The following is a 61,725-nucleotide window of genomic DNA, read 5'->3' on the forward strand; positions in this document are numbered from 1 at the left end:
ATGCAATTTGTTGTATATTGTCATGCCATTTGTTAAATATGCCAAGTAAAAACTAACAAAAAACCATCATCAAATCATTTAGTGATAAGAAAACATCTTTTTTTTTACAACAGGTTAAAGGTTCGAGTCATATTCAAAACGTATTTGGATTGACTATAAATATATTTAATTTCAATCTATAGTGAATTTGGTGGGTTTTTCCTTTCTGGAGATACTACTAAGGGGTTTAAATTGAGAATTAATATATAAAACTATATAAAAATTATACCTCTATGTTAAAAAGTTTAAAATTTTAGTTTATACGAAATTATCATTTTACTTTTAATTAATTAAATTATACAATTATTTCATAATCTTTTAAAAGATATTCACTATTTCTAAAAATCAAGTATTTTTGTATCAATTATCTATAACACTTGACATCGATGTCATCATCATTCGACGACGCCACCACATTGCAACTAATTTAATCGCTGCCGCATTACATGGGGTATAAGACCATTTATAAAGGTAAGTGAAAAAGGTAGGTAAAGGGTAAATGTGAAAAGGTTAAATGGTTAAAGGATGTAGGTGATGAGCGAAGGTGAAGGGGAGAAAAATGATTGTGATCCTCTAGGTAAAAAGACAAAATGTGAGGTTTATTTTTATATATTGATTAAATGTATTATATTTTTAATTAAATAAGAATGGAGACTAAATGATAAGTGAATGGTTAAGAAAAAAAATAAAAGGTAAAAAAAATAAGAAGTTGATACTGAAGAAAAAAATGTCGATAAAAAAGTGAATGGTTATTAATGTCATAAAAGGAAAATGTTTTGGTAAAAAAAATCACGTGGTACGTGTCTGTGTGACTGTCTCCATACATATCTCTCTTTCTCTCTCTCTCTCGATCTAGAACCACGTATTTAGCGTATATTTGTATTTTTAACGTGCTTTCCATTTACTTTACAAATCTTCTTCTTCTTCTTCTTCAAATCAAATCAAGTCTTCCCTTCTTATATATATATACAACAATTCAACTTTCAATTCAACTTTTGTTTTCTTTCTTTCTTTCTGCCTTAAAATCAAATCAAAATAAAAATCATAATTGTACAACAACAGCTACTACTAGAGCAGAGTTCAGCTGAAAATTCAAATCAAAATCTCAACAATTTCCGCCCATTCATTACCTTAGCTTCCTTTTACGTCACTTTTTTATTATTCGGTATTTATTTATTATTACTTGTTACTCCAATTTGTTTCCTAATTTCAGCTTTAAATTCTTATAATTCTCTCTCTCTCTGTGTGTGTATATATATATATATATATATATATTTTATTGTAGTGAGTAGTGATGTAATTTGTTATAAAAGTTTGCTCAAATTTGTTGGTTCACGCTACTATATTTTCGCCTTTTAAGTTCAGATTATTCTGTATATCGGTGTGTGTGTGTGTGTGTGTGTGGCCTTTTTGGTCACATCTAATGTGTTGATGCAATTTATTTTTTTAACTATTTTTACATATTCATTAGTTTAATTTCGGCGAATTACGTTCATTTAGTTACGGTAATAAGGCTAATTCTAGCTTTATATTATAAGAAGATTCTGTATGTGTATATATTATTATGAATGTGTTTGTGTGTAACCCCTTTTTGTGACATGTAATTTGTTGTTGCTATATTCATTACCTGAATTTCATCGATTCTAGGCCGCTATATATATATATATATCTTAATTCTAGCCTTCAGTTATATGATTATGTATGTGTGTACTTTGAGCATGTGTGTCACCACTTTTTGTTCCGTATAATGTGCTGATTGAATCTTTAATCATTACTCGTATTATTTAGTGAACTTTTTTATTTTGTTTGTTTCAGTGATCCAAGATTCTGTTTCAAAAGTCTGTTTTGAAAGCATCAAACAGCTGCTGCTGCTGCTGAAGTTTGTTATTTGACGGGCCAAGATAATTGGCCAAGATGGTGTTCGATTCCGGGTTATTGCTTGGGAAATTGGGTATGGATGGATTGGGTACCTCTGAGTATTCATCAGTTGTGTCTATGAACTTGTTTGTCGCTCTTCTTTGTGCTTGTATTGTCATTGGTCATCTTTTGGAAGAAAATCGATGGATGAATGAATCTATTACTGCACTTGTCATTGTAAGTTCTGTGTATGTTCTAGACTTCAATTACTTTTTTGCCTAATATTATTACCATTTATTACATGCTTGAAGTTGATCGGTCGATGAAATTTGGAACGGTTTTGAAGTTAACTTTTTGTTGAATTTGATGACAGGGTATATGCACAGGAGTTGTTATTTTGTTAATTAGTGGAGGAACAAATTCACATCTTCTAGTCTTTAGTGAGGATCTTTTCTTCATTTATCTTCTTCCCCCAATTATCTTCAATGCCGGGTATGTTTTTTTTTGTTTACTTTTAATTGTTAACGTGTTACCTTATGAATGATTTTAAACCTGTTAGTGAAAGACTTGCATTATTTTACTGTTTGGTTGTGACGTCAACATTGAAAGAATCTAAGACACACTTAATTACTTCAAAAGGTTTCAACCTAGGGAAGAATGTTTGATTGTTATTATTTCTATTTTCAACATATATTGTCTATAGCAATATATGAATTTAAAAGCTGTGTTTATCTGCCTCTATAATTCTTTTGCTTGTCTCTATGGCAGACAGATGGAAGTTTCAAGTGTAATAGGTTTAACAAGCCCATTTTGGGAAACAACACTCTATTTTTGGCTTATGGCAACATGAAGCATCAAATGTTTTTTTGTTTGTTTCTAACTTGATATAGGAGAAAAAAAAACTTTTTTTAACTATATCCTTGTCATATTATGGGTTTACTAAGCTTAAGCTGGTCTACATAGTTGGATTTTTTGCCACCTTTGAAGGTCAATACTTTTGGTAGAGTTAGCTGTATTAATATAGTTTGTTATTTTGTATATAGGTTTATTTTAGTCCAGTAACTGCTTTTGGAGACAAATAAAGTGTACTTGATAAATGACTTAATCATATAGACTATAGCTTTGTCTTACAAAGTTCATATTGCGTCCAAATGAAAAATGTGTTAACAGTTCTGATGCATGATGCTCTTTGTTGTGCTTTTCCATATTCATATTTTTCACCATCAATCACCAAATATGTAGGTGTCTATGTAGAGTATGTAGCTCCGTTGTTTTAAGTTTTGTAGCATAAGTAGAACGTATATTAATTAGTCGGTATAATTTTTGTATATTCCTACCAAAAGTTGTCCATGTAGATTCAGTGCACTGTCCTGGTATTCTAGTTTTTTGAATGATTTCCTGGTTATTACCTGAAGTTGTCTCTCTTTTGTTTTTACGATTAAAATAAACAGGTTTCAGGTTAAGAAGAAACATTTTTTTCGTAATTTCATGACCATTATGCTTTTTGGTGCTGTTGGTACCGTGATCTCTTTCACCATTATCTCATTTGGTAAGTACTGAAATATTACTTTACACCCACCTCCATCATTATTGGTTAAATGCCTTGTATTCTTCGAAATTTCTTATGGGTGTTGTCTCTATGTTAAATATTATGTGGTTTATCGGCTGTTTCTCTCCCCTTGGGTAGGGGTATGACTGTCTACAATATACCTCCCCCATACGCCGCACATGGGTGGAATTGGGTATTGTTTGCTGCATATGTTTGTAAATACTTCATATCTTTACAGTCTAAGTTAGTTGGTCTAATCTATGGGCAGGTGCTACAAATATCTTCAGCAGGATGAATGTTGGCTCTCTTGAGCTGGGAGATTATCTTGGTAATGACTTGATTTTAACATCCCATTATATACACTACTTTTTCCCTTTAAAATATTCTTGTTTGCTAAACCTTCAAACTTCTTTTCAGCAATTGGTGCAATCTTTTCTGCAACCGATTCTGTTTGCACTCTGCAGGTACATATAGCATCATTTACCTAAGGTTTAGTCATAATTAGAGGTGTCAGTTTTGATACATTTAACTGGGCCGATATGGACCGTGTTTTATCCCAAACGGATCAAAAGATTAACCAAAAAGGGAACTGGTCAAATGGGTCAAACAATTTGAAAATGAGTTTAAATTTTCATTCTAATACGGACATGACACAAACTTCTAAATCATTGCATATCTAAAAAATTCAAATTAATTCAAATTACTTCTGTTTTTCTAATTATAACTGACAAATTAATCACACGATATTCCTGTTTCAAGCCATACAACATGACATATTCAATGCGAAAACTTTTTGATTAGTCATCCAGCTGGCCCATTTTGCCACCTTTAGTGAGAGTCGGCAACCCTTTCAAGTGCTAATGTATCTAATCTGACAATGCAGGTGCTCAATCAGGATCAAACCCCTTTATTGTACAGTCTCGTCTTTGGGGAAGGAGTTGTGAATGATGCTACATCAGTTGTCATATTCAATGCAGTTCAAAACTTTGATTTATCTCAAATCACAACAACTGTAGCTTTTCAGTTGATCGGAAATTTCTTCTATTTATTTATCACAAGCACCCTTCTAGGAGCAGGAGTAAGTCTTTTCCACACTCTTCCTTTATTTAGGGTGGATATAGAAGGGTTTTAGCAGGAGCAGACCTAAAGGAGTTAAGTGTATCATGTGCTGGCGTGCATACACTAAATTTCTAAAAATAAATCATAAGATGATAATACGCATCTGAATTGTGTTATTGTAATAGTGGTACTCCCTGGTTAAAGCCCTAGATCCGCCAATTTGTGTAGTGTGTGTGAGTTGCTTTTACGAGATTATGACAGTTTGACGCTTCATAATAACTCATGCAGGCTGGGCTACTAAGTGCATATATTATAAAGAAGTTATACTTTGGAAGGTACATAAAGCATTTCTTCCATTAGTTTTTATTATATGTAGATGACAAGCTAGCTAGTTTTTTCCTTGCCGTCTTGTCTGCTAATAAATCCATGTCTCCTGTATTCCAGGCATTCGACAGATCGAGAAGTTGCCATAATGATACTTATGGCCTATCTTTCTTACATGCTAGCTGAGGTTAGCTCTTCCTCTTTATTTAGCTTGCAAGCTTCATTTTTCTATAATAGGACCAGAGGTGGGAATTTCATCTCATATTTACTCATGGATGGGTCAATTTTGTACATTCTTGATCTCCTATGGGTCTGATAAATATAATGTTGGCAATATGATAAAGGTTAAATGGTTAAAAGTTCGTACGAATTTCTCTTTTGAATCTTCCTCGTCTTAAATCATATTATTTCGAAGAACTCTATTCTTATTGTAATAACTTAGTTTTCTGATTTTTATTGAACACTAATGGGTAAAAAGAATTATGGGTCAATGAATCCATCTTATTGCCAACCTGCACATTTTCCCCCTCTAAATATGGCACTAACCTTTGTGGCACTTAGCTAATGGTCGTCAATATATGTCGCAGTTATTCTATTTAAGTGGCATTCTCACAGTGTTTTTCTGTGGAATTGTGATGTCCCATTACACTTGGCATAATGTCACTGAGAAATCTCGAGTAACTACCAAGTATGTATATCTTCGGTTGATGTTGTTGTTGCTGTTGGGTTTTGGTTCTCGAATTTAACAAGATTACTGCTTGTCCATGTTTGCAGGCACGCTTTTGCAACATTATCATTTATTGCAGAGTTATTTATCTTTCTTTATGTTGGCATGGATGCTTTAGATATTGAGAAGTGGAGCTTTGTACAAGACACGTATGATTCCTTGAAATTCAACCATCTATATATCTTTTTTCATGATAGTCCTTATAAGATACGAAGATATTATATGATATTTACTTGTTTTAAAAAATGAGATGTATACAAAATCCAGACCAATTTCAAAGATAGTATTTTGCTTTTGTGACCCCTATTTATAGAGTTGCTTCATGATGCTAATGATATCGTTATCTATCTTGAATTATGTATATGTTATTGTCAACCATCTTGGTTATGAAGTAGAATTATTGCCTGTTTTTACTGATTAAACCTAATATTGCAAGTCTAACATGTTGTTGTTGTTTTGGGTTTGTCAGCCCGGGGACATCAGTTGAAGTGAGTGCAATTTTATTGGGATTGATTTTGGTGGGAAGAGCAGCCTTTGTCTTTCCCTTATCATTTTTATCCAACTTAACAAAGAAGCCTCACCAAGAGAAAATCGATTTTAGGCAACAGGTATGTTCTCACTCTGTTCTAGAGGTGGCTATTTTGACCTATTTACTATCAATGGGCCGATTTGGATTATTCTAAGGGGTGAACTGGTTCTTTTAAAATTTAGCTAGAAAAGGAACAGGCTGAAACTCTCCCAATGTGAAATTGTAGTGTATACTACAATACCCAATCATGTCAAAGGCGGGTTATGTGGGAGGTGGGAGGTGGGATGTAGACAGTCATACCTCTACCCAATGGTAGAGAGACTGCTTCCACGAAGACCTCCCGCAATGAAATTGTAATGCATACAAGTATACAACCTCCTGAATCACTTTTGTTAAGAAAACTTATATTACTATTGTAGTAATATACTACATATTAGACACATTAATTGTTAAATTATTGTTTCTATTAATATGGATGATAAGTATTTGCAGGTAAACCAACCCTACACCAACTACATTTAACCCATTTTGGCCCATTACTCAACCCACCCATTGTGCCACCTCTATCCTATTCTGGTTTCATTTCTCTGACTGACATATCTCATAAATACCTTATCTTTACTTTTATCTTTATTTCTATTTGTTTGTGTTTTTTCAAGGTTTTAATATGGTGGGCTGGTCTTATGAGAGGTGCTGTGTCTATGGCTCTTGCTTATAACCAGGTTGGTGGTTAAATGTGCCCTTATCTATTGGATCTAAACATCTAAGATCATGCGCTTCTTCATTGTTTTTGCTATTGTTAAATGAAATCTCTCTGGGTTGTGGCAGATATGGGGTTTTTAACTAACGTTACTATGATTACCACTTCCTAATATTGAAATTTTCATATTACTATCACCTTTTATTTTTTACTCCGCAAAAATGATGATCCGATTTTCTTTTTCTGGGGGATCACATGCATACCCCCATCTTTCCTAGACACAAAATGAAAGTTGGTTGAGTAAGCATTTTGTAATATTTGGTTGCAAATTATGTCTCCATCTTGCAGTTCACCAAGGAAGGCCACACACAGTTGAAGGGGAATGCAATAATGATTACAAGTACCATCAGTGTTGTCCTTTTCAGTACAATGGTAAGATATCTTGAGTATTAAATTTGTAACATTGTTGATTTATTGATGCATCTATAGAAGGTGTGAGTGTGTTTCCAATGTGGTTAACATCAGCTTCGTGTTCAGCAACATCAAACAATTGTTAAGAAGTAAAAGTTACATGGCAGTTGTTACCAATTATTGATAATTCAGTTGATCATTGTTATGTTCTCTTTCTGGTTCCTTGGCTTTACTACTGATGGTTCAGACCTTTTCTCCAACCAAGTGCTAGTGAACCTTATGATTAGCATTCTTGTTTTTCTACTTTGTGCTTGCAAAACTATCAATTAGATATGGCAATCATGACCCATTTATCTAAAATTTGGCCATTTTTATTATTTTATATAAGTTATGTTTATTATCTCCAATGGGTCAGGGCGTCAGGCCATAAAAATATTTAACTTGTCTAAAAAGAAATTGGGTCAAAATTCACCCGTGTTCTCAAATAGTTCATCCTAAATTTATTTTCAACAGAATAGTTAGTAACAAAATTCACTTTGTCCTGCAAATCCCCTGTTGTCCAATTTGTTTTAGTATTATTTCAGCTTTAATAGTGCGTTAGATGTAAAACAATATTCTTATGATGGTAATGTAGATATTTAAATAAAGCGATTTAGGAGTTTCTTTGCATTAGAAGTAGACCTGAAGTGACTTTCTACCTCTGTTTTAGCTAAATCTGTTAATATGACCCACTAAAATATAACCATTCATAAGTAAACAGGTCAAACTCTGATCTTATTCATGCTATTTCTTTGCAGGTATTTGGTCTGATCACACAGCCTCTTGTGAGACTCTTGTTGCCTACACCCAAAGGCTTAAAGCGAATGATTTCTTCTGAACCAACAACCCCTAAATCCTTCATCGTGCCTCTTCTAGGAAATGGTGAGGATTCAGAAGCGGATCTAGGTCCACATGTCCCTCGTCCAACCAGTTTACGCCAGCTCCTTTCAACACCTTCTCACAGTGTTCACCATTATTGGAGAAAATTCGATAATGGCTTCATGCGTCCTGTTTTTGGCGGTCGTGGTTTTGTGCCATTTGTTCCTGGTTCACCAACAGAACAAAGTACTCATCATCTGGTGGAGGAAGAAACCGGTTAAATGGGGCCATAGATTCAGGACTATTTGTTTATAGGGTGAATGACTTCAGATCTGAAAAAGTCTATAAAACGATCATTCGTGCCACCACATATCAGGTTTGTTGTGTTCAGTTTTGGTTTAAAGGTGAAGAATCACAAGAAACTGTGTGAGAGTGTGCATACTTACTATGATGCCTTATTAGAACCCAGTGTATAATTTTGTGTATGTTGTATGTATTAAATATCGTTTGTTATAACATATATTTATATTTATCTGTGTATTTGTTTGGATATAAATGAGATGAACTTCACCCCTTCGGAGCAATGGTTTTTGAATGGTGCAGAGTCCAATGGCGTCTAAGGCTACAACATTTCACCATTAATCACACGCACTAGAATAAAATCAGACTAAATAAAATTAGGTTATCTAAAGGTGACTAATAAATTGCATTCTATGTTTTGCGATTTTCCTAGATTAGAGTATCTAATTTCATCATTTCATATGCTGCATCTGGATTCCTTAGAGCAACTCCAATGGTAGGTTGATGAAAAGCTTTTTGTGAAAAAAAAAGTCTTTCAATAGCTTTATACCATTGGAGACAATAGTTTTTTTCTTCAAAAGCTTGATATTTATCAACCTATTTGATCAAAGACTTTTTATTACACACTTATACTCACACTCGCTTTTAATTAAATACTTGTTTATAATTTTCATTAACATTTTTAATTAAATATCATATATTGACAGCAGGGACATTGAAAAAAGTCTTTGATAACTTGATACCATTAGAAATGCTTTTAGCATGGTACCCATGCATGGATACCATTTACATCGCTAAAAATGTGGAAGTATGTTGGTGGTTAATCTGAAGGGATTCGAAGTTACCAAAAATTATGAAAGCAACTAAGCAAGTTTGTTAGCTAAAATTATAAAAGTAACTTTGCTGGCAAAAATGATGTAAGGTGACGTAGATATTTTGCATGTTCCAAATCATGTAATATTGAAAAACGAATAATTTGGAATAATTTTTAATAAGGATAAATTATAATTCTTTTATCTATGAAACTTGTGTTTTAATGTATTTCAAATAAGATTATTTTTAGTTGGAGGAGGATTCCCTCAAGTTGAGGAAATCCTATTCCAAAAATGGTGTTAAAACGGCTAAAAATACTAACAAGTTGAAATTGCATAATGTAACTATGACAACGTTAACGATGCTCATTGAGTGAATATGGGTAGCCAAATCGTGTGGCTGGACTTTATTCTTTTTAAGGGTAACTTTGTATTATTATTATTTAAACCTAAGGTTGGGAAACTCGTGACTCGGGATCGGATCAGCGAGGGGGGAGTCACGAGTTTTTAAAAACTCGGGTCGAAATCGGAAAAAACCCGGATTGGGTTTTTATATAGAAAAATTATAACTTTTGAATATATATGTAATAAACTTCAAACTTAAAATATAAATGTTTAGAAACTTTAACATAAAACTTTAAAGTTCAAACTTCAAAAACATAAACATAAACCAATTTAGGATTTTTTTTTTTAAAGAAAAAAAAATCAAGTTGACCTAATCGGTTGATTCTTGACCCGTCCATGCGAGTTTGACCGAGTTTTACCGAGTTTTACACGCGACCAAATCGTTGACTGAGCTTTCGCCCAATTCTGGCCAACTCGACCCGTTTAACCTTCGATTCCAGTTTCAGTTATGAGTTTCCGGCCGAGTCTTACAACCCTGCTAGTTATAACTAATAAGATGTTAAAGAGTACCCAAAATAAACTAAAAGTTACAATAAGGAGCATTAAAAATTCCAATATAAATCTTTATATTTCATTCTTACAGTTAACTTTTAAAAAGTTGGGTAACATTGGGCTAGTACAAGACTGGCTATAAAGGGGTTACTTTAGATAATTTAAGTGAAGTCGAATACATCTTTAAGGTATATTGGTTTCCAAACTGGTATTTGATTTAAAAAAAAAAGGTAGATGCTCAGAAACCCTTAGTCCCATCTTAAGCTATCGATCATGCAACATATCTGATGGTAAGACCCAAAAACCTTGGCTGGTTGAATATGTTTTTGCATGGATTCGAACTTAGGTGTTGTTCTAACCAAGTCGCTTTATAGGAGGCAAGTGACCACTGAACTGTAACCCAGATAGTTAACTGATATTTGATTGTTAAACATTATAACGGTTTTTGGATAGCTTGATATTTGACAATACTTAGAGTTATTTAGTCCATATTTATTTTTTATAGTTACAAGAAGAGGAAGAAAAAACAACTTCCAAGTCAATCCCATAGTTGTAAGGGTTAAATGAATGACGATACGAAATTTTTAGCAAAATTCACATTTTAAAGAAAAACAAAACAAGTATTAAAAACAAGTACATTTCTTTATTACTAAAATGTTTCACTTGAAAAGCGTAAAAAAGTCATTTGGGGTTTTTCGCTTTTCACCATTTGTTTGTTTGTTGCTTTCCGTTGGTTCCAATCCGTTATAACCCAATCAACGGTTGAGTACGTGACTAGCCCCCACGGATACATATATACATTACATGCATCCCCAATTAATTAAATCAAATTAAAATTAAATCTTAACTAAAATTTATTTAATATTATAAACAAAAAGGAAATATATATATATATATATATATATATAGAACAAAAACAAATTTAAAGATTCAATCTTTTTCTTAAAAGGGTTTTATTACACTTATATTATCTCACAATAAAATTAAATAAAGTTTCCATCTTTTTCTCTTTTTTTTTTTAGGGTTTTGTTAAAGATCCAATTTTTATTCGATTTAATTATTACAATTCACATTTTGGGCTCACAGTTTATAATTTTTTTCACATACATGAGGTTATGTATATTAAATTTAGCTTGTAATTAGGGTTGTAAGATAGTAATTTGATCTGGGTTTTAATTGGGAAAATTTAGTTTAATTTAATAAAAAAAATGGAATATAGCCGGGAAAGTGGTGGGGCCGGAACAGTTTTAACTCCGGCAAGATTTGTGTGGCCTTATGGTGGCAGAAGTGTATATTTAAGTGGCTCTTTTACTGGGTAAGTCTTTGATTTTATGGTGCACATTAAGTGTTTGTGAAAATGCCTGAATGAATAGTGATGAAGTTTTTGTGGAAATAATTGTGTGTACGTGTGTTTGTTTTTGTTTAGGTGGTCGGAACATTGGCCGATGACTCCGGTCGAGGGGTGTCCGACGGTGTTTCAGACTATTTGCAGCTTGCCACCTGGTTACCATCAGGTTAGTTTGAAGGCTTTGAATATCATGATCATGGGGCGATAAGTTGATAGATTGGTGTTAAAGCTAGGATGGATGATGTTTATATATAAATGATTTTAAAAAAATAAATAAATTTAGTGTGTTAATAAAACGTATAATAGGATATAGGACATTGAGCCTTTGGTTAGTGAGTTGATTCATAGTGCGGTGAATTAAGATATAGGAGAGCTGCTCGGTGCTTATTGTCGTATCATAAATAATGTATGGGTAATCAAAATGAAGTCTGTTTTGTTATGGGTGATAAGCATCCTGGTTACAAAGATAGATGTGAACTCATATGTGCCACTTAAGATTCTATAGAGGAGTTTTACCTGGTTAAGTACAGTGAAGTAATGAACTAGTCCATCATGTAGAAGAGTTACAGGAGAAATGAAACCGTGCGTAATACGCGAGATTTGTACATTATTTATACATTAGAAAACTTTTAATATATGAAAACGATTAAGATATAAATAAATATTTACAAACTTTTGAACCACAATAATAATATCATGTTCATTGTCATTGAAAAATGTTAATAGATAATGTTTTCAGCCATAGAACTAAAAAATATGCATGGAACACATATAAAAAAGGGGTAAATGTCCAGAAACCCCTTAGTCTCGTAGAGGAATTTTTCCTCTCAAGCTAGCGACTCTGCAATGCTGTCTGGCGGTGAGACCCTAAGTTTACCATTATATTAGTTATGAGATATTAAATACATATCATTATTAACATTAAATAACCTTTACTCATATTAGGAGTACCAAAGGGGTTATTTTAATTTATGCAATCACATCCAAAAAAAATCATGTAATATTCGTATCATTTACACCACATTAGAAATACAAATATATAGAACTTTGTATACATGAAAATATAATATATTATATAAATGATTTTATTTATTTATAAGTTATATACTTTAAAGACTACGAAGTACCATTATTGTACTAAAATAAATGAGGACCAAAAGTGTCATTTGACTAATTTTTTAGTTAATGGTGATGTCATCAAAATGATCTAATGGTGGATAATAAGAGATGAAATTCAATCAATGGTTCTTACTTTTCCAATTTAGAATTAAATGTTTTGTTTTAATATATATTAAAAATGTATGGGTAATCAAAATGAAGTTTGTTTTGTTATTGGTGATAAGCATCCTGGTTACGAAGATAGATGTGAACTCATATGTGCCACTTAAGATTCTATAGAGGAGCTTTACCTGGTTAAGTTTAAGCAATGAAATAGTCCATCATGTAGAAGAGTTACAGGAGAAATGAAACCTTAAGTTCGTGATTGTCTAGTTGTTTACAGCTCTTTTTATCAATCGTTTTTCGGCTGTTCTAAAATGCTGCATTAGAAGCAATTGTGATCCATAAGAAAGCAGCTTGAGATGTGAGCTCTATGTTTAACAGGAAATTCACCATATATAACACTTTCCAATTCGGCAGATCCATCTGAAACTCATATGATCTACAACATCTACTTTGATAGCATGTACATACAAATGACTAGCTATGAATTAAAAACAACCTTGAAGGACCGAAGTCTTTTTTTGATGCATCTCGAGACTAAAATAAGATTGATAGAATGATTGAAACTCTAAACATATGTCTTCTTTCTTGTTACTGTGAACAGGATTGGACACTCTTGCATAGTGTTCACCTTCGTATTTAGTTCATTTAAATGATAATTGCATAATGTTTATATTTTGTAGTATAAGTTTATTGTTGATGGAGAGTGGCGACATGACGAGCACCAACCTTTTGTAACTGGTAGTTATGGTATTGTGAATACCGTACTCTTGACCAAGGAGCCAGATTACAATTCTGCAGTCTTGAGCCCTCATATGACTTCTGGTTCAAGCATGGATGTAGACAATGAGACATTTCAGCGAGTGGTAGGCACTTTATTAAATCATAATTTATAAGTATTATTAGTCGCTTGGTACTTTTTTCCATTCCGTAGTTTCTCTGAGCCTAGGGTCATAGTAACTTATAGTAGGTTTTACTGTAGGTAAGGGTATCGGACGGTACATTACATGAGCCATTGCAAAGGATTTCAGAAACTGACCTGGAGGTTTCTCGTCACCGGATTTCTGTATTCCTGTCCACACATATGGCCTATGAGCTGCTTCCAGAGTCTGGCAAGGTCTGATATGATTCCTTATCTTTTAAGAGAATATAGCAGAGTAGCAGATATCACCTCGGCTTGACATTTTTTTACCACATTTTTTTTCTTGTTTTTGTCTCAGGTCATTGCCTTAGATGTTGAATTACCTGTAAAGCAAGCATTTCACATCCTTTATGAGCAGGTATCTTGATTTTTGTTTTTTGAAATAGTGTATGTCATGTGTCCAAAGCATAATCGATAGTTTTGAAACAGGAAACTACTTAATAGTTTTGAGATCCTGTTTTTCTTACCTAAACAACCACATGATAAGAATGATGGAATATTATATATTTTACTAGTTGCCATTTTTACGCAGTTATTTATGAATGGGTTGTTTTTGGTTATGTTTTATCTGTTATGGCTCAACTTAACCAAATCATTTAGTGAAGAAAATGGGTCAAATTGGTGGTAACGGTTCCAAAGTTGTTTAAATTGTATATTGTACGCGTACAACGTCCCTTATTACTCTATCCCAACTCTCAAATAATATCACTATGGTTCTGATATAATAATCAACACACCTAATCTATCTAAAGTTAATCCAAAAGGTGTTTTGTACCAACCCGACCTGACTAGTAAAAAACTACCAGTCTTGACCCGTACCATTCTGACCTGCTATCTGACCCACCTGTTTTACACTTTTACTATCTGTAACTTTTAATTACTATATGAATATTCCTTGAGTTAGAAGGCCATTGCCAGCTAGGATTCATGTTCTATGTACCTCCCTTCGTAAGATCATGCTGGCACACTTAGTACTAGTCTATTTGAAGCTTCCATACAGTGGTAGTTGGGTATATATATAGCTTCAGGACATGAATCACATGATTAAGTCCTTCATATGGAATGTGACAGAGATCATCACTAACTTGATACATGCCCATTATATGTTCCTGTGCATTTCTTTCTGGGAATATTACTTTTATTTTTATAAATCTCTAAAGTTGGGCAGTTTCCAGGGAATTTCAACGGCTCCTCTTTGGGACTTCTGCAAGGGTCAGTTTGTTGGTGTTTTAAGCGCATTGGATTTTATTTTAATTATGCGGGAGGTAAGTTCAAGGCGAATTCCGATATCAACATTGAGACTGATTGTTTTGTCTGGTTGGATCTTTTTAGTTAGAAGTATTTAGGGTAATTGTGATGGCTAAATGGTAATGAGTTAATATTGCATGGTGGAAAAATGATTTTCTTGCTTTACAATGGCTAATTGGTGATTTCATTTTTGTAGCTTGGTACTCATGGGTCCAACCTGACAGAGGAAGAACTTGAAACCCATACTATATCTGCTTGGAAAGAAGCAAAACTATATTTAAACAAACAAACTACTGAGCATGGAAAATTATTTTCTAAAAGACTAGTGCAGGTGAGTGTTTATTATATATGTTTTACTTCTAATTTGTAATAAGAACTCTAAAAGACCATTTGATGTATACAAGAGGTGGCCATTTATCCCAATTACTTATTAATTACCGACTTCATGTTATGTCTTATCTTGAACGGGTCACATGGTTATAAATAGAAGATAACAGATATGAAACGGATCAAACAAGTCGATATTTGCCCCAAATGTATTTTATATCCTACAATCTCCTAAATCAGTTCGTGATTAAATAGACTGTTTTTGAAGTAATATGGTTTTTGCAATCATATGTGACACAAATAAAAAGTTCAAAAGACTAATGTGTATTTTGGGTAAAACCACCTTCGATCTGCACTATGTAATTGTTCGTTTGACACTTTGACGTGTACTGAGCCTGCTCCCCTTGTCCATATTTTCACCTCTTATGTGTAAGTAGCTTATATGTTGATGGTCATGAATTGAAGACATAAACCTTTTCTGTTCGAAGCTCAGTTTGTTTATACAGTTGTTGTCCATTTAGAGTTTATGTTTCATGATCATCTTTCCATAATATAACTTTGTTAGTTGGTTATAATTTGATATAAGCAATTTGCAATATCCTTTGATATAAGTTCTGATTGTTCAGGCTGGGCCAGATGATAATTTAAAAGATGTCACCTTGAAGATATTGCAGAATCGTGTAGCTACAGTTCCAGTCACTCATTCAACCTCAGATGATGGTTCATATCCACAGCTATTGTATCTGGCTTCACTTTCTGAAGTACTAAAATGTATGGTTTTTGTTTTTGTCTAAAGAAGTTAATCTTAATTATCACTCCACTTAACTAACTAAGTGCAATGCTAATGCAGTTGTTTGCAGATACTTTAGACATTCTGCAAGTTCATTGCCCATATTGCAACTGCCAATTTGTTCTCTTCCTTTGGGTACATGGGTTCCGAAAATTGGAGAATCCAATAGACAACCATTGGCGATCCTCAGACCAAACTCTTCTCTTAGTGCAGCCCTAAATTTGTTTGTGCAAGGTGTGTTGCATGTACATTGGGTATAAAAAAAATTTCTGTCATAATCATTAAGGTCATATGTGTCTCCTCTTTGCATTTTTTATAGTTACAGTGCGTTTATCATTAAATCCGTAACTTTATAAACATGTAAGAACTGTTCTATTTCACTTTTTTTTTGGTAAGCTTGAGACACTAGTACAAACTTAAGCTCTTCTTCAGAAAATCACTAGGAAATATCTGGTTAATTTGTAGGATGGTTGGTTTGATTGCCTTAAGTAGCTGTAAAATTATCTCTTGTATGTCATGATATTGCTTTATTTTGAATTTGTAGTTCTATTTTCTGTTATTCTGTCCTGGTGGAATCGTGAAACCCAAGTGTTAAAGCAACATTTATGGAAATTTATGGAAATTTTGCAACTTTCTTTTGCAGCTGAGGTAAGCTCAATTCCCATTGTTGATGACAATGACTCGCTGTTGGATGTATACTCTCGAAGGTAAATCTACCATCATACATTCTTTATATTTTCTGGCATTATATTATCAACTTTGGCATTGTTTTTACAGTATTGGTTTTACTCTTTGACAGTGATATCACTGCTTTGGCAAAAGATAAAATCTATACACATATTAAGCTCGAAGAAATGACCATTCATCAGGCAAGTATGATTTTATCAGTTAACCTAAAATAGAAGAAGCGATGAATCTAGATGTGCAAATTGTAACCCATTTACTTATGGATTAGGTCAGTTCGGATTATATATCATCGCTAATGGGTTAAACATTTAACAAAATAAAATATAGTTCAAGGAAAAAGGGTCAAACAGGTTGAATTTGTCCAAAGTTAATGTATATTTTATCATTTTTAAAGTTAATGCATCTCTTATCAATTAACAAATATTTAAAACATATTTGATGTGTTTGCTATTTATGAAGTTTGTTTGAAACCATGGAAGAAAAAGTGTTTCAGTTTACACCTAGTCAGTAGTCGACCCTAACCAATAGTTATCTGTTTGACCTAAATTTGTGCTGACTTGTTCCCCAACCCACTGAACTGCTCAGTTTACCACCTTTTGATGAAATATCTAGTACTTGATAAATGTGGTTTTTCTTCGGGACAGCAAATAGCAGTCGTTTATTCCTTGTTTCATTTTCTTTTTCTATCAAGTCTTTATTTGATGAATTGGGTCATCGCAGGCTTTGCAGCTGGGACAAGAACCATTCTCTTCTTATGGAGCAACCGGACAAAGATGCCATATGTGTCTATGCTCGGATTCTCTGCATAAGGTCATGGAAAGATTAGCAAAACCAGGTATTTTACTCAACTTTTTTTAGTTTTGGTAGAATTTTCTTTATGTAGTTCACATCTATGTTATACATGTACACAGCGGCACACTTCTTTATATTTTCAATATAAATCCTGAAAACTGTTTTTATATTGCTTTAAATTAAGAATGTAAGGCTCGTCAATATAACTTGAAAATTGAAATGCAGTATGTGGCTTTTACACCTGTGTGACCACACACATTGACACTCTAATTTCTGCATGTGCTGATTTGGAGCCATTTACTTATTAAAGAATCGATATGTGTTTTGGTTATATCTAACAAGTCATGCTGTACAGAAGTGACCCAAAGTTTCTTTTCAATGCGTAAAACGTTCTAAAATGTTTTATTCAGAAAAGTGTTGAAGTTATATGAACTTTTGTAATCATATTAGACATATGGGTTTTATGAAAATTCTAAATGTTTGATGAAATAACACTTTGGCTCAACCCCAGGCACGAAACCCGTTTTGACCCAATACCCAAATTGCCTGACACCCCCATCTTTCCACCTCTAGACTTGTAATGTCTTCAAAGATGCAAACCTGGGCACAACAGTACATCTATAGTTCTGTAACTCTGTTAGACTTAGACTGTACCTGTGTGAGCCATCAGGTGTAACACAAATGGCTAACAAGTGAGACCCGTCAATCAAATAAAACCTGGAAGTAAGTATGTCCAGCTGGTAAATATAAAGGCCAAAAAGAACATAAAATGTCAATCCCTATGCTGTCTTATATATCTGCTTTAATTTATAAATTCGTTCACTCTACAATTACTAGTGGCAGATTATGGCCTTCTTCGAGCTTCAAGTACTCATGGTTTTAATATTTAAAAAAGACACCAGCTACATTGAAGCACACTCACATACATACATTATCATGTGTAATCAGTTGTAATGCACTATGATCACATTCCCTTAGCAATACTGAACTTTTTGTAGATTTCTTGTAATGGGATTTTCTTCTCGTGACATATGTTTTGCTGAATATCTTTTGATCTCTGCAATACTGTATTAGCTATATTGATCTTGTATATTTTCTCAATTAGGGGTGAGACGAGTTGTGATTGTGGAAGCTGGAAGCAAGCGAGTAGAAGGTATCATTTCCCTAGGCGACATATTCAGGTTTCTGCTTAGCTAATGGATGCTACAGCAGTCATAATTCTTCACAATTCTTTCAAGCTTACCATTGCAATTTGGCCTTACATTTTGACTAAATGTATTAGTCTCGAGAGCAAAGGCATGTAAATCTAAAATGTATTCTGTTTGTTCATCACGTTGCTCACCACTACATGACTTGCCTACGTGCTCTGCTAGTTTTACCACTGTGGAATGCAGTTTTACCAGGCAACTAGGGTGTTTTTTTCAGACAACAAAAAGGAGAAACTTATGAATGGTGGTTGTGTTGAGGTTGGTGGTTCCATTCAGTCATATACATTTTATAGGTCAAACTTAATAGAATGCACATGCTTTTTTAGATTGGTTATAAAACATGTTTTCCATTTTGTGGATGGGAGTTCTCATTTTCACATGAAACTAAATATAATGCTAGAGATACCTTAAATAGTATTGTTCCATAATCATGATGATTTTAAGAGATCAGGGCATGTTTGGTTCCCATGATTCCTAAGGTTCATAGGAATTAGAATGTTGAATTCCATTATGAGTGTGTTTGGTTGGAAAAATAATAGAATTGGAATTCAAAACATTCATCTAAATTTTATAAAACATGTATTCACAATTTCTTCAAAGGAAAGGTTGAATTTCCAATGGGATTCAAACATTTCGACAAAAATACCTATGAAGTTTACAAACCTCTAATTTCCTTGTCGTCACGCGCTACCCTGCCACCACCAACCATGGAAGCCACCGTTGGCGGTATAACCCTACCACCTTGGAAGCCGGTGTGCTGAAAAGTCTTTTTCTTATTTATTAAAAGAAAATCTTTATGCTCCATCTGATTGTTTGTAGTTTTTTTTTTGGAAGATTATATGTATTCTCAAAAGATGATTATATGGTCTTGCTTGTTGGCCTGTAGACTTGATGTGGGGGAGCTTTTCCTCCTTGACCTTGTGAAGATTTTTTCCTATTGGCATTAGAGTTAGATATGAACTAGCCACTGCCGACCATCTTTGTTAGATCAACCACCAAACAAGACCTCTCTTAACTCTTTTATTCCTTTCACGCCTAAACATTAACTCTCGTTCGTCGGAAAACACTATTCTCCAACATCTTTTATTGACCGACCATCGACCTTTTCCTTAATTTGTTTTGATGTATAAAAGTTTACAAACCTCTGAAAAAACAAGATGTCTATGTATACAAAAATTAGATGTTTTTAATTAAGAAAAAGAAAATGACTTGTTTATTTATCCAACTTTGTGCGTGAATGATAAAAAATGTCATGATGGAAGATAATGAATCAATATATTAGTAACAATTAGTATAAATAATATATATGATATTAACTTTATGGGCATAATTATTGACAGCTAAAATATACATGATATTATATATCTTAAAATGGATTATGAATTCCATCAAATTCCACCAACTAAATACAACTTTCAAATTTGAATTCTATCATGTTCTAACTCTGATGATAGATTTTAAATTAACATCCTACAAACCAAATGACTCATTAAATCATGGGAAGTTATGTATGTATAAATAAATATGGAAATGGGTTGGAAAAAAATCACGACCTATAGATATTCATCGACTTGTGGTAGGTGGTTAAAATGGTCACGCTTAACCTATAAGCGTCAGTATAAGTAAAAAATATATATGTTGGCGGATGTTGGTATAATCTTTGGATACACCCGGTGACCAATTATAGCAAGACATTATGGTACTAAGAATCTCATTTATTCTGACATCACTTAAATATAGATTCAGGTATCTAATAAATCATAGTAAAAGAAATATAATCATTCAATTATTTGAAGATTGGAATATATAGATATAGCTTCTATTTTTAATATATTTTTTAAGTAAAACATTAAGACAAAACTCTTTATCACGCATAATCTTTCATCCAATTGAAAATATATATGTAATCAATATAGAACATAAGTTTTTAAACATAAGATATGACAATTGAATATCATCAATGCTTTTTGTCGTTTTCCTTCAGATATAACAATGTCAATGCCCTCCTTGTGCTTCTTAAATAATGTATTAATGGATGGTAAACATCAATATTTGGCCAAGTGTAATTTACTACGCTATAAAAAAAGATTAAATCATAAGTGATGTATGCTTACCGTCCTTACCTAAACACGATCCAAATATATCAAGAACTTTAACCATCTAACCTGAAATACTAAGTTAAACCCGATGATAAAACATCAAACATCCATTGCAAAATACTTTTTTTTATGATAAAACTAACATATAAGAAAACTGATATTCAACTATCATATTTCAGTTCCATTAAATTCCAATTTTTTCTTTTTTTACAAATTTTAATTTCTTTTAAAATATTATGTGAACCAAACAACCACTTATATCATGAATTTTTTTTTTTATAGGTAGATATGGAAATGGGTTGGAAAAAACTCACAACCTATGGATATCTATCTGCTCGTTGTAGGGTGGTTAAAATGGTCATGTTTAGCCTATAAGCGTCGGTATAAGTAAAAAAGATTATGTATTCAACTATCTTCAGTAGTATCTTATCATTCCAACCACCTAATTCATATAAATCCGACTATTTAATAAGAACTATCCGTTATTTACTACTTCCACCGCCGTCATATTTTCACCTATTTTTTTCAAAATATTCGGTAATAGCCGACATATCAACAAGATCTAACTAGTGTATATACTTTTTTTTTTCTTTCAAAATCATTAATCTATAAAAACCGATCCGACGCGACTGAACTCAATTTGAATCCACAATACACTTCTATTTATTTAGTTATTTCGCTCTGCTGGATGCGTCGAATCCCATAGAACAAGCAAGCTCTTTACCCCTTTCTTTTCTGAAACTCAGATAGAAAACTCTTCCCATGAGACCGGGGTTTGAGGATGTCATACCACTTTCATCCGATATCTAGTTTGAATAACTACTATATCTATGTATCTTACTACTAAACTGCCATGAAAAGCGGGAAAGATACCATTTTCTATCTAAACAAGCGGGAATTTTCCCACACTCCAAAATTTTTACCCCAAAAATATATTAACTTTTTCTTTTTTATATAAATATAAATAATTCATATATAAATAATCGACTATCGCTTTTTCTTTCTACCACCTCCCCTTTTAATTTCCCCCTCTTTCCCGAACACACACACACACACGCCAGATTCACACAAACCCTAATTTATAATTCCATTGATCAATGGGTAGGCGGTCTAAATCTGAAGAATCTCTATCAAATTCTTCAGAAGAAGAACCAGTTAACGATCAGCCTGAAGAAGAAGAAGAGGATGAAGAAGAACTTGAAGCTGTCGCCCGCCCTGTTGATTCCGATGAAGACGATAACGCTACCCCCGCCGCTGATGAACCGCTCGACGACGACGACGACGAGGTTAGGGCTTCTTATTTTATTTTATAATTCTTTTGGTGATATATATATATAATATAAGTATAGGTTTTGTGTGTTTTAGTATTATATATACTCACATATATAGTATATAAAATATGTATATGTAAATTAGGGTTTTGGTTGGATTTATTTGTGTAGCTGTAGTTAAAAGCATGCATTTTTAGTGTTTATGTTTTTATTATAAAGAATTTTTCTGTTAGCATTTTTTGTATATTTTATAAAAAACTTTTTTTTGAAGCTGCAAGTTTTGATATTTTTAATAACATATTTCTTGTGATTTTATTGCTTTAATATGTCTGCTTGAATTAAGTTGTGTAATTTGTTATGAATTATATGTTGTTTTCTTTTTCTTTTTAGAATAGTGTTATTTGTGTAAATTATATAGCTTTTTTTTGTGCCTAATTACATGCAGGATGATAAAGATGAGACCAAGAATGAAATTAGTCATCGTGAAAAGGCGAGGTTAAAGGAAATGCAGAGGTTGAAGAAACAAAAGATTCAAGATATTTTGGATCAACAAAATGCTTCTATTGAGGCTGATATGGTGCGTGTTATTTTGGAAATGTTCTTTAACTCCAATTGATTCTGTTATTTTTTAAAATAAAATATTGTAATGTTTCTAGTTGAATAACTTTAGTGTTTTTATTGGAATCATATTATAACAGAATAGTAAGGGAAAGGGGAGGCTGAAGTTCTTGTTGCAGCAGACCGAGTTATTTGCTCATTTTGCTAAAACTGACCAATCTGCTTCTCAGAAGAAGGTGAAGGGAAGGTAAGATAGATTATACCGAGTTACGAAACTTTGAAACATGTAAATGTTTTGTTTGTAGCATATAAACATACTTGGGCATAGTACAACTTTTTGTGACTTGTAGTTGTGTGCTATCAGTTTGTAGCCGATGGTTGATTTGTGTGCAATTTTAACCAATTGGAGTGTTAGATAGGAAGTGTGACTTTAATGTTCATGGTGGTGATGGGAGTAGAATTGACCCAGTGTTTAGACGGACCTCATACTAGGACCTCATATATGCTCCTGAACTCTTAGTCAATGTGTTAATATTCCATTGCTTTGGTATGATTCTACTAGTATCGTTTTATAGGATGCGTGCCCTATTAGGGCATCTGGCCTACTGTGCCAGACTTGCCTAGTTGCCTATTGTGCCAAACTTGCAATGCGGCTTGTTTAGTTAGGGGTTGCTAGTAAACAACCTTGCAATTATCGAAGGACAAGCTGTTTGTTAATACTGGAGTGCTATTCAATCTCCTGGTGAATACATGTGTTGGTTTGGCATTTATCAGTCAATGCACTTAAGTGATAGAGATGCCTCTGAACAGCGGCTTTAGTGTAATGGATACCTCTTTTATATTAAAGCAAATATGGTGTTGGGACCCAGTGTATTTCACTTGTATGTAAAAATGCTTTGATCTGTATGATCCTGATCATAATTTATACATGGGTTATAGTATGCTGTCATTTATGATCTTATAAGGCATTGTTATCTTATTGCTTGATTGTTTAGAAGATTATAGATGTATTTTTAAAATGTAATGGTTGTGTTGAACCTATCTGCCAAATTTTTTTCTGTATTTTGATGTGTAGGGGTCGTCATGCATCAAAGATGACTGAAGAAGAGGAGGATGAAGTCTATCTCAAGGAGGAAGAAGATGGCCTCTCTGGATCAGGACATACACGTTTGCTGGTGCAGCCTTCTTGTAAGAGTTTAATCTCTTCTTCTTGCTCTCATGTTAATAGAGAATTGATCGTGTCCTTGAATTTTGAATTTATTTTTTGTTGACAGCATAAACTTTATTTGGTTATGGATTTTAACATTGGTTTCTGTTACTTCCTGGACAGGTATTACGGGAAAAATGAGAGATTATCAACTTGCTGGGTTAAATTGGCTTATAAGGCTATATGAAAATGGTATCAATGGAATTCTTGCAGATGAGATGGTATGTTTGGTTATCCTTTCATATTATATTTGGTATTAATTATGTATATCTTGCCAAAATAATGATCACTGCATTCTTTCTATTGTTCAGGGGCTTGGTAAAACTTTACAAACTATCTCATTGCTTGGTTATTTGCATGAGTTTAGAGGGATAACTGGTCCACACATGGTAGTTGCACCAAAGTCTACTCTTGGAAACTGGATGAATGAGATTAAACGCTTCTGTCCAGTATTGCGTGCTGTGAAGTTTCTTGGAAACCCTGACGAAAGGGTATGCTACTCTCTGGTTTCATTACCTTTATTGCTAGTTTCACAAGCATGTTGGAATTGCTAACACTTTAGTTTAACAGAAATACATTCGTGAAGAGTTACTTGTTGCTGGGAAGTTTGATGTATGTGTCACCAGTTTTGAAATGGCCATTAAAGAGAAGACTACTCTACGACGCTTTAGCTGGCGTTATATTATCATTGATGAAGCTCATCGGATTAAGAATGAGAATTCTCTTCTTTCAAAGACTATGAGGATATACAATACCAATTATCGTCTTCTTATCACGGGTACACCACTTCAGGTACTTTAATTGATATCTTTGTTTTGTGTGTTTTGTGCTTCTGTTTCTCTTTACAAGTTTGGTGCCAGTTCTTCTGGTTTCTTTATCATGTAATACAGTATTTCTCCAGCTGGTGTGAAATACTATATAAACAGTTTTCATCAGATGACTTATTTTTGGGTAATCTTTGGTTTTTGCAGAACAATCTTCATGAACTTTGGGCACTGTTGAACTTTTTGCTACCTGAGATATTTAGCTCTGCCGAAACCTTTGATGAGTGGTTTCAAATCTCTGGTGAAAATGATCAAGAGGAAGTTGTCCAACAGCTTCACAAGGTATGCTGGATGTCTTTGGTGAAGGGAATTGTATATGGTTTGGTGAGAATTCGTGCATTTTTATATTATTTGCTACTCTTGCTGTTCAGGTTTTAAGGCCTTTCTTACTTAGAAGACTGAAGTCGGATGTTGAGAAGGGTCTACCCCCTAAGAAAGAAACCATCCTCAAGGTCGGAATGTCTCAAATGCAGAAACAGTATTATAAAGCATTGTTGCAGAAAGATCTTGAGGTTGTCAATGCTGGTGGCGAGCGAAAACGTCTTCTAAATATAGCTATGCAGCTTCGTAAGTGCTGTAACCATCCATATCTTTTTCAAGGAGCTGAACCTGGTCCACCTTATACTACTGGGGATCATCTTGTTGAGAATGCCGGTAAATACTTCTTTGCCGTCACTGTTTCATTATACCTGATCCACATCATATTGATTTGTTGATTTGCTGTTTATATCTAACTTTCTGACATATAATTACAGGCAAAATGGTGCTATTAGACAAGTTGCTACCAAAATTGAAGGAGCGTGATTCAAGAGTTCTAATATTCTCACAGGTTTATAATTAAAAATGTTCTGTTATTTTATGTATTTTTATATTTGCTTTGCAGCATGTGAAGTCATTTGCTCATTGTTATGCTTCATACAAGTCGAAAATGAGTGGCTGGTTGGGTTGGATAATAGGTCAAAAGAAATATTTATTGGGTTTTTTTAAAACCGTTATTTGTCAGAAGATTTTGTACATGTTTATGAATAATCTGTACTTGATATATTTTTATATTTCAACTAAAGTTTTCAATCTAGCCCCTTTGACCTGTTAAGAGGTACATATCAAATTCTAGCCAATTTTTTCAGTTAGTAGGTAGAACTTTTGGTGATCTTACTCCTAACTGTTATAATGTTATAGATGACAAGACTACTGGACATTCTTGAAGATTACTTGATGTATCGCGGGTATTTGTATTGTCGTATTGATGGTAATACTGGTGGTGAAGACCGTGATGCTTCCATTGAAAATTTTAATAAGCCAGGAAGTGAAAAGTTCGTCTTTCTGTTATCAACTAGAGCTGGAGGACTTGGTATCAATCTTGCTACTGCAGATATTGTCATTCTGTATGACAGTGATTGGTGAGATGGAGGCATCTTTGTCAGTTTTGTTATATTTTTTATTATATGTTTGTTTGGACAATGATGTTAAATTATAGTGTTTATCTTGCTATAATACAGGAATCCTCAAGTGGATTTACAAGCTCAGGATCGTGCTCATAGAATTGGGCAGAAGAAAGAAGTTCAAGTGTTCCGTTTCTGCACTGAGGTTTATATTTTTGTTTTTCCTTATGAATAGTATTTAAGCTTCTGAATCATCAGTCAGTAATCTTTTGGTATTTTAATTGACTATCAGTACACTATAGAGGAGAAGGTCATTGAAAGGGCTTATAAAAAGCTTGCACTTGATGCATTGGTTATTCAACAAGGACGTTTAGCTGAGCAAAAGAGTAATAGTTCTTTCATACTGTATTCTTCTAAATTACATATTTTTGGTATTTCTGTGCTGTTATTTATTTTTCCTGGTCTTCTTCACAGCTGTAAACAAAGATGAATTGCTACAAATGGTGAGGTTTGGTGCTGAGATGGTTTTCAGCTCTAAGGATAGTACAATCACAGATGAAGACATTGATAGAATTATTGCAAAAGGAGAGGAAGCTACCCGTGAACTTGATGCTAAGATGAAGAAGTTCACAGAAGATGCTATAAAGTTCAAAATGGACGACAGTATGTATTTTTATTTTGTTTATTTTGTGTAACTGCTATTTAATGGACACTAAACCATGTGTGTGTTTTCATATGCAGCTGCGGATTTGTATGATTTTGATGATGACAAGGTATTTGATACATTAATTGTTATATTTTTAATATTTTATTATGAATTCGTTGCTTGATTATATGAAGTTGCTAATGACTTCCAATTTTGTTTAATTTGCGAAGGATGAGAGCAAGGTTGACTTCAAAAAAATTGTCAGTGATAATTGGGTCGAGCCTCCAAAAAGAGAGCGAAAGCGCAAGTAAGATTATTGTGATATTTTAATTGTTTATGTTAAACATTATTGTAAATAATTGCTTATATATCATAGTTTCCTATTTTTAGCTATTCGGAATCAGAATACTTTAAGCAAACTATGCGTCAAAGTGGTCCGGCAAGGCCAAAGGAACCTAGGATTCCTCGGATGCCACAATTGTAAGTTATTTCTGTTTTGAATTTTTATAGTTATTGCTTTTCCATCTGTTTAAAAGCTAATCTTTGACATATATTCTAAACTTGCAACCAAATATTATAGGCATGACTTCCAGTTCTTTAACACTCAGAGGCTCAGCGAGTTGTATGAGAAAGAAGTGCGCTATCTTATGGTGGTATTGATTTTGCCCACTCTAGCATGTCTTTTCATTATTGTTGTTTGGCAGGGGTTTATTCTTTTTGTTTTCTACTCATCTTTCTTTGCATCTTCAGCAGGCACAACAGAAGAATCAAGTGAAAGACTCGATAGATGTTGATGAGCCAGAAGGTACAAGATAAGATTATTCTGTTTTTAGATACTGACCATTTTAGTATCAGTGACTAATTTTTTGCTAATTTAGTAGAGGTTGGAGACCCTTTGACTGCTGAGGAGCAAGTTGAAAAAGAGAAACTGCTGGAAGAAGTATGTCACGTTTCCTTGCCACCATGTGATATAGAATGTCACAAGTTTAAAATTAGCATAGTTTGGGCCCAATATGTTAGTACTGATATTTGTTGTTCCCAGGGATTTTCAACATGGAGTAGGAGAGACTTTAATACTTTCATAAGGGCATGTGAGAAGTATGGCCGGGCTGATGTTGGTGGTATTGCTTCTGAAATGGAAGGGAAATCAGAGGAAGAAGTTGAAAGATATGCTCGAGTATTTAAAGAAAGATACAAGGAATTGAACGGTTAGTGCTTTTTTTTTTGGTACAAACACTTAAAAACACAAACAGTGAGAACAGGGGGGCATGAACCATTTTTAAATTTTCTAGATGCCATTATTCATCGAACAAACTACTACAAAATAAGCCAAAAGTAGGGTAGAAATGCTTTGCTCTTCTAGTTATGCCCTTTCTGTTTTTTTCTTTTACATTTTTTTTTTGAACGGCAAAAATTATATATTATAATAGACGAACTAGCAAGTCACTAGTTGTCAAAAAGTACTATTACAATTACAAGAATAGTCTACAATTACAAAAATATTACATTTTTTTTTTCTTTTACAATTAGTATCAGTTTTTCTTATTGTTGATCCCTAACTGTTAAGATCAAAAAGTGTTCTTACATGTTTCTATATTAAGAGTGGTGTATTCGATGAAAAATTATATGTATGCATATATGTATGTATTTATAAATGTATGTAAGTGCATATGACCTTGTCATTTTTACAAGAATTAAATTGTTGTTACCATTAATTTGATGCTCATGTTATCAACATCATATTTTTCAACAGATTATGATCGCATCATGAAAAACATTGAGAGAGGGGAGGCTAGAATCTCTCGGAAAGATGAAATAATGAAAGCAATAGGAAAGAAGTTAGACCGTTACAAGAATCCTTGGTTAGAGCTTAAAATTCAGTATGGCCAAAATAAAGGCAAGCTATACAATGAAGAATGTGATCGATTCATGGTGAGATTTCTACTCAACCATATTCTGCTCACTGATAATTCTTTAAATTAACAAGGTTGAAATATTACAGATTTGCATGGTTCACAAACTCGGTTATGGTAACTGGGATGAGTTGAAGGCAGCATTTCGGACTTCACCTTTGTTCAGATTTGATTGGTTTGTCAAGTCACGGACCACTCAGGAACTAGCAAGGAGATGTGATACCCTCATAAGATTGGTGGAGAGGGAAAATCAAGAATATGATGAGAGGGAGAGGCAAGCTCGTAAAGAAAAAAAACTTGCCAAGGTTTAATTCTCATCCAAACCAAACCATTAATATATTTTAGAGCTGGTAAAGGGTGGGTTAACACATTAACAGGTGACGATGGGTGTAATTTGCATGGGTTGAAATAGTTAGTTTGCATCTCAGATTGTCCTGAACCATTTTGTGTCCATGTTTTTTTGAGGTTCTTTTAAAATTATAAACAGATAAGTAATGTGTTAAAGCTGGTCTTGAAAATTATAAAGCGACACATAATTAATACATGGCCACATGGGTTGAAATTGGAAACTTTAGTTTATTTATAATTTTTTGCCTACCTCTTAAAATCTGCTTGTATGGTGTTAAATGGGATAATGTGGATTTGGAAACTGAATTATTTCAGAACTCAACACCATCAAAGCGGGCAATGGGAAGACAAGCTACTGAGAGCCCACCATCTAACATGAAGAAGAGAAAACAGTCATTGATGGATGACTATGTTAACTCGGTAATGACATCTATTTTACTGTTTTTACTTGACTATAAATTGAGTTTGCTATCATCATACATGTAGTTTTGCTCCACTCTAACCACTGATTTTGCTAACTTGTGAAAAAAGCACTAACATATGCAGTTTTGAGGCATTTCAACCATTGCTTTTAGCTCACTAGTGAAGTAGCTAGACGTGTCTATTTTGACCCCTATACATATAAATAATAATTTAAAGTTTTTCAAGTTTTATAATGGACGAGTACTTTGTGTTTTGCTTTTAAGAAGGAAGAGTGCATTAAACAATTGCCGGACATTTTGTGCTCTTTATCATAGAGTGAAGCCGCTGTGACCACCCATCGATCCATCATTGTTTATTTTTTGTTTAAAGAATTTTTATATGTATGTTACTGATGATTAATACGGTTTTGCAGGGAAAGAAGGGCAAATGATTGATGACTGATTTTACTAATTTGTATTTTGAGACTTCGAAGGCGTTCGATTAGTAGTATTAGGATAGTAGTATATAGGCATGGCCTTTATTCCCTATTAGTAGTGGTTGAGACTGTAAACTGTATGATCATTTCCAAATATGGTTGCTAGAGATTTGGTTTTTGTACAAACTCAGAATCTAGTTATCAATGTTATGACTTGCAAGTTGCAAGTGACTGTTTTTCTAGATATGCATTTGATCAATTTTAGAAATGTATGTTGGTAGATAAAGTTAGTGGTTTCATACATAATATAGCATGTACATTAGACAACTATACACATTTTCCCATGTTTTTCCATTACACAAAGTTATTCAAATCTTCGTTAGTTTTTGATGATGATTACATTCGACAATTAGCAACCACAAAAAATTACTCAAGCAAACTTTTTTATGGGATCAGTGTGATGTCTTGCCATTTGCGTCAAGACAGATAGGTTGGATTGGTTTTCTCGACAACTGGTGTCAAGCCACTTCACACCATGGGGACTGGTACTCCCTCTTAAGCAACTATTGACTCCAATTTTGGTCACGAATCTAAATAGACATCTAAAAGCAACATATTTTCTTTGTGAAAAAAAGAGATCATGGAGAATCCACAAAATTTCGGATTGACACATGGTGCGGGAATGTTCCACTAGTCCAAAAATTCCCTAGGCTTGCAGCTCTTGATGTTAATAAAAGGTGTACTATCATGGAGCACCGTGATAATCTGGGTTGGAATTGGAATTGGTGTAGACCAATTCGAACAAATCACGAGGAACATATGGTCAGTGAGCTTATGAATTTAATACCTGCTAGGTTGGATAACAATTCTAAGGATGGTTGGGTTTGGAATCTCAAAGGTAAACTGCACTTTTCGGTTTCACAACTCCGTCAACTTATCGATCACTATTGTCTTCCTACTGATAGTAACGTTAAGACTAGATGGAACACTTTAGTTCTGAAAAAATTCAATATTTTCGTATGGAAATTGTGCCGTGACCGCATCCCCACTAACGTCAACTTTTTTATAATAGGAATCGACGTAAGTACTGTTCGTTGCCACCTATGTCAAGATGGTATTGATGAAACCGATCACATTTTCCAGAATTGTAAGAAGGCTGTAGAAACTAGGAAATTATTATGTGCTTGGACTCGGTTGGACTTTCCCGCCGATAAGCCTGCAGAAGTTATCAATTGGTGTGACAAGATTGATAAGTCAGATAGTATGAAAAGAAGAGTCGAGGCCATCTTGTTTATATGGTGGTGGTACTTGTGGAAAAATAGAAACAATAGTTTTCATAACAATGCTCAAGAGAGTAGTCTGGAGACTTTTAATGCTATTGTTGCTTTGGCTTTTCTTTGGATTAAGAATAGAGACAGGAAGGTTACGTTATCTTGGGAAACATGGATTGATCAGCCTTTTCAATGAGTGAAGTTTTTTTTATTGTTAGAGAATCAGTTTGTTTTGGTCTGCAAGGAAGTTATCTAGGGGCTTGTATCATGGTTCGAGCTGCTGCTTGTCAAGTTTGTGGTTATGGTTCATGAATGGGATGACTTGGACGTACAGAAGTAATGGCAGCCTCCTTGTTTTACCTCTTTTTTTTTTTTTTTTAAGTTGCTCATGATCATTTTCCCCCTGAGACATGGTTGGGGCTTCATCAAAAGCAAAACTAGGTGAAAACCGGTGGCTCGGCCTTCATAGGTGAGAGTTTTTCACATGTCTCCTTTTGGTTATTGGCATGAGTTTTTTCACTCATTTTGAAGCTCTTGCAGTTAATGTTTTCGGGATGAATCTAAATATTGTTGTTATTGGTTCGTTTCTAGATTGAAAGTGTATTTGTAATTGTACCTTTGGCGACTAACACCTTGCTAGTTTGCCATTAATTAATAAATTTTTTTAGTTGTTCTAAAAAATTAAAAAAAGTTTTTCCAATTATCAAGCGCGAAACTATTCTAGGAGTAATGCAAAAAGTTATGTAGATATCATCATGTGAAGTTTGGTTTTTTTTTCCCATAGGAAAAATACATTGCTTTTGTAAGAAATTTTATCTATTAATAGATAAGACATAGCAAGAACGGGGACAAAAGAATTAAATAGAATGAAGACTCTGATATTTAGCTAAGTTATAAAGAAAACTATGTAATTTAGACATTTAGTCAAATTTTAGGTTTCCCCCGCTATTGATTGGCTATATATTATGTAAAGTTGTAAACTTAGAAAATCTAGCTAAATAAATGGGATAGAGGTCCTCTAAAGTTGTTTTCAACTTCATAGGTAAAGTTGAGAATATCTTATCTTTGGATTAAAATCAAAGGTCAAGATTCACATATGGTTTTTGAATATGATATTTGATTTTAATCCAATGGTCCAGATGCCAACTTTACATATGAAGTTGGGTTTTAACTTTAGATGATCTCAATCCAAATAAATGATATTTTGTTTGGTTTTCATTTACCTTGTTCTTTTAATCATAGTTTTTTATTTATTTATTTTTATTTTTTGTGTTCCAAACTATTCAAAACATTTTTTCTATACATTCACGTACAACAAAAGAATTTTCATACACTTAAATATTTATATTCTTTAAAATACTTTTAACAATTAACTAATATGGAGTACCTTGTAAAAAAAACTTGCTGAAACGAAATGTGATATTATCCTCTTACTTATGTTAATTTTGCAATGACATTTTTATGTCAAGTGGATACCTTTTCACCTCTTGTCCTATTGTTTGGGAAGTATGTCAAAAAGTCGCAATGTGGTGTAAGGTTTCTCTCATCTTTGCTTTTTTGAACTTCACCTTTCATATAGGTTTGGAACGATTGGCAAAAAAAAATGTTTCATGCGGTTATGTTGTTAACGTGTCAGTGTATTTGAAAAGCGAGGAATAAGTTGGTTTTTCAAAAGAGTATTTGGTCTAGTCAACCGGTGTTTGAGAACATACGATCTCTGGGCTTCCTTTGGATTACAAAACCGGGCGAAGTAAATTTCTACGACTTGGACAAGTTGGAGAAGTTCTCCATTTTTGAATGATATATACACTAAACATTTTACAAACAAAGCCATTCCAAAAAAAAAAAAAGCAACAAACAATAATAGTCCAAACATTCAAAAACCATCCTTAAAAACAGGCCCAGAAAAACACACACACAGACACAGTCACAAGTCACATATAAAAAACAATAGGAAGAAAAAGATCGAATTTTTTTGTGTTTGAATCAAAGGCGAGGCGGGGGATTCAATTACAGACAAAATAATGGAAGTCCCAAAAGATCAAATGTCTACCCTTCTTGATTGCGGTCTCTATAATTCTGCTCAAATGCTCGTATACTTCTATCTCTCTCTTTACCCATATACAGATATATACATATTATATATATATATATACACACACTTGACCTAAAATTCATTTTTGATATGATGATTTGTATGACAAGGGCTGTTTTCTGGTATCTTCATCTTCTGTCAATAATGACAACTCTCCACATCTCAAGGCTGAATATCTGGTACTCATTTTTACTCCTTTTTTCTTTCTTTTTTTTTTCTAAAAAAAAAAATTCAATTTATAACTGAAACCCTTGTTTGGATTTGAAGTTTTGCTGTAAGAAATAATTGCTAGTTAGTTTCAAGTCGGTGGTCGTAAGGCGGGGTTTGTTTGTATGAATAAGTGCTGCAACAAGAATTAATCATGTTTTTTTGTTATTGTGTGTATTTAACTTGAAGTTCATTGCTATTTCTCATGTGTGTTATAAAATGTATAAGTTTTCGTGTCACTAGTTATAAGAGGTTAGATACATCGAAAACGTGAAAAATTAGAAGCTTGATAATCGAAAACGTAACAAGTTGGATATTGAAAAAAAAAAGAAAAAGGAAAAGGAAAACCTGATAAGTTGGATACCTTTTGGTGCAGTGAGCGCTTCTTTGTTTTTGACTTATCTAGAATGTCTGAAACGGAGCCAGAAATCTTGTTGAGTGGGTTTATGATTAAACTTATGAAGGCTTATGGATAAAATCAAGGGGTTCAAATACAATTTAATATCAAATTTACACCAAATTACACTAAAATTATGGAAAGTTTAAAGTTTTGTTCATTGGGTTCGACTACACCCGCTCAGGTGTTATGTAGATCGCCCATGACTTGCCAGGATGAGTTATGACGCTGGTTTCCCCACCAAGTCACTAGCTTTTTCATATTTGATTTTAACCAACATCATTTATGCCACATTCATACAAGACATATATCTGCGTATCAGTTTCTAAAAAAAGGGGGGCAAGGGGAACATGTCATATATTATCATTCAGACTGTTCATTCAGCACACAAAACAAACATCAGTCTCGTTTAGTCGATACTAACTATATCTCTGGACAAATATCAGTACCGTTTAGTAAATAAAACAAATATATTTTTAACATAATCATCATTGGTTTTTTGTCTTTAACATTGTTTTTTTGACATCTACAAACAGATGTTACTAATTTGTGCGGCGAATGCTGTTATAAAATCTTGATATTGACTATGTAAAATTGGATGGTTGTGTTTCAGGCTCTTCATGGTGATGCTTTGCTTCGTGATAAGGAGTACCGAAGAGCTATTGTAAGCTTCTTCACACATCATTTCGATTATGATAGTTTATCAACTGTTTACATCCAACAATGGAGTTATATACTTATATAACTGTTATGAGAGTTTATGTCTTACTCGAATTCACTTCAGTTTTTGCTAACATGTGCATCTTCTTATAAGATGATATGTGTAGAATATTGTGTTTTGATATCTGCTGTAATCCTTTTGGTCTATGTATTGATTGGAAATATATTTATAATTTTTGCAACATATTTGTTTGTTTCTTTGTGCACTTTTATGATTCAAATTAAAAGGTGTTACAATGATTCAATAATCACGTTTTTTTCTACTATCTGTCACTCTCTTTAGCATGCGTACAAGCAAGCGTTACAATATCACAAGATTGTTCCTAAAGTAAATGCAACTTTAAGAAGTTCATTATCTGCATCAAACAGATCTTCTTCCCCAAGCTCCTATAATGTCCCATCAATTAATGAAAACGAGGTAATATGATGTTTGTATCGCCCAATTGTCTTCATATTAATTCAGATGTATATATTAGTTCACTTATTTCAATTATTTTGGTGTTTGCATATCAGGTGAAGTTCAAAATTGCATCTTGTCACTGTGCCTTAAATGAGAGTAGAGCAGCTCTTGCCGAGGTTTTAAATTTGTTACTCGTCTTTAGGTTACTGTTAGCCACTTTTTTGTTATATATAGTTATGCATATTATCTTGTTAGTTTTCTGCCTTCAAAAGTATTGTAATTTATCAACACACTCTCTTATTTAATTTTATCAGTTCTGCTGGTACATTTGATTAATACGCTGAAAATGAATAGTAAAACGCAAACGTCACTCTTAGTGGAATCCCAAGGTTTATTTTTTAGGTATAAAATAACAGCTTTACATGTATGTGAATCCTGTAATCCAACCTCAAAAAAAAAAAAAGGATTGTTCATCAATAAACATCGTTGCCATTTGATTTTCAGCTATCCATGTTAAATTTTATATTTTTTACTAGTAATTGATACAAGACTGAATTGCGAGTTAGCTTTTTTTCTTCTTCATGGTTTTATAGATGGAGGGTATCCCGGGAAAAGCAAGAAACTTGCAGATGAATCTGTTGATGGGAAAGCTTTATCGATGTTCCAAACATACACGTCCTGCCATTGCCTGTTACAAAGAGTGCCTGAGGTCTGCTTATCATTGCTCATCAATTTCAAGATCATATTTATGGACAGCCAGTGCATTATCAGATATCAGATGTTGCAATCTTAACAAAATTATATGTTAAACTGGTCAATCTGAGTTCTGTATGATTTCCAAATTGTTAAACGGTAACACTTAGAACAATAAGCTCTGGAGAAATGGGCCAAATCAGTCAAAATTCACCAAAAATGTATTAATAATGTATACCCTCTCCAAAATTGTTCTCTTTAACAAGTGAGAAGTATATTGAAGTAATATAATCATTTTAATTGTATTTGACGCTAATTACTTATCAGAATATACAAAATTTTGGTCCAGCCTTTTAAAAAGAGTATTTTGGTTTAACAAAATTTGTTTTAAATTTACCAGTCTCGCCCGTTCTCTTTGTTTTAAAATTTATGAATTTATCAGCTCTTATGTCACATTGGCTTCCATTTGCAGACATTGCCCATATATCATTGAGGCTATTACATCCTTGGCTGAGTTAGGTGTTCAAGCAAAAGATATCTTTTCATTGCTTCCTCAGGTAAGTTGAAGTCACCTTCATGTTGATTCATATTCATGAACTAGATATTCTTTCTATTTTTTCTATTTTTCTAACTAAGATAAATATATTACTTAAATAGTCAGATTATGGAAACTGTGGGTTTCCATTGAAAGTGATAACCAATTACTTGTTAAATATATTTAATTAATATTGATTCCATATTCAAACAAATTGTAATCAATATTTTTGTTCTATAAATTCTGATGTTCCAGGCTCCCAGTAGAAATGGCAGGCCTCCTTTTGATCAGTTTGAGTCCAGCCGTTGGTTGCAAGTGAGTTTTTATCCTCTTTAATTTATCTACTCTCCAGTTTGTTTGGATACTCAGGAGCTAGTTTGGTAAACAGTTTATTCTGGTCTCTGTCTCCCTTGTTATCTTTTTTAAACACCATCTGCCTTGATATATGTTGAATGAACTTGATCACCAGATAAAACGTAATTTGCTGATAGTCTAGCACCATTATTGTTTTTATGATTTGGATCCACTGAAATCTATAATGTAGATCTTCATTTAGTAATTCACAAAATAAGCGCATGTTAATATGAGATATAGGTCTTCTAGCTGATTACAAATGAATTGTGTGAGTTTAAGCTAACGTGGCTTCCTATCACTATGAATAGGAAGTTCAGGATCAAATAGATAACAACTTTAGGGTTTGTACTCTGTAAGACTGAACTGCTAGGACAAAAAAAATAAATAAAATTTCAGACCAAAAGAAGTAATCAATGCTCATTAGGTTTACACACAAATTTTCGACGTAATAATATTGAGGTAGCAGTTGGTTAGCAGCTGATTACTCATAATCATGCTCTTACCAAAATGTTTTTTTTGTTACCTGGAAATACTGTAACTGCTTAATTATTTTCTGCAGCGCTATGTTGAGGCTCAATGTTGCATTGCATCAAATGATTATAAAGGTTGGTCAATATACTCAACAAGACTTTATTTTTGTTTCTTGATCATGGTAAAGGAGGCAAATAATTATCATTAGCAAATCAGTTGGCAACCTTTCTATTAATGGTTTCGTCTGACCATGCAACACCATTGGTGGCATAAATAAGTCAGTACTGATTTCTGTACTCTTTTAAAGCTTGTTAAGAATAATTGAAGAGACCTTAAAACCTCTACAAATAAAGGTATATAATGATTTAGTTAAAGACTACTTGACGGAACAAAACTCAACTGATATGATGACTTAGGTTATAATAAAATGGAATATATATCAGTGAACAATTAAGTGATCAATTATTAAGGTAAAGTTATTAACATCCTTTGCATTTCCTCAGGGGGACTGGAACTCTTCACGGAACTTCTTCAGCGTTTTCCTAACAATGTACACATATTACTTGAAATGGCGAAGGTCAGAAATACTTTTTATATTCTTGTCATTCATGTATATATAAGTTTGATAAAATTAGGTATTCGGTATTCATTTTTTTCTGGGTGATAGTCAACAAATCTAATTTATGATTGTTGGTTTTTAGTCAAAATAAAGAATAACTTATAACTAGCCAATGAAATAAAGTTATGTCAGAATTTGTAGGGATTCGATAAATGAGATAAGTTTCTAAAAACTTTTTTCTATATCATCAAGCTGCCCTCACTTTCCAATTCATAATTAATGTTTTCTTAGTACTTCTGTTTTCACCTTCCAAATCACTACTGCTTTTCTAAAATACTACAGTATTATTAGATAGGTTATCAATGTTCTATTAATTACATATTTGTATTGTTTTTTATTGGAACACACTATTTGTTGACCAAATCCGAACATCATGGTCTTAACAAATGATCCCAAATAATCTTGTTGAAAACAATTAAATTTAGTTTTAATTGATTCCTTTATTCGATATTTAAGGTGGAAGCAATTATCGGAAAGAATGACGAAGCCATCATGAAGTTTGAGAAGGTATACCACTTCTATTATAGTAGTTTATATATTGACCCAGTTATCTGACTTCTTGAAAGTTGAAGCAAGTACTCAATTTTAGTTTTAATTCAACAGGTTCAGTCGATTGATCCTTACGTGGTCACCTATATGGATGAGTATGCTATGCTTTTAAAGCTAAAATCTGATCCACTAAAGTTAAACAAGTTAGTGCATGATTTGCTGAGCATTGATCCAGCCAGGCCTGAAGTGTTTGTGGCATTGTCTGTTTTGTGGGAAAGGAAAGATGACAGGGCTGCTCTAACTCATGCAGAAAAAGTAAGGTTTTTGTTAGACGTGGCAATTTTGAACCCGTTACTTATGATTGGGTTGATTCTGGGTGTTTTATCTCTAGTGGACCAGATGGGTATAAATGAATAAAGGGAAGCAGGTCAAATGGGGGTTAAAAAGCCGCCTAAAGTATACTTTTAATGGGTGAATTCTTCTATATTATTTTATTGAATAGTTTATATCTATATCTATACTATTATATAAAGCATCAACCCCTCCCCCTTTTCTCAACTTAAAACTTTGAACTACCAAAAATACCCCTCTCTATATTCATTAATTTTAACATCTCTACATAATATACTTATAAATAATTTACAACATAAGCCCTCAACCTTTAAAATAATACACTACCACCTTTAACATCAATTACTTTAACATGACCCCCCCACCCCCCCGACGCGCGCGCCACCACCATTGCTTTCGACACCAGCGTTGCATTGCGCGGTCATATGACTCGTTATTATTAATCAAATAACATGATTTTTGCAATTATATTTAGCACACTAGTTATTTTTGAAAAATTATGATAAGAACTTAAGCGGTAATTTTATTATTGATATAAAGATGGAGCAAGAATTACAAAAGTCGGCTGCTTTCGAGAGGCAACCTTCTCTCCGTAACAATAGTTTCCAGAATAATTCCAATACCCCCTCTCACCTATTACGGTCCTATCTATTAATATCCCTAACTTATTCAACAAGAAATAATAATAAAAAGTAATTAAGGAAACAATGAAATTTCCCAGCACCACACTTATTCATTAATTGCTAGAAACCCCCTTGACTTGTTTATGGCGCCTCTTGTAAATTATTTCATAATGTTTAGCTGGAATATGATTCGTATCAATACCCGCCTCCCAAAGAACCACCTTGTCCTCAAGGTGGAAATCTGGAAACCGACACTTAATGTCATCCATTGGTTCCCAAGAAGCATCATGTTCAGGTAAGTTATACCAACGAATCAATACCTCCTTGTTGTCACCTTTAATGCCCGTTTTTCTAACCCCAAGAACCTGTGCTGGTTGAAGCGTTACTACAGTATCAACGGTAAATCCATTAGGCAAATCATTGATTTTCATGTTGCTCCCAATCACCTTCTTTAATTGTGAAACATGAAAAACAGGATGGATTGTTGCGTCAGAAGGTAATCTAAGCTTATAGGCTACCTTTCCAACCTGTTCCAGCACTTCATACGGTCTAAAATACCTTGGAGCTAGCTTTTCATTACTACGACGAGTCACCGAATGTTTACGATAACGGCGTAATTTCAGAAAAACCTTGTCACCAACTTGAAACTGGACATCCCTTCTGTGAATATCAGCCTTTTTCTTCATAGTATTTTGAGCCTTAGATAGTTGATCTTTTAATTCCTCCAAAACCTGATATCTTTCTTCCAGATAACGATCCACTCCATAGATAGGTGTAGGCTGACTACCATAACGAACCAAACGAGGTGGGTCACGACCATAAAGAATCTTGAAAGGGGTCATGTTTGCTGAAGAATGAAATGATGTGTTATACCAATACTCTGCCCATGATAACCATTTAGACCATTGTTTTGGTTTCTCAAAAGTAAAACACCTCAAGTAAGTCTCGATGCTTCTATTAACAACTTCTGTTTGACCATCTGTTTGCGGATGGTAAGCGGTACTATACTTGAGATTAGTCCCTTGTAAACGAAATAATTCTTTCCAGAAATTACTTAGAAATATTTTATGTCGGTCTGAAACGATAGATATAGGGATCCTGTGTAAACGGACTATTTCCTTTAAAAATGCAGCAGCTACTATAGTAGCTGTATACGGGTGTCGTAGTGGAATAAAATGGCTCTATTTACTCAACCGATCGACCACTACTAATATAGTAGTAAATCCATCAGATTTTGGCAACCCCTCGATAAAATCCATAGAAACTTCATCCCACACCTTGTCTTGTCTGGTAATTCCAATGGTTGTAATAACCCACCAGGAACCATGTTGGAATATTTGTTTTGTTGACATACCTCACATTCAGAAACAAATTTTATCACGTCTTTCTTCATTCCAATCCAATATAATTCTGCAGCCATACGTTTGTAGGTTTTTAGTGCTCCTGCATGACCACCAATAACTCCGCTATGAAACTCATTAAAGAGACGTGGTATCCATCTTGATGTTCTTGGTAGCACAGGTCGATTTTTGTAAAACAGCCTATTATCAACAATGGTATACTCACCATCATTCACTTTTCCACTAACAATGTCCTCTTTGATTGAATTCAACTCAGAATCTTTCAACAAATCATCACCCTTTTGCTTCCCAATTAACAAACCTGGATACTGACATAACAAAACAATGTTCTGCAATATCTTCTCGTCTTGATAATGCATCAGCAGCCTTGTTTTCAATGCCAGGCTTATATTGAATATCAAAATCATAGCCCAACAACTTAGTAAGCCACTTTTGATGCTCCTCAGCTACAAGTCGTTGTCCCAATAGATATTTTAAGCTTCTTTGATCTGTACGTACAATGAAGTGTCTTCCAAGCAAATATGGTCGCCATTTTTGGATTGCTAACACAATTGCCATAAGCTCTCTTTCATATACTGATTTCATTCTAGCTCGAGATCCCAAAACTTGGTTGTAATAAGCAATTGGTCTTCCCTCTTGCATCAATACTGCTCCAATGCCATAACCAGATGCATCTGTTTCCACGACAAATTATTTGTTAAAATCTGGTAAAGCCAAAACTGGTACACTAGCCATTGCCAACTTCAAAGCCTGAAATGCATTGGTTGCGTCTTCATCCCAACTAAAATTATCTTTTTTCGGTTTTTTAGTTAATGCTAAGGCGATTTTACCATAACCTTCTACAAATTTTCGATAATTCCATGTCAACCCTAAGAAACCCCTCAATTCCTTTAAATTTTTTGGAAGTGGCCACTCCAACATAGCTGAAATTTTGGAGGGATCTGCTGATACACCATCACTTGACACCACATGACCTAAATATTCAATTCTATGTTGAGCAAAAGCACACTTCTTTTTATTGGCATATAACTGATGCTCTCTTAAGCACGAAAAAATGATGATCAGGTGTTTCTTGTGCTCTTCCAGTGTCTTACTATAAACAAGAATATCGTCGAAAAATACTAAAACAAATTTGCGTAAGTAAGGACGGAATACCTTATTCATAAGAGACTGGAAAGTAGCCGGAGCATTAGTCAAACCGAATTGCATAACCAAAAATTCATAATGCCCTTCATGAGTTTGCTGTCTTAGGAACATCATCCTTCTTCATTCGGATTTGATGATAACCCGACTTCAGATCAAGCTTCGAAAACATAGTTGCTCCATGTAACTCATCTAGTAATTCATCAATGACTGGAATTGGAAACTTGTCTAGAATAGTAGCTTTATTCAAAGCTTGATAGTCTACACAAAAATGCCAACTACCATCTTTTTTTTTTAACTAGTAACACTGGACTAGAAAAAGGACTTGAGCTAGGTTGTATAATACCAGCTTGAAGCATTTCTTTCACCAGCTTCTCAATCTCACTTTTTTGGGCATAAAGGTACCGATAAGGACGTACACTTATTGGTTCAGTATCTTGTTTAAGTACAATTGAATGTTCATGATTTCGCTCAGGAGGTAGCCTATTTGGCATGTGAAAATCATCAAAATCAGCTAACAAACTTTGAATGACATTCATAGGATATTGCGTAGTCGGGTTTTCCTTTTCCATCTGCTTCAACTCAACAAAATATCCGTTCTTTACATGTTGTAAAGAACGTATTATCGACTTAAGTGAAACCAAACTACGACACAAACTCGGGTCCCCTTTTAGGAAAACACGTCTGTCGCCCTCATAGAATTCCATGGTTAACTCCTTCCAGTTAACTGTCATCTCCTCTAATGTTGCTAACCACTTCATTCCAAGGATTACATCAGTACTACCCAATTCTAATGGTAAAAAGTCATCTACAACTTGTATATCTGGTAAAGCGATAGGGACTCTTTTGCAAATTCCCTGACTTCTTTCTATAATTCCATTGCCCATTTTTACCCCCACTAAATTACTTCCCAACAAAACTAACCCAATCTTGTCCACCAACTCCCACGAAACAAAATTATGTGTTGCCCCATTATCAATTAGTACCACCATATCTAATCCACCTATGATTCCACGTATTTTCATTGTGTGAGGAGATGTTAATCCACTTGATGAATTTAAACATACCTCCATCGAGTCGAGATGTTCATGTAAACTGTCATGTTCTAAAGTCTCATCTTCCCCCGACTCATCTGGTTCCACCTATAATACTTGCAAGGCTTTGCTTTTACACTGATGTGCTGGTCCATACTTTTCATCACACTTAAAACATTGCCCTTTAGATCGTTTTTCCGCCATCTCAGATTCTGTTAATCTTTTAAACTGACCTGGTCGCATTGTTGATACAGTTCCTCCTTTCCGATCGGTTGTGGGGGTGGATAAAAAAGTTCGGGTTGAACCTGATCCAATATTACGGTTAGCAAAATTTGTTGTCGACCCAGTTGGGTGATAGGAACCCCCTCCTTGCAAAGAACTTCCAAACAACCTGTTTTCGTCAATTGAAATAGACAGTTTCATAGCATGAGTTAGCCCCTCAGGTTGCAAAACACGAACAGCAGAGCGGAGATCAGGTTTAAGGCCCTTGATAAAGGTTCCTTCCAGGACTGGTTCTGGAACTCCCACTAACTGACCCGCTAGTTTTTCAAACAATGCAACGTATTCCCGAGCCGATCCAACTTGAGTGATAGCCAAAAATTGCTCATACAAACTTCCTTATTGAGATTGTTGGAATCTGTCTGATAACCTTCTTTTAAAGTCCTACCATGATCTAAATGGGGCTCTTCTATCACTCCAGCGGTACCAGGAAAGAGCCTAGCCTGCCCTTCTAAACATATCTCGGTAGCCCTCAGTTGATCAATACCGCCAATTCCTTGTATATGAAAAAATCGTTCCATACAGTAAATCCAACCATAAGCATCACCCCCCTCAAAAATAGGCATCTTCAACTTCTTCAATCTAAAGTCAGCTCCAGCCGAATTCCATCCGGTGTCTGTCCTATGAAATTCCCCATTGGCAAATCCAGTTCCAGAATCAAATCCTTCTGTTTTCTTATTCTTTTCACCACTAGTTTCAGTTTGAAACGAAGAGTAAGGATATCCATACTCATCTGTTGGAGGCGCAGTTGGTGTTACCTTGGATTTTTCTGAAGACTGTAAAGGAGAATTGTTTATTGTCGCAGTTAGATGAGTTTTCAGAAATTCCAGTAACTCGGCATGTTTTTGGTTCAATTCTAAACGTAGTGCTGCAACATCAGACTCCAAGGCACCGAAACGTCCATCTGCTGCTGCTCCTGTTTCTTCCTTCTTTGTCATTATTCAGTTTTTTTCCCCCGATGAACAGTACCTCGTGAATAGTGCCGATGAACAAGTTTTTTTTTTTTTTTTTGTCTATGTGTGTATATGGATAAATAGGCCCAAAAAAGTGCTCTGATACCAATTGATAAGAACTTAAGCGGTAATTTTATTATTGATATAAAGATGGAGCAAGAATTACAAAAGTTGAAGGCAACTTTCTCTCCGTAACAATAGTTTCCAGAATAATTCCAATACCCCCTCTCACCTATTACGGTCCTATTTATTAATATCCCTAACTTATTCAACAAGAAATAATAATAAAAAGTAATTAAATGTAATTAAGGAAACAATGAAATTTCCCAGCACCACACTTATTCATTAATTGCTAGAAACCCCCTTGACTTGTTTATGGCGCCTCTTGTAAATTATTCCATAATCTTTAGCTGGAATCTGATTCATATCAAATTAAAATCTGCTCAAAACAACCCAGTGCGAAGGCTAGTCTCACATTTGAACTGAACCTGTTGCCCAGTTACCTGCTCGTCCATTTTGCCAAATTTAAATTTCACTAACTGGTCAGCACTTGACTTTTTTTTTAATGCTAATTTTCTTTATTCCGTGTTACCAGAGCATCCGGATTGATGATAGACATATAACTGGATACATAGTGAAGGTACTGCTTAAACTGCCATATTAGATTCAATCTGTTTGCAAGAAGTATAAACATGTAATCCTCAGGGTATTATTAGATCTATTTGATTGTAGGCAGAGCTAAACAAAGTTACAACTTTAGTAGTTGGTTTTGTTATTATATATTTGTATCTATGCCAAAATATACGGGATAACTGATGTTTCCTAGCTTTTAGGGCAACTTGTTTCTCTCAATGAATCAACCGGAATTAGCTGTGGCCGCCTTCAGGTCTGCTCAAGAGTTGAGACCTGATCTACGTTCCTACCAAGGTGCATTCGCATTAGAAACTCATAATGTTGTTTGTCATGCATATTTATGTATGTGCATGTATGTATTTATGCATTCATGGTATGTATGTGTGTCTATGATGTAACACCAAATAAAAAATTGATATGTGTTGTCAGAAGAATGTTCAATCTGCAGTGCTTGTTATAAAAATTCCTGCAGTTATATCTTTGGAACAAAAACGTGTAGAGTTTACAACACTACCAAGTTTTAAGAAATCAATTACCAATAATATTTGATGCGAAAGTAATTTTCTTGGAACAAAGCAATTTTTAAATTGGAGTTGGCAATTACTCTGATCGACTTCCTAAAGTATAAAGAGGAAATCTTTTATCAAATGTATGCAAATTTGTTGTCTTCTTTCTAGAGGAAATTGTTCATAAAATCTGTTATGATTGTGAACACACTTCTCTTTGTTTAGGATTGGTTCGATCCTATTTGGCACTTTCAAAGTTGAAAGAGGCATTATATGCTGCAAGGGAGGCAATGAAGGCCATGCCTCAATCTGCAAAGGCTCTAAAACTTGTTGGTGATGTATATGCTAGTAACCCTAGTAGTAGAGAAAAGGTATTTTGTCCATACTTTTAATAAATATATAATGAGTTAGTTTTGATTACAAATTAATATTACTACGACAACTATCTGTTTCATGAATAGAAAACTACTTCATATATTAGAGGTTATATGCATTACAAAGGAGGTTTTCAACTTATTTGACCTGTTTGTGTTTAATCTTCATTTTAATCCACTGACCAATTAATAATATACGTAACACAAATTAACCCATCATAGGTAAGCCGAAATCGCCACCTCTAAATTAAACAAATTTTAGGATAGAATTTCGTCCCTTAGACTCACTAAAGTCAAATGAGAACTTTTAGAAAATCTGGGTAGAGAAAATGATGAGACTTAAATAATGAAACAGGCTAAGAAGTTCTACGAGTCTGCTCTAAGGCTGGAACCTGGTTACCTTGGAGCCGCATTAGCATTGGCAGAGTTACACATAATGGAAGGTCGGAACTACGAAGCAGTAACTCTTCTCGAGCGTTACCTTAAAGACTGGGCTGATGACTCACTTCATGTGAAGCTGGCCCAGGTATTTGCAGCTACAAATATGATGCAAGATTCACTCCTTCATTATCAAGCTGCTTTAAGGTATACCAAATTCATTCTTTTCTTGAGTGAGTGAGATTATATATATATATATATTATAATATTATATAGATAGGGTATGCATCCATTTTTGTTTTGTGATCCATCTTGGATGCATATTTATCAAAATGATTGCATAAATTAAAAAAGGTGATTTACTCAGTTTTGATGGATCATTGTGTCGTTAAACACTTAAATAATAAGAATTAGTTATACACTATGTTAGTTTTATGGACTTATAATGCATCAAAATGAAGTTTTTGAGTGTTCTTATGATGTTCTCACTTTCAGGGTATTCTCACTGGAAAGCCACCTTATACAATGTATGTATATTTGTGTGTATGCGTGTGTGTGTGGTTGCAATATAGGCAATTCACAATGGGTCAAAATGTGTCGAGTTAGGTTGAACCATAGCACTTACTATCCAAAATCTAAATACAGTCTAGTTTGTGTTAAATGTGAATTCTAAAATTAATAGTCTACTTTTTTGAACAAAGCGATTTAGAAGGTTGTATGCATTAACAATATACTTAGGGTGAGTTTTGGCCCAATTGAATTGTTTCATTTTTACAAACTTCTTTAAAGTTTACCCATTTCACATGCTAGATTTGAAACATAATTTTAGATGACATCTAATTCCAAGTAAATGGATCAAAATTGCTACCTGTGATATATAAGCATTTCAGCTGGAATGCAGGTCGTTAAGCTAATTTACTTCCGTAAAAGTTCAAAATTATTAATGTTATGCACAAAGAAAAGAAAGTGCTAGTATGGTGCTGTAATATAATTTGATTTCAGGATTAATCCCCTAAATGAGGCAGCAAAGAAAGGATTGGAACGATTAGAGAAGTTGATGAAGGTGTGTAATCTGTTTTACTGGTTATATGGTTCAGAATTACACTTGATACTGTCTCATTTTGAGAGAAAAAACGTGACAAAAATAAAGCCAATGATTTGAAAAAGATAGCATGAAGGGACAATTAACATCTATATGTTTGTTTAGGGAGTCGATCCCGATGCCCCTGAAGAAGAGGATGATAATGATGGTGAGGATGCTGATGGTGACGCTGAAGATGCGGATGTTTTATGATGGATTTTTAAAGGTAATTTGCTTTATATTTAGATGAATCTTTGACAGAAAGAGATCAAGAAAGGGGAACTGGGTGGGTGAATTTAAGCATTTGAAAATACTTGTCTCTTAAGTCCTGTTTCCATTTACGTCCAAGGTTTGAAGTAAATCTGTTTAGGATATAACACAACCACCAAAACTGACTTATTATAGGCAAATGAGTCGAAGTCTCCACCTATAATAAACACTGAAAGATTACACGTCTACTTGTGTGTTACTTATCGTGGAAAAGATTCTAGTCTCCACCTATAACGAATGGTGTTTGTCGCAAGTGTCTCTTTCAGGATCAAAGTAGTGATATCTCTCATACTCCTTTGTCTGCGCATATCTCCGGCTATTTTTTTATGAGAAGTTCAAACACACGAGATCAAGCTGGTACTATTGATCAAACTTTGGGTATACCTGTGATCCTCCAGATTTTGTATATCCTATCTGCACATAAAGATTGAGAGATATTCAATAAGAGTTTGAATACAGGGTCTCCTTTTGGCCCTATAACCGGCTAAAAAATTATTGTATAAACATGTGATGTTGAACAATTGTAGTCCTATAAAGTAAATCAACTTGATTGTAAGTTAGATCTCTTATGTATGCATGTTCGTTGGTTCTTATTGTGGCTGTATAATCAAAAACATGAAATTCATTTAGACTCCTTTAGTTTTCTATTTGAACTGTTTGTTTCACTACTTGAACAAGGTTATGTTTTCTTTGTTATTATTTGGCAGTACATATGTGAAAGTACACATGAGATAACATATATGCAACCCATCTATCACATGTGAAAATTTCACATTGCCTTCTAAAGTAAAAATAAAAGAAAGTAGGGATGAGATTGGGTCGAAGACCGGAACGGTAAAAGACCGAAACCCGGAAATCGCCAAAATCTGAAACCAAGGACCGACCCGTTTAGTAATCGGTCTGGTTTGGTCGAGACCGGGTTATACTGGTTTGGTCCCGGGTTTTTTTCATTGGGCCCAAACTTCTTTGTATTTTTATAGTCGTCTTTCCATATTGGGCTTAGATAGACCCTTGATGGCTTGATGGGCCATGACTTGGGGTTGGTACGATGGCTCGTGAATGATGAAGCAATAGTATATAAAGTCAGCAAACAAAAGGAATATTGAACACTGAAACATAATATCGAATGTACATGGGCTGTTGTTTTGGCTCATGGAGTAGCAGAAAACAGAATAAAACAAGCAAAATTTTATGAACTAGCAAAGTGTTAAGCAACATTCCATTTAAAGTGCATGTTCAATTTATTCATCAAAGCCCAAAACAAACAAACCAACCCATAAAATATACACACTTGAGGGTTTAGTTGTTACGCATTAAGTTGAATTCCTTATGTTTTTTAATAAGTTTTCAAAATCATTATGTGATTTTTAGTTCTTGAGCAAAATCTCTGTTATAAATAAAAGAGAAATGTTTTCATAAAGTATTTTTTTTAAAAAATTGACATGACAAACTAGAAATATTTTATACACCTTAGTTTTTTAAAAAATGATGTCATATTACAAAATTATTTCTTTTTAATTTAACAATTTATTTTTAATTTCCTTTCCAATCATACCATTCAATTTTTATGTATTATTTTGTATTATATATTTTTGACTCACATCATCACCATATCCTTTTATTAGTAATTGCACATTGCTTCTTAATATTGTCGACTTTTTGAGTTTTTATAAACCACTTTTATATGTGTATTAATCCATGTACTCAAAACTTTCAAATATACAATATATATTAACATCAAAGTTTACCCATTACAAATATTCTTATCTTATATTTATAATAAATATATGTTTTTAACTGTCCGGATTGAATTCGGGTTGACTAGCTAGTATGTTAGAAAATTAAAATATGACGGTATTTCTTAGGTGTCACCGGCGGCAGCTTCCAACACAACCAGCCTCCTTTGTTGGTTCCCTGCCTTCACTTGATCTTCACTTACATAAACTGGACATATTAGGACGTGTTGTTCAACCAGTTTCAAATCATTTCTTTTTGAAGTCATTACACCCATTGCAATCATGAAAGAGTGAATTTGCTAACCGGCGGACTCTCTTGCTTAAAGGGGTGCTCATTTTTTGATATTGATTGGTTAGCTAGGTTTATTAGGGTTTGTAATGAGTAGTGAGTAGTAACCTTCAATTGGGCCGCTGCTTGGTTTTATAGAAGAGAAAGTCGGTCTCTTACAAAAAGTATGAGAGAAAATTCTATATTTGTCCCTAACATATATGCGTGAGGCAACTCTTTAATTATATATGTCTTTGTATAAATATTACATTTTTATGAAAGACAAAAGTATAAATCAAGTAATGACCATTTGTTTTTGCTTTCTTTATTTCAGAAGTGTGAATTAGATACGTTATTTTAATCAGGTCGTCACTTGTAAAATTTAAACTTATCAATAAAACTTCCTTATCAAGAATATTTTACTTATATCAATATTGAACACAAATCTTCGAAGTTTTTATAGTTCATTCAATGAAGCAACTAGTAAATGATTTCATAAATACTCTTTTTAGTAATAAGGGTTGTCACGGTGGTATATCCATGTTACTTTAACTTGACTAGCATATACTTCATAACATTGCCAATTTAGATACTTTATCCATTCCTTTTCTTTTTCTTAACGTCGTTTAAAATTATCTCTAATATATCTCTCATATCTAATATATCTTTAAATTTGTTTTTTGAATGACAAAATTTTTATACACTAATCCTCAACGCCTAATTGACCTCTTGGGAAGCAAAATTATTGTATGTACATTAAAGTGTCTCAAGTAAAACTCGAACCAAAATATATATACATCTTTGTTATTAGGCTAAGCTAGTGGTTGTAACAACTTTCTTAGATGGCCTTATTTTGTCAACTGAGCCCTGTTTTAGTGAAACACAACGTCTAACCATTATGAACGCCACCTACGCTTTTCCCCTTATAAATATACTGTTAATGTATAGTACCTTAATTATAAATAAAATTAGTTTTAAGGATAAGTTTCATAAAGAAGCACAAAATTTTTTCATCCTAATCATCTAGAAAGAAAACTTTGAATGACAAAAAATCTAACAATGTATCCTTAGGTTTGATAAAAAAAGAAAAAAAAGAACAATAAAAATGTAAGAAAAAAGGGAAAATGATATATATATAAAGATTGTTGAGTTAATTAATTTTTCTAAGTTAAAAAAAAAAGATAAACAAAGAGACAAATTTATATTTTATAATTATGTTCTTAATATAGTTATTAAAGTATGTTCAAGATTTATTTAGAAATTTTGTAAAAGCCTAAAAGTTTTTCATTGGCAATGAACTCATATTTGGAAGAAAAAGTTTAGATAGACGAAAAATTTAGCACTACATTCTTGATTTTGAACTAAAAATAAAAGAAAGGATTGAAAAGGAAAGGAAAGGAAAGGAAGGAACAGGAAAAAAAGTTATAAATATAAACACCATTATTTGTTGAGTTGAATAGAGTACGAAGGAAAAGAAAAAAAAAGTAAATAGTTAATTACGATCTCGAGTTAGAAAGAAAGAATAACAAAGGAAATAAATGACAATTTTTTGTGTGCGCGTAGATTACATTTTACCGATCGTAGATATAGGATGAGGTCTACGACAACGGATGATTTTGTTTCCATCAAGGTTCTTTCTCTTACAACCTTATATGACTTCCTTGTTTCTCCCATTGAGGACCATACTCATGTGTAACATAACCTATTTGAAGAAGAAACGGTTAAAACACAAAGGAAACGATATCTGTATGATAGATAGATAGATAACTAGATTCGAGTTTCAGCAACTCACAAACCAGATTAGAGTTCCAGTAACTCCTAGTTGTCCTTAGACATAGGAATAATCTTCCCCCTAGCATGACACAATGGCCAAAGGGCCTTATTTATCCAAGACTAACCATAACCTTGGAGCACTAGTAATAACTATAATAAATTAACTTTAACTAAACATTATAAACGGCACATTCCACCCTCTTAGTTCTGGCCAACTTTTATTTACTCCTCTTTTGTGGCTTTGGCCCATGTCTAAATATAAGACCACCTATGATGATGTTGATCTTTTTATTATTTTTTTTGAACGACAATATAGGTGTTTCTTTCTTATATACCATGTTAGCTAATTTTCTTCCTTCTTTTGGGCTTCTTGACGAAGCAAAACTTCATCGTAATGTTTTACCTTTCGTTTCCCTATACTAATAATATCCAACATGTTTTACCAATGTTATGTCGTCGAAAGATATCAGACTTCAGACGCAGTATTGGTATTATAAATATTTTTAAGGTTATGTCCTACAATATTGATAGTTCCTTTGGATAGAAGAGACTAGAATTTCGGTACAAGGAGATTCACAAACTACCTCCTACTCCCTTGTCCCCTTATAGACATCTTGTCTCATGAATAAGAATTTGAATATAATGTTCGAAAGAACTGGATCATGTCACAAATCGGTTAACCCTGGTTTTATGTTACATGTTCAAAAGCTAATACAACTTCTACACTCATATCCATGTACTCACTTTATAAATATAGTTATATTTGTTATTTACCGCCATTTAAGACTTGTTTGAAGCATCAACATCTTGGTTTTATCCCAACACTTTTGATTAGGCATGGTTACTAATTTCAATATTCTAGGCACACAGAATTCTAATTGGTAGCATTTACTCGTTTCTAGATCGATCTATTCAATATTCTATTCTACCATTTCCAAATAGTGGATTGTAACCATCTGAACTAGTTCAAAATCGATAACCTTTGGTTTAGAAAGCTTGGAAGTTGGAAACGTTGGCAGATTCGTACGTATATCCGATGAGCTAGTGTGAAAGACACTTTATCTTTGTAAAACTCATGTTTGAAGTGGTTGAAATTGTTGATGCGTTAGTAATTACTAACAATGGGCTTGTGTTCTTCTTCCCCTGTTTATTTTGGATATTGTTACGTTTATGTTACGAGTGTTTGTTGAAATATCTTCAAGCCAAAAGAATCAATGCAATGAATTGTTGTGAAGCGAGATCCAAAGCGGAAGTTAATGTCAAGCCTTATGCAAAACCTACATAGCACACAACAAGAAATGCCTTAACATACATCAACAAAATTGATGAGAAGACCATAAACAGGAACCAAAGAATCTTTTTATGTCAACGAACAATTCCACAAGATTCGATGGAACAACTGAGTTTGTTAGTGACCCCTTTGTGGCTTCTACTTCTGCACAACCACCTCCTCCTTTGAGTGTGGAAGCACAGTTAGAGAAACATAATGCCGAAGTCCAAAGCCTACTTCTCAAGGTTGAGGACTTAACCAAATCTCTAACTGCTAACACTACGTCCATTGCAGATATGAAAGGTGCTCAAATGTTCATTGGCACTGAGTTGACCAAGGTAGCAGGAAATGAAGGACTAGTGGGTGGGAAGCTAAATGAGCTGGTTCATGCAATTAATAAGATCAGTTCAGCCATTAGGGAAGCCTTCAGACTGACCAAAAGAGATGTGCAAGCTTTAGTTGTTGCAAACTTGACATCTGGAATTGAAATGATAAAGCAAGATAGGAAGTAAACGAGTTAGTGAAGAAGCCCATGGTTGATGAGAAAATACTTGGGTCTTCTATTAGTGGTGATGTGTTTGAGAAGCTGAAATCTGAGATATCTCAGAATCTAGCAGTTCAGATTTCAGTCTCAGTGGCTGAGAAAACTGAAGAGAAGGTCAAGGGAATGTTTGTTGAACTTACCAACGTTACAACTGAAAAGATGGACAAGGCTATTAATGAAGTCAAGAACTCAGTTTCCAGTCTAGACAAGTCTGTTCAGAACCAATCCAAACAGTTAGATGAAATTCTGACCATTCTCAAGAAAGAACAAGTTGTTGCTCCTCCTTCCCCCTCATTCACTGATGAAGATAGAAAGATGCTGAAGGATCTCAAAGATCAAGAGGCACTGAACCTTAACTTGTCTTTTAGATTAAGGGCTCAGTTCTCTACAATGGCCAAAGGCATTTCTGATTGCCTAGAACAGCAGAGTTGGGAACCTCTGAAGGCCATGAAGAATGCAATTGATTTATATGCTAAGATGCCTTCTGAGGTCCCCAAAGGGGGAAAAGGTCAAGTTCCTATTGGTTTGCTGGCAAGTACTCAAGAACTAATTCAAGCAACTAAGAAGCAAGCTGAGGTGCCATCTGACAGTGCCTCAGTTCAGGGGGAACAACTTCAGAAGCAGCCTAAGCCTGCTAGGAAAGATAAGGGTAAGGCCCTAGTTATTGATGAACCCAAGTCCAAAGGCTCAAAAGATTCTGGACTTGTGGTTGGCAAAAATGTTGATGAGTTAGGTTTTCCTCTGCATGATCCTATTGCAGATGAAAGCAAATTCAAGTCCTTGCAGAAAAAAGTGTCAAATCAGTTCATTGCCTACAGAGAAAACAAGTTAAGAGAAAGAGAACAACATCTGAAGATGGGAACTCTGGATCCCATTGATGCTGCAACCCTTGGTCTTTCATTGGAAAGATATCAGAAAATTAAAGAAGATGCAAGGGTGCATAAGGCCTTGACTAAAATGGCAGATTATGAATATGGGGTGAAATACTCACCGTTGAAACAGAAGCTTGATCATCTCACATTCAAGATGTCCATTGAGGACTTGGTCAAAAATAGAGAAAAAGAGATGGCAAATAAAAAGAAGGAAATTCTGGCTGAAGTTCTGAAGGTGGAGAAACAATTGGCAAGGCCACCCATGAAATCCAAAGTGACTGGCCCAAGATCTACAAGAAAAAGTGCTCGTGATGCTGACCTATCTACTTTCAAACCCATGTCTAAAGATGCTATTCAGATCCAGAACAAACAAGAAAAGGATCAGTATGAACATTATATGAAGCATAGGTCCAATCCTGCCAAGATTCTAGATGTTGATGTTGTTAAGGAGGATGGACTGAGATTGTTTGACTTGGTCGTGAAAAGAGAAGGAAGGGCAGCTACTGGTTCGAGGTCTACAAAGAAGTAGTCTTCCTTATTCAGTTTATCATGTACTTGTATATATTTCTCAATTTTTGTACTTGTAACAAACTTCTCATCTCAGTATTGTATATATGTTACAAGTAGCATTCCACAAGCAGATGATAAGTTTAAGTTAGAAAAACAAAGTAAAATTATGAGACATCAATGATCTATAAGATGTCCTTGAAAAAATTTTTTTACAACTTAAACAAAACTTGCATTTCAGACTTACAAACATGTATAGATAGAAGTCTGAGATGCATGTATTATTTCAGAACAAATAGGGGGAATTTGTTAGGTCGAAAATCGACCAAATAAGATTTGTTCAGAAATAGCTGAAGTTCAATGAATAATACTTGTACAGAATTCTGAAGCCATTCAAAATTAGTTCACTGAAGCTTCACTTCAGTTCAAGATCAACACAATCTGAAAGCATTCATTCTGAAGTCAAAGACTGAAGGAAGATAATCATCTCAGAAGCAGAGCTCAAAGAAGATTCTACCGGATCGAAGATTGAAGCATCTCAGTGTAAAAGTACTTACAACACTTTTACACTGATTACGAGGAATCCTTTTTACTTTACCATTCTCTACTTGGATAATGACATTATCTAGGAAAGCTTTTTGGTTAAGTCAAATGGTTGGGAATAAAGTGTGAACTGTCACATTAAAGTGACTTTTACACTTAATCTTAAAATGCACGATTTAAGGAATATTGTTGATTTCCTTAAATGTGTCCCAACCACGTATTGTACGGACAAGTCCACATCAGCATGGACTTTGTCTATAAATACAAGGCTTCTTACAAATTGCAAAATGTTGGAACTTTCGACATTGCAACTTGTGAGATATATTCTAAGTAATTCTTACGAGTATTTCCAAGTTATTAGATCACTTGTATTTCAAGGTTGTTTAGATATTTTCACACTTGTGATTATTTTTGTTCCGCAACAACCTTTGTATTTGTTTATATCAATAAATCAAATACATTGAAAAGTACATCATGTCTCAATGTCAAATACTTGATTATATATATATTATTTATATAGTTTCAGCACTTTAGTTACTTGCATTTACTTTCAGTTGTTTACTTTATTGTTTCATATCCATAATCTGGATCGCACTCTCTACTGGTCAATCTCCAGTTTAGTGTTACTTGCCAGTCAGGTTTACTTTATATAATTGTTAGTCATCGTTATTTGGAACTCACAATTAATAGTAGGTTCTATCATGTTAATATAAAAATAATTAATTAAAAATAAATAAAGTTTAATGTAAATATATTAAGATTGTAAAAGTAATTGTACTAATTTTTTTTTGAAATTTTTAAAAAAAATAATAGTCATGACATACATAAGAAAAACAACTAAAATTTTTAACTTTTTGGCAAAGAATGACAACGTCAACCTCATAACAGCGACTTAATTTTTTAAATTTTATAATAATGAGCGATAGGATGAATGTTTATTTTAAAGACATTGGTCGTCATGGTTCGCAATGTCTATCATCGTTTCACCACCTCTCAAAACTCCACCATGTTACTTTGTGAAAAGTTATTGTAGTATTTCTATTTCGTTAACTTTGTAAAATTAAATTAAACTAGTTCGATCTTAGAAGCAACAAACTTTCTTATTCATAAATATATCCTTCTATAATTAATACCAGCAAAAATCACAAATATAATAAAAAGTTCATAAACACTAAGAACCCACAAAGGTAATAATAAAACCTCAAGCTTGGGCCTTATGTGGAATGAGCTTAATTGGAAGCCCATGAACGGGCCTTGGAAGTGGGTCAATTACTACCTTTTCACCTGGAATTAGCATTTCCCAATTGTATCTTGTTACTATGTTGTACATAAACACCAATATTTCTGCCCTTGCATACTCGTTTCCGGGGCACATTCTTGGACCGCCTCCAAATGGCACGTACGTGTAAGGTGCGGGCCCATCTCCTTCAAATCTCGAGGGGTCAAATATCTCAGGGTTTGGGAAGAATTCAGGGTTCTTTTGCGTGTAATGTGGGATGTAATGTAGCTACAAGTTAATATAGATTAGAGGAAATGTGTTAAGCGAAATTATCGAGTTAACTAATAAAAACTGTTAACTAAACATATGTAATATCTAGTGTAATTAACTTGATCTGTTCGTATGTGAACGAATTGGCCACATATATATATACCAATCATATACACGTACCTTCCATCCTTTGGGAATTTTGTAACCAGCATAAGTGAAGTCCTTTTTCGCAACACGAAAAGCCCCAACAGTTGGAGGACGCATCCTTAGCACTTCACACGCGACATTCCATGAGTACTTCATTTTACGCAAGTCTTCCCAATTCAATAGTTCACCGGGCTCTTTCCCTTTTGCTATCTCCATTTGCTCTTTTTTAGTACATACATATCACAAGAATAATTGTCAAAATATATTAGCTACTTTATAGACCACTTCAAAAATTCACATTAACAATGTTGATATTAGTTGATTTTGGTTCATCTATATACACCTTTTAGTACTGCTTCGTACACGTCAGGGTGATCGACGAGAGTCATCATAATAAACACGACCGTGGTGTTGATAGTGTCGTAACCACCGATGAGCAACCCTAGTAAGTCACTAGATATGTCACCGTCCGTTGTGGGAGCGTTAATGGGATCCTGATTCCTTTTATCAACCTCGACAATCATGTGAGACAAAAGATCTTGAGATGGATTGGCAATTCCATTAGCAAGGTCCTTTCTTCTTTGGGCAATTATGCCGTTTATGACTTCTCGAATTCTGTTTGATGCTTTAACTCCACGGTTGAACCTTGTTCCTGGAATGTTGATTGGGACCGCAATGATTCCACCTGCTGCATCCACAAACGGCTTTGCGAGCTTCTCTAACTCAGTCGGATCGCGCACCCCTAAAAGCAATTTCACGGCCAAGGCAAATGTGTACTTTGCAACGAATGGGCATACCTCAACCTAGTAATTTCACATACCAATTTCAATTATTATCTAATTTATACTCGTATATGGTAGAGTGCCTTTAGGTGTCCTTAGATATCCTTTGTCGTTGAAGCTTATCCAAAACTAAAATTTTTTTGAAGGATGCCTTTACCTAAGGGCATGCCCTTACTTAATATATTTTTGTTTTTAGTTGGAGGTAAAAGGATATGTAAGGATATCCAAGGATGTTTTTATAGTTGGAGATAAAAATTACTATAAGATTTGAAGGATTTATAAAGATTTGTAAGGATATAATGTGACGGCTCAAGAAGGTCTAAAAACATCTTTAGTATTGGAGATAGCCTTGTAAATATAGTGTGTGCATGAAGATTTAATTAGAAAAACATAAGTAATGTGGAAATGAACATTATTTTTGACCTTTTATAACCCACTTCATTTTTCTATAAACTTTCCAATTTTAGTAACCTTTCAGTCGCAAAAGAATCACTACAAACACACACACACAACTACTATACACAACAAAAAATAGATATACATATTTAACATACATAACAGAAAAAAAATTAAACACAAAAATAACCTTATCATGGCCAATCCAGTAATCTTTCAAATGTTGTCTCAACTCTTTATCCATATCTCCAACATAATTCTTGACAGCATTTGCTTTCAAGAAAGGTGGCAACAATTGTCGCACCTTAGCTGACTCAGCAATAACAGACTTATTATGCGACTTCTTCATAATACTCTCCACCGAACTCGGCCACCATACTTCAACAAGCTTGTTTTCTTGAGAAAACAAGAACTTGTTGCCTTCAGGGCCACACAAAAACGCCATTTGTTCACCGAGGACCGATGCTTTAAATACGTCCCCAAATTTTTTTTTTCTTTGCATCACAAACTTCTCGTTCGTGCCACTTCTTAGCTTCTTGAAGTAGTCGATGCTTTCACCGACTACTGGGAAGCTAAAGTGGCCCGGAACGTTTGATTTTGCGGTAAGTAAAAAGTTGAGAACAAAAATTGCGACAATGGGCAAAAGTATAGAGCAAATTAGCAGCAGGGGATCCATTTTTTTAAGTGATGAAGATACACTAACTAATTACTTAATTACTCGTAATAATTCATTAATTAGCTTTGGTTTATGAATATTAACGTACGTACGTTGGTGAGTGCTTATATATACATATGTGTGTGTATGTATATTTTGGATATAGACAAACAACGCACGTTTCCCATGGTAAGCACGATATTGTGCATATACTCACTAAACCTAAGCAGGTGTAAAACGACAACCTTCACTACTTATTTTTACTTCTTCTTTTGTATTATCATCTTTTATTTTAATTTAATTAGGATCCAACCTAGCTGTGATCTAACTACGACCATCCATTTTGCGGTTATCAAAAAATCCATATATGACCATGCACATGTATGAAAATATTCATACAACAAAAAATTTACCTATTTACAGTAAATATAGAGAAAATTACCATAATAGTCAAATTTGATAGCATATGTCCGTATATATATGGACACCTACAAATATATTTAACACAATGGTCAAAATTTCCTTACCACCTACCATATATATATTAGTAAGAAATTTTAATAGTCAATTAAATGATGTCAAAGTGTATGTTGTTTAGCCCTACATGTGTAATTAGCATGTCGACGGAAACGACATTTTTATAATTACCAAATGGCTTCGATGATATATAGTAGTATATTGATGGAAAATAAACAGATTTCTTGGGCTTTGTATGGATAATTCTTAATTAAATGATTTAATCACATGCTTTTTTAATCTTGAGATCTACTTTCCGTGCTTCAAGCTAGAACCATAGGTGTTGCTAACTTCTTTTCAAAGCTTCAACATTTTTCCTAAGAGATGGAATGGGGTAGATATGCATTAATTTTTGCCGACAGTACCAATTTCAGCTGAATCTTATTAGAGTCCTTCACAACACAAGTTTCAATCACCTCATCGATCACTTGTATATCCATCGAAATCTCCGACAATAAGAACAGCCTTATGTACATCGATCGCCTGATCATACTTCAGTTTTAATAAGTTCAAAGATCATCATTATTCGAAGTCACAAAAGGGTCTATTTTGTTAGTTCCGTCATTCGTTAGTGGAGATTTCATTACTAATCTTTTTGTTTCATCACATTCCTAGCTAGTTACTATAGATTCCAAAATGCAAATTAACTGTCATTTGCCAAAAGCAAGAAGTATACAATTATTTCCCTTTTACGTAATAATCACTCTTTCAAAAAACGACTTGACGCAATAACGGAGACTCAATTTCAATCTTAAATAAATAAATGTATCATGTGCCTAAAACGCCAGTCTAGGGAAAACATTGCTTAACAAGGACATTTAATTAACTATTGGTATATCTTACTGATATGGATAGATGATAAAGAATACTTGACCATTGTGATAATTTTTTTTTTTGTAAGTGTCCATATTCGGACATAGGGTCTCAAATTTGACCATTATCGTAAATTTTCCCATGAATATAAATGATAGTACGGTGTATATATCATATCTCGTCACAAAAAACGTTATTTAGTGATTATCCTAACATGTTGTTTTAAATCCCTTTCTCAGGAATTAAAAATTGAATGGATCAATTTCATATATATTTTATTAAACGAGAGAAAAATATCTATGTGTTGCGGCAGTGATGGAGGTGATCGCGGGGTGGTGAATGGCGGTGGTGGTGATGGGGTGATCTACCTGATGGGCTCCGCCCTCGGATTTAAAAATTCGTCGAAAGTATATCGAATGATCTCTCTAATGAAAGAACATGAAATTTTAAGAATACTCATATTATTTTTATAATTCATCGATGTATGGTTTTTGAGATATAAAATTTTGAACGAATTAGTGGAATAAAATGATTTATAGAGGAGAGAGAAAAAAAATGAGTGGTTGAGATTTGATGAGAGAAAAAAAGGTATTATAGTTATATTAGGTAAATATATAATAGATAATAAGAAAATTTTGGTTAAGTAAATGTTAAAACCTAAAATGTTAGACATGAGCTATTTGTTTTATAATATAGTATAGATAATTTTATAACGACTTGTTTTAAATCATTTTCAACCGATCATAGAAGGGTAAATACTATCCAGAATAGACTACGCATAATTGTTTAAACCTGTATTGTGCTACCGCATAACAACTTTTCAAAGAAATATCTCACTGACATATATATTAACTATAAGATTCAAGTCATAACCTTGTGAATAAAACTCCTGATTTGGCTTCATCATACTATCTTACTATATATATCTTATCTTACTATACTATTAGAGAAAAAATAGCGATGGGATAAGAAGTCTTAGCTATCTAAGCGGGCCAACAATGATTTTTTTTATGTTACTATGATGTTATGTTATGATCCACTAACCGGAAATATATTTAGTTAGTATCGAATATTTTTAAAGGGATGTGAATTTAAAGTTATAAAACATAATCTTTTATAATCTGGTTACAAAATTTAATATATTTACTCGAATGTTGATTATTTTATCTTATCGGAGATACTAAAAACATTGTATTCAACATACTCATATTTTACGCGGGATCTAAATCCAGATTGCTCTTACTATATATACATCTTACTAGACGAATAATATCTTTTTTACAGTTCAGTTAAATTAATCAGTAAGAATCTAACAAGACGTTAGAATAAATACAGACTTTTAAAAGTAAGTCCGTAAGAAATTAAAAATTGAAAATACCAATTCGAAAGATGATGCTGGAATGCTATAGTGAGCATCGATTATCGAATATCGATCCAATCCACGCGTAAGTTATTGAAAAGACTTTTTTAATTTTTTAGTTATCGACTTATTTCCCAATATATATATATGAATACTATATTAGACATTGAATTCTATCCAGTCCACGTCTTGTTGAATATATATATATATATATATATATATATATATATTTTACGAGTAATATTTAAGGAGTTATTGCATAAATTTATATCCCCTCACTTGTGTGAAAAGCTAACCTTGTTTTGCTTTTAAAGTTGTCGTTACGCCCTGTTTACGATCACTGTTATATGATTATATCAATGTCACTTATTTTAATCCTATTTATCAGATAATAAATATTTCATTATTTGCATACCTCATCATGTTCGTACGTTATCATTGCTTTTTTTTTTTTTGCCGGATTTTGTAACCGTTATGTAGACAATTTGTTGACCTTGTTGTACTATACATATATCGGAAGTTGGGAGAAATAATTTGTGAATGGAAAGTGAGGAGTTAGCACCAAAGCATGTAGCCATGTAGAAATCTTTGTTGGATCAATAAAGTCGTTGGGTTTTATCAGGTTGAAACATAGGTCTAAGATGTCGAACCTAAGAGGAAGGAGTGAAAACGAGTAGCACGCATAAATGAGGATTCTCCTTTGTCTCGGTTCGTTGTAATTGACATGAGTTTTATTCATACGAGTTTTTTTTTTCTATATCCATTTTGTAATTTTCGCAGACAAAGATTTAGGAAGAGTCTAGAATATGTAGGAATTTGTTGTTATTTTAGATTTGTAATTGTATATTTTTATACTTTTTAGTACTTATTTTAAGGAAAATGATTAATGTGCGTAACTTGTATACCTAAAAATACGTTTAAAAGAGAGATCAAATCATGTGGTAAGATCAAAAATAGAGTTGAAGAAAGAGAATTAATGAAAAACATATATCATATAATGTATGAAGTAGGTCTATCTTTAAACATATGAGTTAGAATTTTAATATAATCCGTGTTGTAGTGGTTGCTCTGACTTATTTTGTTGGGAGAATATATATTGCTCGTTACTTACATACACATGTTAAAG

General features: G+C 33.7%; 6 protein-coding genes across 11 annotated transcripts; 5 read left to right on the forward strand and 1 right to left on the reverse strand.

Annotated features, from left to right (window-relative positions):
- The first annotated feature begins 1,025 nt into the window (after positions 1-1,025).
- On the forward strand, positions 1,026-8,637 carry LOC122599141 (sodium/hydrogen exchanger 2-like). The gene is made up of 15 exons (XM_043771598.1): positions 1,026-1,204; positions 1,855-2,133; positions 2,270-2,388; positions 3,348-3,445; positions 3,714-3,773; positions 3,863-3,909; positions 4,329-4,523; positions 4,793-4,839; positions 4,949-5,015; positions 5,416-5,516; positions 5,603-5,704; positions 6,025-6,163; positions 6,744-6,806; positions 7,133-7,216; positions 7,993-8,637. Exons 2-15 carry the CDS (start codon positions 1,954-1,956, stop codon positions 8,332-8,334), a joined length of 1,644 nt encoding a protein of 547 aa, XP_043627533.1. The 5' UTR covers positions 1,026-1,204; positions 1,855-1,953; the 3' UTR covers positions 8,335-8,637.
- Positions 8,638-11,026: 2,389 nt separating this feature from the next.
- Positions 11,027-18,958, forward strand: LOC122600886 (sucrose nonfermenting 4-like protein). Its single transcript, XM_043773665.1, has 13 exons — positions 11,027-11,377; positions 11,489-11,576; positions 13,315-13,497; positions 13,614-13,748; positions 13,852-13,911; positions 14,729-14,818; positions 14,998-15,132; positions 15,755-15,899; positions 15,979-16,152; positions 16,562-16,625; positions 16,718-16,787; positions 17,326-17,440; positions 18,503-18,958. Exons 1-13 carry the CDS (start codon positions 11,271-11,273, stop codon positions 18,592-18,594), a joined length of 1,458 nt encoding a protein of 485 aa, XP_043629600.1. The 5' UTR covers positions 11,027-11,270; the 3' UTR covers positions 18,595-18,958.
- A 2,755-nt stretch (positions 18,959-21,713) lies between these two features.
- On the forward strand, positions 21,714-29,935 carry LOC122599009 (ISWI chromatin-remodeling complex ATPase CHR11). 4 transcript variants are annotated; one of them, XM_043771456.1, is made up of 25 exons: positions 21,714-21,990; positions 22,421-22,552; positions 22,674-22,780; positions 23,609-23,721; positions 23,864-23,961; positions 24,052-24,231; positions 24,311-24,532; positions 24,712-24,846; positions 24,936-25,218; positions 25,320-25,393; positions 25,744-25,964; positions 26,064-26,151; positions 26,239-26,332; positions 26,421-26,609; positions 26,688-26,719; positions 26,823-26,899; positions 26,983-27,072; positions 27,173-27,245; positions 27,343-27,397; positions 27,471-27,532; positions 27,635-27,800; positions 28,346-28,524; positions 28,595-28,810; positions 29,169-29,273; positions 29,689-29,935. In XM_043771456.1, the coding sequence occupies exons 1-25, from the start codon at positions 21,802-21,804 to the stop codon at positions 29,704-29,706; spliced, it is 3,198 nt and encodes a 1,065-aa protein (XP_043627391.1). In that variant the 5' UTR covers positions 21,714-21,801; the 3' UTR covers positions 29,707-29,935. The 4 variants fall into 4 exon arrangements, with proteins under 4 accessions (XP_043627391.1, XP_043627392.1, XP_043627393.1 ...); XM_043771457.1 differs by having other exon boundaries at positions 27,474-27,532; XM_043771458.1 differs by having other exon boundaries at positions 27,346-27,397.
- Positions 29,936-30,438: 503 nt separating this feature from the next.
- LOC122601677 lies at positions 30,439-31,158 on the forward strand. Its single transcript, XM_043774418.1, has one exon. It carries the CDS (start codon positions 30,439-30,441, stop codon positions 31,156-31,158), a length of 720 nt encoding a protein of 239 aa, XP_043630353.1.
- Positions 31,159-32,868: 1,710 nt separating this feature from the next.
- Positions 32,869-47,573, forward strand: LOC122599837 (anaphase-promoting complex subunit 7). 3 transcript variants are annotated; one of them, XR_006323950.1, is made up of 19 exons: positions 32,869-33,055; positions 33,168-33,236; positions 34,275-34,325; positions 34,665-34,799; positions 34,895-34,957; positions 35,375-35,490; positions 35,947-36,031; positions 36,265-36,324; positions 36,923-36,968; positions 37,338-37,411; positions 37,910-37,960; positions 38,057-38,257; positions 44,282-44,326; positions 44,520-44,613; positions 45,051-45,196; positions 45,555-45,784; positions 46,073-46,104; positions 46,580-46,640; positions 46,785-46,813. XR_006323950.1 is itself a non-coding variant. In XM_043772425.1 (19 exons), the coding sequence occupies exons 1-18, from the start codon at positions 32,987-32,989 to the stop codon at positions 46,869-46,871; spliced, it is 1,683 nt and encodes a 560-aa protein (XP_043628360.1). In that variant the 5' UTR covers positions 32,876-32,986; the 3' UTR covers positions 46,872-46,884; positions 47,183-47,573. The 3 variants fall into 3 exon arrangements, 2 of the variants coding, with proteins under 2 accessions (XP_043628360.1, XP_043628359.1); XM_043772425.1 differs by lacking the exon at positions 46,073-46,104 and adding an exon at positions 47,183-47,573 and having other exon boundaries at positions 32,876-33,055; positions 46,785-46,884; XM_043772424.1 differs by lacking the exon at positions 46,073-46,104 and adding an exon at positions 47,195-47,573 and having other exon boundaries at positions 32,877-33,055; positions 46,785-46,884.
- Positions 47,574-55,642: 8,069 nt separating this feature from the next.
- On the reverse strand, positions 55,643-57,931 carry LOC122602419 (beta-amyrin 28-monooxygenase-like). The gene is made up of 4 exons (XM_043775103.1): positions 57,446-57,931; positions 56,421-56,880; positions 56,111-56,298; positions 55,643-55,948 (listed from the first exon to the last, which is right to left on the reverse strand). The coding sequence occupies exons 1-4, from the start codon at positions 57,929-57,931 to the stop codon at positions 55,643-55,645; spliced, it is 1,440 nt and encodes a 479-aa protein (XP_043631038.1).
- Positions 57,932-61,725: the final 3,794 nt, after the last annotated feature.

The sequence above is a fragment of the Erigeron canadensis genome, chromosome 5, assembly GCF_010389155.1.
Source record: "Erigeron canadensis isolate Cc75 chromosome 5, C_canadensis_v1, whole genome shotgun sequence".
Classification (NCBI taxonomy): Eukaryota; Viridiplantae; Streptophyta; class Magnoliopsida; order Asterales; family Asteraceae; genus Erigeron; species Erigeron canadensis.

Bases quoted from the DNA above. Each gene is read 5' to 3' on its own strand.
- LOC122601677 (XM_043774418.1), top strand. From the start codon at position 30,439: ATGGAGCACCGTGATAATCTGGGTTGGAATTGGAATTGGTGTAGACCA.
- LOC122599009 (XM_043771456.1), top strand. From the start codon at position 21,802: ATGGGTAGGCGGTCTAAATCTGAAGAATCTCTATCAAATTCTTCAGAA. The intron at 24,232-24,310 runs GTATGCTACTCT...TTAGTTTAACAG, and splicing joins TTGGAAACCCTGACGAAAGG to AAATACATTCGTGAAGAGTT. The intron at 27,801-28,345 runs GTTAGTGCTTTT...ATTTTTCAACAG, and splicing joins AAGATACAAGGAATTGAACG to ATTATGATCGCATCATGAAA.
- LOC122599141 (XM_043771598.1), top strand. From the start codon at position 1,954: ATGGTGTTCGATTCCGGGTTATTGCTTGGGAAATTGGGTATGGATGGA. The intron at 4,840-4,948 runs GTACATAAAGCA...CCTGTATTCCAG, and splicing joins AAGAAGTTATACTTTGGAAG to GCATTCGACAGATCGAGAAG. The intron at 6,164-6,743 runs GTATGTTCTCAC...TGTTTTTTCAAG, and splicing joins AAATCGATTTTAGGCAACAG to GTTTTAATATGGTGGGCTGG.
- LOC122602419 (XM_043775103.1), bottom strand. From the start codon at position 57,931: ATGGATCCCCTGCTGCTAATTTGCTCTATACTTTTGCCCATTGTCGCA. The intron at 56,881-57,445 runs GTTATTTTTGTG...TGAAATTACTAG, and splicing joins ACTGGATTGGCCATGATAAG to GTTGAGGTATGCCCATTCGT. The intron at 56,299-56,420 runs GTGTATATAGAT...GTACTAAAAAAG, and splicing joins GTACGAAGCAGTACTAAAAG to AGCAAATGGAGATAGCAAAA.
- LOC122599837 (XM_043772425.1), top strand. From the start codon at position 32,987: ATGGAAGTCCCAAAAGATCAAATGTCTACCCTTCTTGATTGCGGTCTC. The intron at 36,325-36,922 runs GTGAGTTTTTAT...TATTTTCTGCAG, and splicing joins AGTCCAGCCGTTGGTTGCAA to CGCTATGTTGAGGCTCAATG. The intron at 36,969-37,337 runs GTTGGTCAATAT...GCATTTCCTCAG, and splicing joins TGCATCAAATGATTATAAAG to GGGGACTGGAACTCTTCACG.
- LOC122600886 (XM_043773665.1), top strand. From the start codon at position 11,271: ATGGAATATAGCCGGGAAAGTGGTGGGGCCGGAACAGTTTTAACTCCG. The intron at 11,577-13,314 runs GTTAGTTTGAAG...TATATTTTGTAG, and splicing joins TGCCACCTGGTTACCATCAG to TATAAGTTTATTGTTGATGG. The intron at 13,498-13,613 runs GTAGGCACTTTA...GTTTTACTGTAG, and splicing joins ATGAGACATTTCAGCGAGTG to GTAAGGGTATCGGACGGTAC.